The sequence below is a fragment of the Salvia splendens genome, chromosome 7 (genome assembly GCF_004379255.2).
Source record: "Salvia splendens isolate huo1 chromosome 7, SspV2, whole genome shotgun sequence".
NCBI lineage: Eukaryota > Viridiplantae > Streptophyta > Magnoliopsida > Lamiales > Lamiaceae > Salvia > Salvia splendens.
In genome coordinates this window covers 14,154,960-14,226,880 of record NC_056038.1, presented here as the reverse complement: position 1 = coordinate 14,226,880, position 71,921 = coordinate 14,154,960, and the positions used below count along the sequence as shown (strand labels likewise).

At 39.9% G+C, this 71,921-nt stretch overlaps 5 protein-coding genes across 8 annotated transcripts; 3 read left to right on the top strand and 2 right to left on the bottom strand.

The window, feature by feature from the left end:
* Positions 1-30,203: 30,203 nt before the first annotated feature.
* On the top strand, positions 30,204-32,993 carry LOC121741508 (pectinesterase 1-like). Its single transcript, XM_042134288.1, has 2 exons — positions 30,204-31,290; positions 32,093-32,993. The coding sequence occupies exons 1-2, from the start codon at positions 30,270-30,272 to the stop codon at positions 32,767-32,769; spliced, it is 1,698 nt and encodes a 565-aa protein (XP_041990222.1). The 5' UTR covers positions 30,204-30,269; the 3' UTR covers positions 32,770-32,993.
* A 2,028-nt stretch (positions 32,994-35,021) lies between these two features.
* LOC121741509 (alanine aminotransferase 2, mitochondrial-like) lies at positions 35,022-38,574 on the top strand. The gene is made up of 13 exons (XM_042134289.1): positions 35,022-35,206; positions 35,669-35,770; positions 35,851-35,916; positions 35,982-36,043; positions 36,509-36,587; positions 36,674-36,778; positions 36,867-36,977; positions 37,093-37,230; positions 37,298-37,372; positions 37,482-37,602; positions 37,674-37,828; positions 37,895-37,969; positions 38,059-38,574. Exons 1-13 carry the CDS (start codon positions 35,165-35,167, stop codon positions 38,377-38,379), a joined length of 1,452 nt encoding a protein of 483 aa, XP_041990223.1. The 5' UTR covers positions 35,022-35,164; the 3' UTR covers positions 38,380-38,574.
* Positions 38,575-53,398: 14,824 nt separating this feature from the next.
* Positions 53,399-55,005, bottom strand: LOC121810451 (protein FAR1-RELATED SEQUENCE 5-like). Its single transcript, XM_042211217.1, has 2 exons — positions 54,933-55,005; positions 53,399-54,129 (listed from the first exon to the last, which is right to left on the bottom strand). Exons 1-2 carry the CDS (start codon positions 55,003-55,005, stop codon positions 53,399-53,401), a joined length of 804 nt encoding a protein of 267 aa, XP_042067151.1.
* Positions 55,006-59,355: 4,350 nt separating this feature from the next.
* Positions 59,356-60,061, top strand: LOC121740959. Of its 2 annotated transcripts, none has more exons than XM_042133625.1 (3): positions 59,356-59,604; positions 59,678-59,802; positions 59,876-60,061. In XM_042133625.1, exons 1-3 carry the CDS (start codon positions 59,464-59,466, stop codon positions 59,958-59,960), a joined length of 351 nt encoding a protein of 116 aa, XP_041989559.1. In that variant the 5' UTR covers positions 59,356-59,463; the 3' UTR covers positions 59,961-60,061. The 2 variants fall into 2 exon arrangements, with proteins under 2 accessions (XP_041989559.1, XP_041989558.1); XM_042133624.1 differs by having other exon boundaries at positions 59,675-59,802.
* Positions 60,062-60,193: 132 nt separating this feature from the next.
* On the bottom strand, positions 60,194-69,491 carry LOC121740958 (1-phosphatidylinositol-3-phosphate 5-kinase FAB1B-like). Of its 3 annotated transcripts, none has more exons than XM_042133620.1 (11): positions 68,185-69,486; positions 66,948-67,697; positions 66,107-66,260; positions 65,639-65,983; positions 64,504-65,352; positions 64,043-64,374; positions 63,582-63,705; positions 63,323-63,493; positions 61,442-62,914; positions 60,894-61,160; positions 60,194-60,763 (listed from the first exon to the last, which is right to left on the bottom strand). In XM_042133620.1, the coding sequence occupies exons 1-11, from the start codon at positions 68,739-68,741 to the stop codon at positions 60,434-60,436; spliced, it is 5,352 nt and encodes a 1,783-aa protein (XP_041989554.1). In that variant the 5' UTR covers positions 68,742-69,486; the 3' UTR covers positions 60,194-60,433. The 3 variants fall into 3 exon arrangements, with proteins under 3 accessions (XP_041989554.1, XP_041989555.1, XP_041989557.1); XM_042133621.1 differs by having other exon boundaries at positions 66,948-67,694; XM_042133623.1 differs by lacking the exon at positions 60,194-60,763 and having other exon boundaries at positions 61,101-61,234; positions 68,185-69,491.
* Between the last annotated feature and the right edge of the window lie 2,430 nt (positions 69,492-71,921).

The window sequence follows — 71,921 nt, the reverse complement described above, 5'->3', positions numbered from 1 at the left end:
AAGATTTGTAAGCTATAGGGTTTACTGATTTCAAATATTAGGCGTTCGGCAACCACCCCAAGCTCGGGCGATTCACTTCTTGAGCACGCTTGGGGTGTCTTTTTTTATTATTAGACCAAAGGTATTTACCAGTAGACCCAGTAATTATTACTCACTCGTGTTTATTTGTAGACCTCAAAAGGTGGAACAACTAGCTCAAAGATTTAAGGCTGCTCATTATACAAAGACAGAGACCAATCTTCTAATCATTTGGTGTTCCTTTTTAATAGTGCTGGTTGTGGGTGGCCTTTGTTGGAATCGTGCTTGGTCAAATGATTTTGACTAATAATAAATATTACAAGACATTTAATTTTATGAAATTAAATGCAATAGCGTCGATCTACGTTCCGAGTAGATGACAGTAGTATATTCATTTTCTTAAATCCGATTCCCGGTGAGTGAGAAATAATATATTAAAGTTGGTAACAATAAAGCTAAAAATGAGTTATGAGAAAAACTAAGGGAGTAATTAAGTAAGTGTTAATTATCCCACATCGGGGATGATAAACTTCTTTGATGAAGTATTTAATAAGATGAATTATTATTTGTAATAATTATCGTGGAACAAGACGGGTGACAGAGCCCACACGCCCGCGCCGCCGCCCGCCCGCGAGCCGCGCACCGTGTGTCGTGTGCCTTGTGCCTTGGCAGTTGGTCATTGGGCTGTTCTTTGGAGCTGGTCGTTGAGCGTGGTTCAAGCCCCGCTTATTCTTTTTAGACCACCCCAAACTTCACGCTATCCCCGACGGGTCTGGTCCACGTTATGTTCCCGTTGGACCCCGACGCATAACGAGAGACAAAAGGTCCCCGCTGGACCCCGACGCATAACAGGAGACAAAAGGTCCCCGATGAACCCCGGCGGTCCATGATGTATCCCGTCGTGTAGCATGTTCAGGTGCGTCGTGTCTCTTCAGCTCCCAATGGATAGTGCACCAGTCAATAACCCACGACGGTTACAGTCAAGCCATCATGGCACACATAATGACTATTGACTCCATCAATGCCCCTGCGGGTGGACTTGGCCTATAAATAGGCATGCATCCATTGCATTCTAGACAGAACATACACAAGCATTATTGCTTACACGCTCTCTCTCTCTCTGCATAATCTTCCCGTCGAAGCTCTGCCCCCACCTTACTCCCGTTCGCCGGAGCTCTGCTGCTAGCGGTGCTGCTACTTCAGAGACGAAGCCGTTTTATCTTTGGGGACGACATGCCAAACCGAGAGCACTACCGAGGCGTATCTCGTCTTGCGGAAAGAGGACTACTCGACTCGGCTTACCACTTTCCACAGACTTTTCCGTGTAATTTTGTTTTAAGTTGTTTCCGTGTAATTTCCTTGTTTTTATTTCCGTGTATTTTTCGCCCGACAAGTTTGTATCTCAAATTTTCCAACAATCGCAAGACGAGATATTTTTGCCACTAAAGGAGTTTACACACACCAACTGAACTTAATCAACACATTTTCTTGGAGATGTCGACTGACCCGTCTACTGCCGCTGCCACCGTTCCATCCACTGTGTCCCCCGTTGTACCCGTCAATGCGTCGTCGGACATAACAATGATTCCGACTCCTGGCTTCTCAACTTCTTCCTCAACAACCCCTTGGGTGTTTGACAACCCCTTTGGGACGGTTACCGGATTCACCTCGAGTGTATCGGTCGGTTCCACTTTCAGTGGTTCCATTGAATCCTTCATTGGGTCGAGTGTCAGGGCCTTTGGGCACGACACGGGTGCTGGATCCTTCGGGATCAACATGAGTGCTAGCTCCTTCGGGGGCATCACGGGTGCTGGACCCTCTGGCGTCGGCACGGGTGCTGGATCCATCAGGGTCGGCACGGGTGCTGGATCCTTCGGGGTCGGCACAAATGCGAGGGCCTCCATGCTCCACGCAACTATGGGGGGTACTGTGTCCCACCCAATTGTTAGCTCCTACGGGGGCAACGGACTTGGTCCCTTTCATGGGACAAACTCGGCACCAAGGATGATGCCACTCGCCGGAAAGCCATCGAAGTTCACGGGAACGGATTTTAAGAGATGGCAACAGAAAATGTTGTTCTACCTAACAACGTTGGGCATCGTGAACTTCCTCAAGGAGAACGAGCCAACCCCGCCAAGTGAGGACGAGGCACATGTTGAGATGTACGTCGAGTATGATGCTTGGTGCAAATGAGACTATCTTTGTAAAAACTTTATTTTATGTGCTTTAGATGATAGTCTCTACAACGTGTATTGTACTGTTCCCACGTCAAAACAAGTGTGGGAAATGCTAGATAAGAAGTATCGTAGTGATGATGCAGGCACTAAAAAATTTGTAATAGCCAAGTACTTGGACTACAAAATGGTTGATTCCCGACCAATCATGGACCAAGTGCAAGAGTTCCAGCTGATCATCCACGACCTCGCCGCCGAGGGAATGGCCCTGCTTGAAGCTTTCACGGCGGGCATGGTCATTGAAAAACTTCCACCCGGTTGGAAGGACTTCAAGAGCTACCTTAAACACAAGCGAAAGGAGATGAATCTTAAAGACTTGATCGTGAAGCTGCGCATCGAGTCAGACGTGCGCAAACGCGAGGGTTTGGCTAAGGGCCATGGCCCACCTGTTGCAAAGGCCAATCTGTTGGAGCGGGGCGGTCCCTCCAACAAACGCTCTCGTCCAACTGCAAAGGACAAGGGCAAGAGAAAGCAGCCTGCGAGGAAGGTTGAAGGCAACTGCTACAACTGTGGCAAACTTGACCACTTTTTTAAGTACTGCCGCAAGCCGAAGAAGAAGCCGGCTGCCCACGTTGTTGAAAAAGAGTTCAAGGACTGAGATAAAAGTGACCTTGTTGCTGTGGTCACGAAAGAGGTCAACCTTGTTGATAACAAAGGTGGCTGGTACATCGACACTGGAACTACTGCCCACGTCTGTGCCGATAAGAGCAAGTTCGCCTCCTACACCGCTGTTGTAGGGAGGAAAATCAATATGGGGAATCAAGCATCGTCTCAACTCGTCGGCATTAGGGACGTGATTCTCATGATGACGTCCGGCGTCACCATCACTTTGAAGGATGTGTTGCACGTCCCGGACATCCACAAGAACCTAGTGTCATGATCAATACTAGTGAATAAGGGGTTTTAACTTGCATTTGAATCTGATAGGTTTTCTTTGTACAAGTTTGGAAAGTCACCCGAAAAAGGTTTTGTAACCGACGGACTTTTAAAGCTTAGTGTAGCTACACGCCATGTCCCTAAGCCGTTGTCTAATAATAAGAATGCATCTACTTCTTCTTACTAGGCTGAGTGTTCTAACTTGTGGCACAATAGATTGAGACATGTAAATCCAAATGCCATTAAAAGATTAGTAAGTTTAGACTTACTAAAAGCAAATGAAGTAAAAACTCAAAACAAATGTGAAACTTGTCTTGAGGCGAAAATGACTAAGTTACCGTTTCATTCGGTTAAACGGAACACAAAACCCCTTGAATTAATTAACACGGACGTATGTGACTTAAAATTGGTGCAAACAAGAGGTGGTAAAAAACACTTTATCACATTCATAGATGATTGCACAAGATATTGTTATGTCTATCTTTTAAGAAGTAAAGACGAAGCAATAGAAACGTTTAAAAATTATAAGAACGAAGTCGAGAATCAATTTGGATGTAAAATCTAAATGATTCGAAATGATAGAGGGGGTGAATACATAGCCCCGTTTGAGGAATTATGCAACACAAGTGGTATAATTCATTAAACGACTGCACCATATTCACCACAATCTAATGGAGTTGCAGAACTCAAGAATCGAACTCTCAAACAGATGATGAATGCGTTACTGATCAGTTCGGGGATGTCCCAGAACATGTGGGGGGAAAGCTGTTTTGACAGCCAACTACATCCTAAACAAAATCCCACGCAAAGGTAAGGGCGTTATTCCTTATGAGTTGTGGAAGGGAAGGAAGTCATCCTACAAATACCTCAAAGTGTGGGGGTGTTTGGCAAAGGTGATGGTTCCTCCGCCCAAAGAAGTTACAATCGGTCCTAAAACGGTTGACTACATCTTCACTGGGTATGCACTTAATAGCAGTGCATATCGATTTTTTGTCCACAAGTCTGAAATACCGACTGTGACCGTGGGAACAACAATCGAGTCAAGAAATGTTGTATTTCTTGAAAACATATTTCCTGGCAAAGACAAGGAAAATATTGTACCCAATTCTGAGACGAGAATTGAGGATGAAGCCACTAGTTCTAAATCAGTGGATGAAGAGCCAGAATCGTGCAAGCGAACAAGGCCTGATCCAAACGATACGGTACTAAGACGTGGTAGCAGGGTCAGAACACCAAAGACATTTGGTCCTGACTATATTGCATTTATGTTGGATGAAGAACCAACATCGATACAAGTAGCCTTTGCTGGCCTAGACGTGTTGCATTGGAAAGAAGCTGTTCAAAGCGAAATTGATTCAATTTTGCTAAACCACACGTGGGTGTTGGTTGATCTACCTGAAAGTGCTAAACCTTTAGGATGCAAATGGGTCCTTAAAAGAAAGTTTAAGGCCGATGGAACAGTGGACAAGTATAAAGCTCGACTGGTAGTCAAAGGCTTTAAACAAAAGGAAGGGTACGATTTCTTCAATACCTACTCACTTGTAACGAGGATTACATCAATTCGAGTGCTTTTCGCGATTGTTGAAGTACACAATCTTGAGATTCATCAAATGGATGTTAAGACTGCATTTCTAAATGGTGACCTTGAAGATGAAATCTATATGGAACAATCGGAAGGTGTTGTAGTACCTGGACAAGAGAAAAAAAGGTATGCAAACTGGTTAAATCCCTCTATGGATTGAAACAAGCGTCGTTGCAGTGACACTTGAAATTTGATAACGTGATGTTATCAAATGGATTTAAAATCAACGAATGTGACAAATGTGTCTACATTAAGAACACTGATAATGGATACGTTATAGTGTGTCTCTATGTTGATGATATGTTAATCATGGGTAGTAACACCCAAGTGATTAACGACACGAAAATCATGTTAAAGAGAAACTTCGACATGAAGGATATGGGTCTAGCCGATGTAATTCTTGGAATGAAAATTCTAAGAACATCCGAAGGAATCACCTTAACACAATCTCATTATGTTGAGAAAGTATTAAAGAGGTTCAACGCCTATGATGGCATCCAGGCTAAAAAGCCTATAGAACTCAATGTTCACTTGAGCAAGAACAGGGGTGAGCCCGTTGCACAAGAAGATTATACACGGGTCATTGGATGCATTATGTATCTTACTAATTGCACTCGACCTGATATTGCTTGCGCCGTGAACAAGTTGAACCGCTATACGAGCAATCCAAGCAAAGAGCATTGGAAAGCTCTTGTAAGAGTTTTGAAGTATCTCAAGTATACTCAAAATCATGGGCTACACTTTTCGAGATACCCCCTGGTACTTGAAGGGTACTGCGATGCAAACTGGATATCCGATAACAAAGACTCACTTTCGACAAGTGGATATGTCTTTACTATTGGGGATGGTGTTGTCTCGTGGAAATCCACGAAACAGACATGTATAGCCCGATCCACCATGGAATCTGAATTCATAGCTTTAGATAAAGCTGCGGAAGAAGCCGAATGGCTTAAAAACTTCCTTGAAGAGATTCCATGTTAGTCAAAGCCCGTGCCTCCAGTGTTAATTCACTGTGATAGCCAAGCCGCTATTGGGAGGGCAAACAGTGGCCTGTACAATGGTAAGTCTCGACACATCCGTCGACGACATAATACCGTGAGACATTTGATCACAACAGGGGTGATTACAATTGATTACGTGAAGTCATTGGATAATCTAGCGGATCTGCTAACCAAAGGGTTAAATCGTGATCAAATGAATAAATTGCTAGAAGGAATGAGTTTGAAATCCACAAACTAAAGAATTGTCATAGTGGTAACCCAACCATGATGACTGAAGATCCCAAGAACTTGGTTTAATGGGAAAACTAGGCTATGAGAGTTCGTGTGAAACACTCATCTATATATATTCCCTAGAGAGCAATAGAGTGTTGAAAAACTTGCCTAGTGGTGAGGTTAAGTCTATGACTTTTAATGATCCCTAAAGGATCTCGTTGAGATGAAGTTTTCAACGAGACCAAGTATGACATGATACTTAACGAGGAATCACCTATGTAAGTGTGAAGTGGGACCGCTTCAAACAATACACTTATGAATCCAAAGTGGTGTCCAATGCCTGAAATGGACACAAAACGTGAGAACGGTTGAGGTTGAGGTGTTTAAGTGTTAACATCATTGTCTCGGTGCACGCCGTGGAGGAATAGTTCAAAGCATCGCGGTACTAGTCCGCCTGTGTATCCGATGGTGTTGACTATGGATGGTTCAAAGCCAAAAACTACATATCCTTATGCTTACATACCTCTTGAGGGTTGAGCTTGTGTCTGCATACATATGCATTTGGCAATTTCCACTCATGTGGGGGATTGTTGGAATCGTGCTTGGTCAAATGACTTTGACTAATAATAAATATTACAAGAAATTTAATTTTGTGAAATTAAATGCAATAGGGTCGATCTACGTTCCGAGTAGATGACCGTAGTATGTTCATTTTCTCAAATCCGATTCCCGGTGAGTGAGAAATAATATATTAAAGTTGGTCACAATAAAGCTAAAAATGAGCTATGAGAAAAACTAAGGGAGTAATTAACTAAGTGTTAATTATCCCACATCGGGGATGATAAACTTCTTTGATGAAGTATTTAATAGGATGAATTATTATGTGTAATAATTATCGTGGAACAAGACGGGTGACAGAGCCCCACACGCGCGGAAACGAGCGTTCAGCCGCCCGCCCGCCCGCGAGCCGCGAGCCGCGCACCGTGCACCGTGACCCGTGACCCGTGTCCCGTGTCCCGTGCGTTGGGCGCCGGGTGTCGGGTGTCGTGTGCCGTGGATCTTGGATCTTGGATCTTGGCAATTGGTCTTTGGGTGGTATTTAGGCTGTTCTTTGGAGCTGGTCGTTGAGCATGGTTCAAGCCCCGCTTATTCTTTTTAGACCACCCCAAACTCCACGCTATCCCCGACGGGTCTGGTCCATGTCATGTTCCCGCTGGACCCCGACGCATAACGGGAGACAAAAGGTCCCCGATAGACCCCGACGGTCCATGGTGTATCCCGTCGTGTAGCATGTCCAGGTGCGTCGTGTCTCTTCATCTCCCAATGGCTAGTGCACCAGTCAATAACTCCCCGCGGTTAAGTCAAGCCATCATGACACACATAATACTGTTGACTCCATCAATACCCCTGCGGGTGGACTTGGCCTATAAATAGGCATGCATCAATTGCATTCTAGACAGAACATACACAAGCATTCTTGCATACACGCTCTCTCTCTCTGCATAATCTTCCCGTCGAAGCTCTACCACCGCCTTACTCCCGTTCGCCGGAACTCTGCTGCTAGCGGTGCTGCTAATTCAGAGACGAAGCCGTTTTATCTTTGGGGACGACACGCCAAACCGAGTGTACTACCGGGGCGTATCTCGTCTTGCGGAAAGAGGACTCCTTGACTCGGCTTACCGCTTTCCACAGACTTTTCCGTGTAATTTTGTTTTCAGTTGTTTCCGTGTAATTTCGTTATTTTTATTTCCGTGTATTTTTCGCCTATCAAGTTTGTTTTTCAAATTTTCCAACAGCCTTAAAAGTGGTTTAGGCTTTTAATTCAACTTATCCACTAAAAAATAAATATGAATTGGGCTTCCAGTCTAGTTCCCAATTTTTTAAGAAATGAAAAAGGTCCCAGTATCTTTTGCAAACCAGAAGACAAACCTATACTTTAATGGACAAAAATAAACTCGGTTACTGAACATAGACTCTACTACATTGTTATTGAATGACTCTTTAACATGAGTTTAAATTGTAAATAAATGACTCTTAGACATGAGAAAAAATTATTAAACATAATTCAAAGTGAGACCTAATGTTGAGGATAATTGTTTAAATTAGCTTTTAGACACGTATTAAAATTATCAATGGAAAATTGAAAATATGTTTGTCACTAGTCAAAATTTTCTATAAAAAACTGAAGTTTAAAGTGAATATCAAAATAAAATTTTCACAGTCAATATATTCGGTTTTGCCTAAAATAAATTCAGTTCATGATAATATATATACATATTCACTATCCAAATAGGACTTAAAGTCTAGAACAACAATAAGTATATAGTACAATAAATTAAAATCAACTCAATTCCAACTATAGTCTATAGGCTTGTGATCCATTGCTAACTACAACTAATTTAAGACCATATGATTTTAGAAATCTAGTGGTCTAAAATGTGCCACGTGTAATTTTAGTATTTATTAATTAAATAAAAAAAGATTAAAAAAACTATCAAATTAGGGTTTTTGATGAAAATGTCAATATAGAGTTTTGAAAATATCAGCACAATGCTTTGAGAATGTCAACACATTATTTTAATAATGACATTCTACATGTATTATATTGATATATTTTATATACTATATTAACATTTGTTACTGTACAGGTGAGATCTCGTTAGAATCCTTATGAAATTATCTTTAATTTGATATATGCTGTGCGAAAAAATAATTTAAATCGATAAAGTTATATGCGTTTTAAAGTTATGAGATATTTTTCAAAAGTTGGTTACAACTAATTTGATGTAAATTGACCTTAATATCCTTATTTATCCTTATTGACGTTTTTTGTTTATCGTATTGACATTTCGGGGCTGATTATTTAGGCCTTTGATTTGAATATCTAATGGCTATTATTTAATTATAGTTAACAATTAAGTATTGAGTTGACAATATAACACTCCCCTAGTCTATATATATTAATTATTATCTTTAGTAATTTCAATATAAATATATTTACAAATTACCCAGCATGAATATTAAATATAAATAACAAAATTTATATAAATATATACCTTAAACAATATTAATACACTAAAGAGTAATAAAATACAATAAATTAATACATACTTACGTTTATTGACTTAATTAATAAATAATTTAATTTTGAAAAGTCTAAACTAAAGCCCTAGTTGTATACTAAAACTAATAATCCTTCAAAGGCTCCATCACCCTGCCTCGCCGGCTTTCCTCGCTTTTTAAATATAATAATTAAACCTTTTTTAAAATTTATGATGTTTCTCCCAAAACTGAGTCCAGTGGCATTTATGAAAATACTTCTAAAACTCTTTTGTTACACTAGTATAGATATAGATTACTAGTTTTCACTCCGCCCCAACCTACTTGTTCCATATTTTATGTTGGGTTATCCCGATCCGCTTACTTCATTTTCTTTTTTCGGCAAAAAATGTATCTTCTTCATTCTTTATTCTCTCTTTTTTTTCTTTAACTTTTTTTTTTCACTTTCCTACTTTATTCTATTTCATATAACCTTTAAGATAAATTTTTTAAATCTCGTACTCAAAAAATACATCAACTAGTTTGTGGGATATCGAAGTACTCCCTCATTCCACGAAATAATGTCCACATATGTCATTTTAATCCGTCCACAAAATAATGTCCATATTTACTTTTTTTTATTTTTGATAAGTGAGTCTTACTTTCCACCAACTCATTACACTCACATTTTATTATAAAATTAATATATAAAATTAGACATGTATTTTACTAACTTTTTTCAACTCATATTCCTTCGTACTTGAAACTCATATCTAAGTTAAAGTGAGACTTTAATTTATTGAGTGAGGAAATGTATTGTAAATATACGCGTGTGATTACGAATTGACTAATTCAAAGGTCACCGTTGACGCGAGTCAATGAGGTCAACGTTAACACGGCTTGTGGGGAATGCTCATGGCTGCTGCAATGAGTCATTTACTCAGTTCTACTACAGAAGCCCGGCCGTGGGACCCACGAAGAAAGTGGGGATTTTTGGTATTCGAATGTGTGCTGTGCTCTAATTAAGCTCCTCGTAGTAATTCATAATATTCGAACTTCTTGTAACCATAGTATAAATAGTGTCTGTCACAAATCCTCATTCCACCATCAATATAGCTGTTTCAATTTTTTTTATGGTTATGTGGGATATTATACGTAATTATTTTTGGTTAATTTGTCAACATAATTCCATCAAATCCTCGAGGTTAATTTTGGAGAGATTGGACTTTTTAATCGTGTTATCAGCCCTTTATTTAACTGATCCTAATTTTAAGCTCAAATATACTGTTGAAGCAATTATTTTTTTTAGTCCAAAAATATTACCAAGTCAATAAATTTAGTTCACGAGATTCACTCTAGTACCATGAGAGATATTCATAGGTTTTCTTATATTCTAAAATTAATTAGTAATATGAATGATGCATTAAGCTTATATAGTGGTTTCAGTTATGCTCTTACATTGATTTGAGATATTGTAATACTACCTTTGGCTTTGAAAAATAAAAGCCTTTGAAACGGTATAAATTTTAATACATAATTGGTAAACTAAGATAGAAGGATTGGTAACGTAACTTTCTTTTTAGTCCGTCCCTAAAAAGTATTAACTTTCTAATATTGGAAACTTATTTATCTCTAATGAGGTGGGACCATTCTCCATTAAAAATATTTTAAAAACTCTTTCTTTCTATCTCGCTTTTACTATTTAGGGACATAGGGAGTATATAAAATCACAATATGTTAATCGCCACTAGCGAGACACAATTATATAAAGTAACAATATAAGCTCTTCTCATATGTTCATCGCCACTACCCAAGATGGCAGTATTAGGTTGCAAAAAAATTGCACATATTGCCTAACACAAAGTAGAGTATAACTAACATCATATGTTCAATGTTACTTATATTAAGAAATAAATAATCACTTAGATCTCGTACTTGGTTTAATCAAACAAGAAGTACTTATCTCATCGTAATCCATTCAATGATATACCACGCTCTAGTGTCATCAATCATCCAATAAAGAAAGGGTCTTCGGATCAACACTAGCAACCGTTCGTGACAGGTTATCCACGTTTATCTAGGCTGAGAATATCGATTACTTACTTCTACAAAACACCGATTTGAAAATATTCTGTAACCATGTCCATGGGTCTATTGATCCGTCTACCATGTAATAAAAAGATTGTTTGTTCTAATAATATAATTAAAAAAAATAGTAAATGACAAACCATGCTAGGTAAATGATGAATCCGCGAATTTCTGATGGTAGTAAATGCAGGTAGAGAATAAAGATCACGACACAATGAATTTACGTGGTTCGATTTACTGAGGTAAATCTACATCCACGGGAAGAAAAGAGGGCAGGGTTGTATTGCTTGATCTGTTTTCTACAGCTTACAATACAGACTTGCTATTTTATATTTGATCTCTAGAGAGCGAGAGAGTCTAACCCTATCTATCTGATCTAGGTTCTATTTATACAAAGGACCAAGATCGTGGCATGCAGCACCATTTACTAGGTAGTGGATGTCGTGGAGATCGTGGCGATCTTGCATGGGTCCACTATCCTGCATGAGTTAATGACTGCTTGACACCACTAAATAGATCGTGGGTGTAGTGGAGGTGGAAATCCTGCATGAGTCCACTATCTCCTAGTTCGGTCGAATACTGAGACCGAACTGCTGAATTATTGCCGAGCAGCTTTTGCCGATCTGAGAGTAGAGCTTGATGCCGACCTGAGAGCAGAGTTTGATTGGTTGGCTTTTACCGAGCTGTAGGCTGGGGCCGAACTCTTTGGTTGTGCCGAACTGAACTCTTTAGTCATGCCGGACTGATACTCTTTAGTCATGCCGAACTGATACTCTTTCTTGGGCTTTAGGCTGATGGGCTTTACTGCTGTTGGGCTTGTTTAGTACGTACTCCATCACTACCCCCCCCGGAAAGCGAAGTGAATCACTTCGGCATTCTGGATAAAGGTACGGGGTAAGTTGATGTTTGTCCTCGGTCTGATGAAGTGAACTCTTCTTTGACCGGACTTGGTTTGTGTCCTAATTTGGCGAGTTTTATCGCTCGGATCGGACTTTCCGTTGTCCTAATTTGGGGATCGGACTTTCCCTTGTCCTAATTCGGCGAGTTTTATCGCGTGGATCGGACTTTCCCTTGTCCTAATTCAGGCAAGTTTTATCGCGTGAATCGGACTTTTGTTGCAGTTCGTTTCAGACGAAGTGCTTGATTTTTAAGCCGAATTGTGGTCTTGTATCCTCTTTAGAAGCTTGGACTTCACAATCGTTGGCTTATTGCAGTTCGTTTCAGACGAAGTGCTTGTTTCTTAAGCGGAATTGTGGTCTTGTATCCTCTTTAGAAGCTTTGACTCACAATCGTTGGCTTATTGCAGCTCGTTTTAGACGAACTGCTTGTTTAAGCTGAATTGTGGTCTTGTATCCTCTTTAGAAGCTTTGACTCACAATCGTTGGCTTGTATATGTTCTAAGAAGGGGATCAGCCTTCGAAGAACAAGATACCTCAGTAACATTTGTAAGAGACGACACGCACAGAGACAGACAAAACACACATAGACAAAACGCACATAGACAAAACGCACATAGACAAACAAAGACCAAGCAAACCAAAGAAAGCACATTGACCGAACAGGACTCAAGACTGACTGACCGGACTGTCTCTTACAAATGGAACTTCTTGAGGTTGGAAATGTGCCATGTTCGGGGTACCTGTTCTCCTGACATGTGAGCCGATTTGTAAGACCCTTTGCCGAGGACTTCTGACACCCGATACGGACCTTCCCATGTGGGTTCGAGCTTGCCCAGCTTTTCTGCTCGGCTTACTTCGTTGTTTCTCAAGACGAGATCTCCCACTTGAACTTGCAGCTTCTTCACCCTTTGGTTGTAATACCGGGCTACTTGCTCCTTGTACTTGGCTGCTTTTATGCATGCCAATTCTCTTCTTTCTTCGGCAAGATCTAGCTCGGCTCTCAGTCCGTCGTCATTCATTTCTGCCGAGAAATTTAGAGTTCGGGGACTGGGTATGCCGATCTCCACCGGAATCACGGCTTCAGTGCCGTACACAAGACTGTACGGAGTTTCACCGTTGGAGGTTGTGGGTGTAGTTCGGTAGGACCATAGGACTTGAGGGAGATTTTCTACCCATTGTCCTTTGGCTTGTTCTAACCGAGCTTTTAACCCTTTCATCAGGATACGATTTGTTACCTCCGTTTGTCCGTTTGCTTGTGGATGAGAGACCGAAGTGAACCGCTGTTGAATATTCAGCTCTTGGCACCAACTCTTGAACGTCTTGTCGGTGAACTGAGTCCCGTTATCCGAGATGAGGATGTGGGGTATGCCAAATCGGCACACTATGTTCTTCCAGACGAAGTCCAATGCCTTTGAGCTCGTTATCGTAGCTAATGGTTCAGCCTCCACCCACTTCGTGAAGTAGTCCACGGCAACGATAAGGAATTTCATTTGCCGAGGAGCTTGAGGAAGTGGTCCCACTATGTCTATGCCCCATTGCATGAAAGGCCAAGGGCTTTGCATAGTGTATAGATCGGTCTGCGGCATCCTTGGGACATTTGCATGAATTTGGCACTTCGTACACTTCTTGACGAGCTGCACTGCCTCTTGTACCATGGTTGGCCAATAATATCCCCATCTCAGAACGTTTTTAGCTAAAGCTCTGGCTCCGATGTGGCTACCGCACGATCCTTCATGAACTTCTCTGAGGATGTAGTCCGTCTCTTCTGGTCCTACGCACCGCAATAACGGCTGGAGGTAAGACTTTCTAAAGAGGACTCCTTCATGAAGTTCGTACCGAAGTGCTCGGCACGTGATCTTCCGAGCTTCTCTCTTATCCTCGGGCAATTGTCCTTGATCCAGATACTGCAAGATCGGCGTCATCCAGTTCGGCGAGCTGGATACTGAATGTACCTCGGCTTCATCAATGCTTCGATGCATTAATTCTTCCGCCTTTGAGCTCGGATCTGAGGCCAACTTACTTAAGGTATCTGCTCGGCTATTTTCCGCTCTGGGAATGCGGATTATCCGAAAATAGGAGAAACTTCGGCTGATGCTTTGCGCTTTGTCCAAATACTTCTTCATTCTCTCGTCACGAGCTTCACTTGTACCCAACATGTGATTTACTATGACTTGTGAATCACAATGGACTTTGAGAGATTTGACGAGCAGACTTTGCGCTAACTGAAGTCCGGCCAGGAGGGCTTCGTACTCGGCGTCATTATTAGTAGTGGGGAATAGGAACCGAAGTGAGTAGGTTACCTCGTGTCCGTCGGGAGCGATAAGCAGAATACCAGCTCCACTTCCCGTTTTATTCGAAGCTCCATCTACGAATCCGCTCCAGCAGTCCGGCGGCTCTTCTTCGGATTCCAAGGGCTGTGCTAGTTCGGCATTGGCAGAATTTTTCTGTTCGGCAATAACAGGGATTGCTTGATCGAACTTGGCCTCTGCAAGAAAATCTGCCAAGGCTTGTCCCTTGATGGCTTTCCGAGGTAAGTACTCGATTGAGTGTTCTCCCAGCTCTATGGCCCATTTGGCGATTCTGCCTGATGCTTCTGGCTTGGTCAAAACTTGCCGAAGAGGCAGATCGGTTAAGACGCATACCTTGTGAGCATAGAAGTATGGCCGCAGTCTCCTTGCTGCATTTACTAACGCCAGAGCAATTTTTTCCAGAGGTTGATACCTTGTTTCTGGACCTCTTAATGCTCGGCTTGTAAAGTAGATGGGAAACTGCTTTAGGCCTTCTTCTCGTACAAGCACCGCGCTAATGGTTTGATCGGATGCCGCTAAGTATAAGAAAATCACTTCGGCATCTGTTGGAGCAGAGAGAATTGGAAGCTCGGCTAAATAACTTTTGAGCTCGTCAAAAGCCTTTTTCTGCTCTATGACTTCAGAGACGATTTAGTCTTCCCGGCAGGGAGAGCGTCAATAGTTAGGATTACTCCATCATATTGCGGCTCGTTGTCGTCTTCGGGATCCTGTTGCCTTTTCGGATCCTGAGGAGCGCAGTTCGCACCTCCCTGCTTTTTGTTCTTTTTCGGCTGCTTGCTTTGGTATTTTTTTAACGTCCCTGCTTTCACAAGGGCATCAATACCTGCAGCCAAATGTCGGCACTCCTCGGTATCGTGACCGTAGTCTTGATGGAAGGAGCAATATTGATCCTGAGGTCGGCGCGCGGCCGATTTCGTCGTCCGCCTTGGCTTTTCGAACATATCGGAATGCAGTTCGAAAATTTCCGCTCTTGACTTGTTCAATGGTACGAACTGAGCGGGCGGCTTCTCAGGATTGAGACGTGGCCCCAATCGGTCTTGCACCGGAGTCCTTTGAATCCTTTCGAAAGGAGTTCGGCGAGGATGTCCCTGATCGCCAAAAGGAGTTCGGCGAGGATGTCCCTGATCGCTATGATCGGGCTTCCTCCTGTCTCCTCGGGATGAGCTGTCTAAAGACCGTTTGCGACGGTCTGCCTCATCGGCACGGGAGAACTGGTCCGCAATGTCCCACATCTCTTGAGCTGTTTGCGGACTGCATTCCACGAGCTTTCTGTAGAGAGCTCCGGGCAGGATTCCATTTTGGAATGCCGAAATGACAAGTAGATCGTTGAGATCATCTACTTGTAGGCATTCCTTGTGGAATCTCGTCATGAAGTCGCTGATCTTTTCGTCGCGACCTTGACATATAGAAAGCAGCTGAGCCGAAGTGATCCGGGCTTCCGCTTTCTGAAAGAACCTCCTGTGGAAAGCATCCATTAGATCTCGGTAAGATCTAATGCTGCCTTGAGGAAGGCTGTCGAACCACCTTCTGGCGTTCCCGATGAGCAGCTCGGGGAACAGCTTGCACATATGGACCTCATTGAGACCCTGGTTCGCCATGTTATACTGATAGCGTCCCAGGAAATCATGAGGATCCACCAACCCGTCATAAGTCATTGACGGTGTCCGGTAGTTCCGCGGCAAAGGAGTTCGGGTGATATCGTCCGAGAACGGAGTCTTTAATGCTCCGTACATGGCGAACCCGACATCTCTTCGGTACGGAGGAGATGGAGTTCTCCTGTGGTTCCGGTACCGAGGAGGAACAGGAACATGTCGGGGTTGAGGATTCTTTCTCCTGGAAGACACATCACTACTGCGGTAGTGACTTTCATGTCTGGATGAGGAGGGAGAATCCGCCGTTGTCTTCTCCGGCTGTTGGCTCTTCTGCAGGAAGGTTAAGAACTCCTCCTGCTTCTCGGCCAAGAACAGCTTGACAGCTTCATTTAAATCGGGCTGCTGGGAAGACTCGGTGCGATCTCTCCTGGAGTGGCTTGTTCCTTCTTCGTGAGAACCGGAGGTAGATGTCTCCCGAGGCCGTTTTTCAGACCTGCGAGCTGGACTAGCTTCCTCACGGTTATCACGAACGGTATTACGGGTGTTATGTGATCTGGTATGCATTTTTTTTTTTTTGGGGTGGAAAAAGGGTCAAAAATTCGCTTTATCACAAATTTGGTTCTCTGCTTCCCACAGACGGCGCCAGTGATGAATCCGCGAATTTCTGATGGTAGTAAATGCAGGTAGAGAATAAAGATCACGACACAATGAATTTACGTGGTTCGATTTACTGAGGTAAATCTACATCCACGGGAAGAAAAGAGGGCAGGGTTGTATTGCTTGATCTGTTTTCTACAGCTTACAATACAGACTTGCTATTTTATATTTGATCTCTAGAGAGCGAGAGAGTCTAACCCTATCTATCTGATCTAGGTTCTATTTATACAAAGGACCAAGATCGTGGCATGCAGCACCATTTACTAGGTAGTGGATGTCGTGGAGATCGTGGCGATCTTGCATGGGTCCACTATCCTGCATGAGTTAATGACTGCTTGACACCACTAAATAGATCGTGGGTGTAGTGGAGGTGGAAATCCTGCATGAGTCCACTATCTCCTAGTTCGGTCGAATACTGAGACCGAACTGCTGAATTATTGCCGAGCAGCTTTTGCCGATCTGAGAGTAGAGCTTGATGCCGACCTGAGAGCAGAGTTTGATTGGTTGGCTTTTACCGAGCTGTAGGCTGGGGCCGAACTCTTTGGTTGTGCCGAACTGAACTCTTTAGTCATGCCGGACTGATACTCTTTAGTCATGCCGAACTGATACTCTTTCTTGGGCTTTAGGCTGATGGGCTTTACTGCTGTTGGGCTTGTTTAGTACGTACTCCATCAGTAAATAAATTTTTTCACATCGATAGGAGAATTAAGAAATTTACAATACAATCAACCAAAAGCATGTTTTCTTTATACACTTTCAATACATTCTACCGTGAAAAAGACCATTGTTTGGGCGAACCGAGATAACATATACTACATTACATATGCATGGAGTGATCAGACAAAATAAAATTTATACTAGCAATCAACCTTTAAACGGGTATTTATTATTTCGTCCATCCCTCATTGTGTGTCTCACTTTTCAAATTTGAAATGTTCTTATTAAATATTGTGTTCTCTCTATTTCATTCAAGATGTTCATCTTTCCCTTTTAGTTTATTCCGCACAAGTGTCCATTTTTATATTTTGAAATAAATCTTTTTTTCTCCTCTCTGCTTATTAAAATATTCAACTAACATTTCCTCTCTACTTACACCACCTAACAAATCCACCTAAAATCTCGTACCACTCAAGAGTGTGGGCATTTTTGAGTGGGACAGAAGGAGCATCTAATTTTGTTATTTTTTTATAATATACCCCATATTTCAATAACTCATTTTACTATAAGTAGGATTAGTATTACACTAATTTTTTCTACAAAACTTCATACTCCTTTTTTTAAAACTTATATTCAGTTAAAGTAAAACACATAAGTATCATAGATGAAGTGAGTAATAGTATATTTGTTCAAGATAGGTTAACTTATCTTGCCGTAAACTAAACAACATTGAGTGGTGATGGGGTACGTACTAAACAAGCCCAATAGCAGTGACGGCCCATCAGCCCAAAGCCCAAGGAAGAGTATCAGTTCGGCATTACCAAAGAGTTCGGCCCCAGCCTACAGCTCGGTAAAAGCCGAGCAATCAAGCTCTACTCTCAGATCGGCAAAAGCTGCTCGGCAATAGTTCAGCAGTTCGGTCTCAGTATTCGACCGAACTGGGAGATAGTGGACTCATGCAGAACCTCCACGACCTCCACTACACGATCTATTTAGTGGTGTCAACTCATGCAGGATCTCATGCAGGATAGCGGACCAAACAAAGAGATAGTGGACCCATGCAGGATCTCATGACCTCCACGACATCCACGACCTAGTTAGTGGTGATGCAAGCCACGATCTTAATTCAATGTATAAATAGAACTTAGATCAGATAGACTAAAGAAGGAGGAGAAGGCTCTCTAGACATCAAATATCATATAGCAAGTCTGTATTTGTAAGCTGTAAACCAGATCAAGCAATACAATCTTGCCCTCCTTTCTTCCCGTGGACGTAGATTTACCTCAGTAAATCGAACCACGTAATTCCTTGTGTCGTGATCTATATCTTTTTTACCTGCATTTATTACTATCAAAAATTCGTCCAACCATCACTGGCGCCGTCTGTGGGAAACAGAGAACCAAATTTGTGATAAAGCGAATTTTTGACCCTTTTTCCACCCAAAAAAAAAAAAAAAATGCATACCAGATCACGTAACACCCATAATACCGTTCGTGATAACCATGAGGAAGCTAGTCCAGCCCGCAGGTCTGGAAAACAGCCTCGGGAGAAATCTACTTCCAGTTCTCACGGAGAAGGAACAAGCCGCTCAAAGACTCATCGCACCGAGTCTTCCCAGCAGCCCGATTTGAACGAGGCTGTCAAGTTGTTTTTGGCCGAGAAGCAGGAAGAGTTCTTAATTTTCCTGCAAAAGGGCCAAAAGCCGGAGACGAAAACGGTGGATTCTCCCTCCTCATCCAGACATGAAAGTCACTACCGCAGTAGTGCCGTGTCTTCCAGGAAGAAGAATCCTCAACCCCGACATGTTCCTGTTCCTCCTCGGTACCGGAATCACAGGAGAACTCCATCTCCTCCATACCGAAGAGATGTCGGGTTTGCCATGTACGGAGCATTGAAGACTCCGTTCTCGGACGATATCACCCGAACTCCCTTGCCACAGAACTACCGAACTCCGTCGATGACTTATGACGGGTTAGTGAATCCTCATGACTTCCTGGGACGCTATCAGTATAACATGGCGAACCAGGGTCTCAATGAGGTCCATATGTGCAAGCTGTTTCCCGAGCTGCTTATCGGGAACGCAAGAAGGTGGTTCGATAGCCTCCCCCAAGGCAGCATTAGATCTTACCGAGATCTAATGGATGCTTTCCACAGGAGGTTCTTTCAGAAAGCGGAAGCCCGAATCACTTCGGCTCAGCTGCTTTCTATACGTCAAGGTCGCGACGAAAAGATCAGCGACTTTATGACGAGATTCCACAAGGAATGCCTACAAGTAGATGATCTCAATGATCTACTTGTCATTTCGGCATTCCAAAATGGAATCCTGCCCGGAGCTCTCTACAGAAAGCTCGTGGAATGCAGTCCGCAAACAGCTCAAGAGATGTGGGACATTGCGGACCAGTTCTCCCGTGCCGATGAGGCAGACCGTCGCAAACGGTCTTTAGACAGCTCATCCCGAGGAGACAGGAGGAAGCCCGATCATAGCGATCAGGGACATCCTCGCCGAACTCCTTTTGAAAGGATTCAAAGGACTCCGGTGCAAGACCGATTGGGGCCACGTCTCAATCCTGAGAAGCCGCCCGCTCAGTTCGTACCATTGAACAAGTCGAGAGCGGAAATTTTCGAACTGCATTCCGATATGTTCGAAAAACCAAAGCGGATGACGAAATCGGCCGCGCGTCGACCTCAGGATCAATATTGCTCCTTCCATCAAGACCACGGTCACGATACCGAGGAGTGCCGACATTTGGCTGCAGGTATTGATGCTCTTGTGAAAGCAGGGACGTTAAAAAAATACCAAAGCAAGCAGCCGAAAAAGAACAAAAAGCAGAGAGGTGCGAACTGCGCTCCTCAGGATCCGAAAAAGCAACAGGACCCCGAAGACGATGACGAGCTGCAATATGATGGAGTAATCCTGACTATTGATGCTCTCCCTGCCGGGAAGACTAAATCGTCCCTGAAGTCAGAGCGCAGAGGCTTCAATCGAGAGGAGCCAACGCATAAAAGGCTGAAGCAGGACGAAGTGATTACATTTTCAGATGCAGATCCCGTCCCGGCCATCTCTCCTCATCAAGACGCTATTGTCATCCAAGCCGGAGTGGCAAACAAACTGATCCACAGAGTGTTTGTGGATACCGGAGCGTCAGTCAGCATTCTTTTTAAAGAATGTTTCGATAAACTAGAAGTGGATCCAGCTCGGCTCAGTCCGGCTCCACTTCCTCTGAAAAGTTTCGCCCAGGAGGACACCCGCCCTGAAGGTATTATCAGCCTTCCGATCACGGTGGGAAAAGCGCCTACAAGCTCCAGTACGATGATCGAGTTCTTTGTGGTAAAAGCTCGGTCCCCATACAACATCATCTTGGGAAGAGACTGGCTCAACGCAGTTCGGGCCGTTTGCTCTACTTATCACCTCACCATCAAGATCCCCACTAAAGGTTGGATAGCGGTCATCCGAGGTGATCAAAAGAGAGCAAAAGAGTGTCTGCAGATTGCGCTTAAAAGTGCCGAGCAATCAGATCGGCATCATCAAGCATAGCAATCACAGCAGCCGGAGTCAGAGGCAAGCGAAATGACCGAAGTCACACCAGAGTCGAACTCAATGACCGTTCAGTTATACGAAGATGATCCATCCAGAACGGTCAAGATCGGTTTCGCGGGAACGCCTCTACTCCGGGAAAAGACCATCCAGCTCCTCAAGGAGTACAAAGATGTCTTTGCATGGTCTCCGTTGGACATGACCGGAGTGCCCCCTGAGGTAATCACTCATCGGTTAAATATTGATCCTTCAGTCCGGCCTATAAAACAGAAGCAAAGACTCTTTGCGGCAGAAAGAAATCAAGTCACCCATGACGAAGTCCGCCAATTACTGAAAGCGGATGTATTATTCGAGGTGAAATATCCTTCTTGGGTGGCCAATCCTGTGATGATCAAGAAAAAGAAGGAGGATGGCGGATGTGCATAGATTTTACCGATCTAAACAAGCACTGTCCTAAAGATTGCTATCCCCTTCCGAACATAGATAAAAAAGTAGAAGCTTTGATCGGCTTCGAAATTTTCTGTTTTCTTGATTTATACAAAGGCTACCACCAAGTTTTAATGGATGAGAATGATGCTTCAAAAACGGCTTTCATTACTGACTTCGGCATCTTTGCTTATAAAAAGATGCCATTCGGTTTAAAGAATGCCGGAGCCACATATCAAAGGATGGTAGATAAGCTTTTTCGGCATTTGATCGGAAAAGAGGTTGAAGTGTATGTTGACGACATAGTCGTCAAAAGCAGAAGCACTTCGGAGTACGAAGACAACCTCAAATCCACCCTCGACGTGCTCAAAAAAGCCAACCTCAAACTCAATCCCCAAAAATGTACCTTTTTGGTAGATTCGGGAAAGTTTCTGGGTTGTTGGGTTTCAAAGGACGGACTCAAGGCAAATCCCTCAAAAGTTCAAGTTGTTCAGAACATGGCGATGCTGAAGTCCATACATGATGTGCAAAGGCTAACTGGATGTCTAGCCGCACTGAATAGATTCCTTTCCCAAGCAGCCGAAAAGCAACTGCCGTTCTTCAAAGTGTTGAAAAAGGCACCAAAGTTTGAGTGGGGAGCCGAGCAGAAAAAGGCTTTTGACGAGCTCAAAAGTTATTTAGCCAAGCTTCCAATTCTCTCTGCTCCAACAGATGCCGAAGTGATATTCTTATACTTAGCGGCATCAGATCAAACCATTAGCGCGGTGCTTGTACGAGAAGAAGGCCTAAAGCAGCTTCCCATCTACTTTACAAGCCGAGCATTAAGAGGTCCAGAAACAAGGTATCAACCTCTGGAAAAAATTGCTCTGGCGTTAGTAAATGCAGCAAGGAGACTGCGGCCATACTTCTATGCTCACAAGGTATGCGTCTTAACCGATCTGTCACTTCGGCAAGTTTTGACCAAGCCAGAAGCATCAGGCAGAATCGCCAAATGGGCCATAGAGTTGGGAGAACACTCAATCGAATACCTACCTCGGAAAGCCATCAAGGGACAAGCCTTGGCAGATTTTCTTACAGAGGCAAAGTTCGATCAAGTAATCCCTGTCATTGCCGAACAGAAAAATTCTGCCAATACCGAACTAGCACAGCCCCTGGAATCCGAAGTAGAGCCGCCGGATTGCTGGAGCGGATTCGTAGATGGAGCTTCGAATAAAACGGGAAGTGGAGCTGGTATTCTACTTATCGCTCCCGACGGACACGAGGTAACTTATTTACTTCGGTTCTTGTTCCCAACCACTAATAACGAAGCCGAATACGAAGCTCTCCTTGCCGGACTCCAGCTAGCGCAAAGTCTATTTATCAAGTCTCTCAAAATCCATTGTGATTCACAAGTCATAGTGAATCACCTGTTGGGTACAAGTGAAGCCCGTGATGAGAGGATGAGGAAATACTTGGACAAAGCGCAAAGCATTAGCCGAAGTTTCTCTTATTTTCGGATAATCTGCATTCCCAGAGCGGAAAACAGCCGAGCAGAAACTTTAAGTAAGTTAGCCTCATATCCAAGCTCAAAGGTGGAGGAATTGATGCACCGAAGCATTGATGAAGCTGAGGTACATTCAGTAGCCAGCTCGCCGAACTGGATGACGCCGATCTTACAGTATCTAGATCAAGGACAACTGCCCGAGGATAAGAGAGAAGCTCGGAAAATCACATGCCGAGCACTTCGGTACGAACTTCATGAAGGAGTCCTATACAGAAAGTCCTACCTTCAGCCGTTATTGCGATGTGTAGGGCCAGAAGAGACGGACTACATCCTTAGAGAAGTTCATGAAGGATCTTGCGGTAGCCACATCGGAGCTAGAGCTTTAGCTAAAAAAGTTCTGAGATGGGGGTATTATTGGCCAACTTTGGTACAAGAAGCAGTGCAGCTCGTCAAGACATGCACGAAGTGCCAAATCCATGCAAATATCCCAAGGATGCCGCAGACCGATCTATATGCTATGCAAAGCCCTTGGCCTTTTATGCAATGGGGCATAGACATAGTAGGACCACTACCACAAGCTCCTCGACAAATGAATTTCCTTATCGTTGCCGTGGATTACTTTACAAAGTGGGTAGAGGCTGAACCATTAGCTACGATAACGAGCTCGAAGGCATTGGATTTCGTCTGGAAGAACATAGTGTGCCGATTTGGCATACCCCACATCCTCATTTCGGATAATGGGACTCAGTTCACCGACAAGACATTCAAGAATTGGTGCCAAGAGCTGAATATTCAACAGCGGTTCACTTCGGTCTCCCACCCACAAGCAAACGGACAAACGGAGGTAACAAACCGTATCTTGGTGAAAGGGTTAAAAGCTCGGTTAGAACAAGCCAAAGGACAATGGGTAGAAAATCTCCCTCAAGTCCTATGGTCCTACCGAACTACACCCAAAACCTCCAACGGTGAAACTCCGTACAGTCTGGTGTACGGCACTGAAGCCGTGATTCCGGTTGAGATCGGCGTACCCAGTCCCCGAACTCTAAATTTCTCCTCAGAAATGAATGATGACGGACTGAGAGCCGAACTAGATCTGGCCGAAGAAAGAAGAGAATTGGCATGCATAAAAGCAGCCAAGTACAAGGAGCAAGTAGCCCGGTATTATAACCAAAGGGTGAAAAAGCTGCAATTTCAAGTGGGAGATCTCGTCTTGAGAAACAACGAAGTAAGCCGAGCAGAAAAGCTGGGCAAACTCGAACCCACATGGGAAGGTCCATATCGGGTGTCAGAAGTCCTCGGCAAAGGGTCTTACAAATTGACTCACGTGTCAGGAGAACAAGTACCCCGAACATGGCACATTTCCAACCTCAAGAAGTTCCATTTGTAAGAGACAGTCCGGTCAGTCAGTCTTGTGTCTAGTTCGGTCCTAGAGGTATGTGCTTTCTTTGTTTTTTACTTGTTCTTTGTGCTTGTTTTATAAAAGTTTAAAATCTTGTTCGTCCTCTTTATTTGTCTATGTGCGTTTTGTCTGTCTATGTGCGTGTCGTCTCTTACAAATGTTACTGAGGTATCTTGTTCTTCGAAGGCTGATCCCCTTTTTAGAACATATATAAGCCAACGATTGTGAGTCCAAGCTTCTAAGGAGGATACAAGACCACAATTCAGCTTAAGAAACAAGCAGTTCGTCTGAAACGAACTGCAACAGAGGGAAAGTCCGATCCACGCGATAAAACTCGCCGAATTAGGACAAGGGAAAGTCCGATCCCCAAGTTAGGACAAGGGAAAGTCCGATCCGAGCGATAAAACTCGCCAAATTAGGACACAAGCTTAGTCCGGTCAAAGAAATTTACTTCATAAGACCAAAGACGAGTCCGGTCAAAGAAGTTTACTTCATAAGACCAAAGACGAGTCCGGTCAAAGAAGTTTATTTCATAAGACCGAGGACCAAGTCCGGTCAAAGAAGTTTACTTCATAAGACCAAAGACGAGTCCGGTCAAAGAAGCTTACTTCATAAGACCGAGGACGAGTCCGGTCAAAGAAGTTTACTTCATAAGACCGAGGACGAGCACGATGAAATTTTTTCGCTGAGCTGTAAATACGCAGTGATAGAAGCGAAATGAAGATTTCATTTATTAAAACTTGTTCGGCATATAATTCTGCTGCCCTACGAGAAGGCGTTACGCCATTACAAAGGACTATTCTACTGTCCATGGTTGCTAAAGTTGAGCCATCTATTCACAAAATCCTCGTGAAACCGAGTTCGGCCATTCCGGGCAGCTGAAGAATAAGCAGGTCGACGAGATGCTCTAATCGACCTACCGCCTCTTCCCTGAGCCCGGGAAGCTCTAGCACCTCGGCGGCGAAGAGCCTCTTCACGAATCATTTGCCGATCTTGCTCACTCATAGTCACCGCTCCTCTGCGAACTTCAGTCCGTCCTCGTCTTGACGTCTCCGGTTGTTCCTGAGTTCGTTGCTGACTTGGAGTAGGGTTTTGAGCAAGTGAATCAGAGGTTTGAGCTGGAGTGCGAGCATCTGTTGGCGGGAAATGCCTAAGGAATCTCTCGATTGAGGGACGCCGGGAAAGAATGATGTCGTATCGAGAAGCCCAGCGCCGCAATGATTTCACGACTTGTTGGCAAGCCGAGCTCTCCAGCGCATTGTTCCTCCGGAGTACATGATATTCCTCCCACAGTTCGTCAACTCGTTCCTGAACTTCAGAGATGGTCATTCCCCCGCGCCTGCAGATGAAATCCTCATACGCAGTCCTCTCAGCGACGGCAGTATTCAGCTCGGCCTCCAGATCTTTCTTTTCGGACTCTAAGTCCTTATTGTCGGCCTCCAGCTTCACTAAACAAGCCAAGAGTTCGTCATTCTTCATCTGGTCAGCTATGGCTTTTTTCTCAGCTTCGTCTAAAGCGGAAGAGTACAGCCGCTTCCAGTGAAGTACCTCCAGCTCCTTAAGAGTTAAGAATACAAAGCAGCTATGTCAGTTCGGCATTTCAGTTTACTGAGCAGGTAGTAAACCACAACAGGAGTAAAAGAGAGTACGAAAAGCTATACGAAGACACAAGTGTAGAAAGAAGAATTTTTTCATTCATAAGAAAAAAATTTTTTTACACAAGGAGGGCTTCAAGGCCATTTTACAACAAGGAAGAAACTAAACTAAGAGAAGGGAGACGAAATCATACTCCGCCAGCTTCGTCTCCGGCTCCTCGGTGAGGTTCAGCTTCCTTCTCCTTGTCTGCCTCAGCTTCAGCCTCGGCCTCCCTGCTCCCCCCAGCCTGCTCGGTGCCCCCATCACCGATCTGCAGCACCTCTTGCTCGGCCTGCCCGTCTCCGGTCTGCTGATCAAGCTGCTCGGTCTCACCCTCTCCGTGGAAAATTGGAGCGGGTGAAACTGGCCCTAAGGAGGCAAAGATAGCCTCCATATTCTCGTCCCGGTCAGCTCGGCAACTACGAACTCGGTCAGCAGAAAGCAGGACCGAGGACGAAGCAAGCTCCTCAAGGAGCGGCAGACTCTGGAGACGAGCTGCTATCTCTCGGCCGTACAGCGGCAGGACGACTTCGGGCCCCTGCTCGGCATTATCGGTCATCAGTTTCAGCAGATCACCAACAAAGGCCGAAAATTGATTGCTCAGAAAGAGTTTCTCCGCGAAAGCACGGAGAACCTCCCCTTGGGCAACCACGGCGGCAGCATCCCTCCGTTTCGTCTGCTCTCGCTGGATGATGAGCTGGTTTTTGGCAAACTGGGCTTCATTCTGGGCCGAGATCCTAGCAGCTCTGGCCTTCTCAAAGTCTGCCTTAGCCTGTTCGGCCTGGTGACGAGCAGCCGCCAACTTCCTCTGCATCTCAGCATAGTCGCTGGACGCTTTAGAGAGTTCGACTGCGACGAGCTTGCTGAGCATGCTATTCCTCTGAAAATGGAAAAAGGAAAGAGTCAACAGAGGGGCCACAAAAAAAACATAGGAAAGAAGCAAAGCCAAAGAATCAAGAAGAGAAGTTACCTCGGCAAAGTCCGTTGGCCATGCAAAAGGCTCACAGACATGCTCCGAAGGGGGCGCCAAGACGATGTCTCTCTCCGGCGCTCTTGGGGGCTTCTGGGTCTTCCCCTTCCCCTTTGCCGAAGTGGACTCCGGCTTTTTTGGATCCGAAGAAGAGGTCTTCTGCCTCTTCGGATTCTTCTCGGCATCAGGCGCCGAGCTGGTAGCCTTCTGTTTCTCCGGCTCCTTAAGCTCGGAGGATTTGCGGCTAATCTTATTTAGCAAGTTCACTGCCAAAAAGCAAGAAAGCAAGGTTAGTTTTCGCCACAAAAGCAGTAAGGCACAAAAAAGAAGTCCTCACCCTCAGTCTCTTCGTCCGAAGACGAGGAGTCGAACACGAAGTCGCCCTTGACGAGCTCAGACTCCAGGTACTGCTTCCTAATCATAGGAATCTTATTGAGCTCGCCCTCGAGCTCGTCCAACGGTTCTAACCGAGGATGAGGAATCACGGACTTCGGCCCTCTCCAGGGAAAGCCCGGAGCCGCTGTCCTATTATAAAAAAAGAAGCGATGTTGCCACTTTGGCCACTTGGTTTTGCAGAAGGCCCTAAAAGGCTGTAAAGGGATCAAGTAAAACCAAGATCCTTTTCTCTTAAACTGGAAAAAATTAAGGATTGCCCTCAGAGACAGATCCTTATCTAGCCTACGCAGTTCGGTAGCAAAGGCCGATAAGTGCCTCCAAGAGTTCGGAGTCACCTGACCTAAAGGGAGTTGAAAAAAATCAAGCAGCTCTACAAAGGCAGGGGGAAGAGGGAAACGAAGCCCGCATTCCAAGCCGGCTTCATAAACGGTGGCGTAACCCTCCGGCGGCGAGTCAGCCCTATGAAGGTCGTCGGGAATCGCAACCTTCCCCCCAGGAAAAAAATATTTTTCGTGTAGGGATATCACAGTATCCTTACTCAAGATGCTGTGAAAATACTCTACGGTCTTCTCCCCGGATTCTTTCCGGCTAGAAGACCCCTTACCCCCTTTCCTACCGCTACCTGACTCAGAAGAAGAAGAAGAAGACATGGTTCTTACTCTTTGAAAGTCTGAAGAAATTCTGAAGAAATTCTTGAAAGCGGAAGGAAATTTTTACGCAAAAGAGAGAGAATGCAGAAGAAGCAATAGCAAAAGTGTTCAAATGATGAAGAAAGGACGTATTTATCAGATTCGGAGAAGATTTCAAAATCATCGCACCGTTTCGAATCCCACCTTTTCAGGATTCAACGGCCGGATTTTACTGTCGCATTTAATGCAGTCACGCGCAAGGCACGTCCCCTGACGTCAGCCTCCCCCGTACCTTTATCCAGAATGCCGAAGTGACTCGCTTCACCGAAGTGATTCACTTCGCTTTTCGGGGGGGTAGTGATGGGGTACGTACTAAACAAGCCCAATAGCAGTGACGGCCCATCAGCCCAAAGCCCAAGGAAGAGTATCAGTTCGGCATTACCAAAGAGTTCGGCCCCAGCCTACAGCTCGGTAAAAGCCGAGCAATCAAGCTCTACTCTCAGATCGGCAAAAGCTGCTCGGCAATTGTTCAGCAGTTCGGTCTCAGTATTCGACCGAACTGGGAGATAGTGGACTCATGCAGAACCTCCACGACCTCCACTACACGATCTATTTAGTGGTGTCAACTCATGCAGGATCTCATGCAGGATAGCGGACCAAACAAAGAGATAGTGGACCCATGCAGGATCTCATGACCTCCACGACATCCACGACCTAGTTAGTGGTGATGCAAGCCACGATCTTAATTCAATGTATAAATAGAACTTAGATCAGATAGACTAAAGAAGGAGGAGAAGGCTCTCTAGACATCAAATATCATATAGCAAGTCTGTATTTGTAAGCTGTAAACCAGATCAAACAATACAATCTTGCCCTCCTTTCTTCCCGTGGACGTAGATTTACCTCAGTAAATCGAACCACGTAATTCCTTGTGTCGTGATCTATATCTTTTTTACTGCATTTATTACTATCAAAAATTCGTCCAACCATCAAGTGGATATAACATGGCAAAGAAAAAAGAAATAAAAAGGAAATGTAAAAAGGAGAGAAAGATAGCACTGGACATTTTGAAATGGACATGTCGAAGAGTATCTCTTGACGCGTTCAATTATACATTCATGAGGGAATCATAATCATATCTTTATCTATCGATACAGCTGGGGGTTGGGATCATTCTCTCTTTTTTATTTGTTTTCTTTCTTTTCTATCTCATTTGAATTCAATGTGCTACCCACTAATCACTGTGTAGCTAGTGAAGTCCAACCCCAATGCTACTTGGCCAAACCCTTGCTATTTCCCACTCTTTGCAACTTGCAGCTGCCTCTATGAATATGCATATACTTCAAAAATTAATACAATATAATTGCGAATAATTTAATTACGTCTAATTTGCTATTCTCTGTAACGTGCTTCCAATACATCCTTCTATTGCGAAATCATGCCCTAATCATCTTTAGAAGAGTGGGTGACTTGAAATTTGAAAATCATACAAGATTTTTCCTTGAATGCTTTTCTATTTATATTATTAATATACATCAAGAACATTAAATAATACTAGTATTATTCACTAGGACAGGACGTATCTGATTAGGTCCAAATATCCCATAATATAGTAGACTTACGTTGAGAAAAGATAAAAGAGGATAAAGTCCAAACCTCTAAAGTTAATCTAATATACGAGACTTAATAAAAGTAAAACAGACATCTTCATGAGAGATTTTAATGCATTATACTATTGGTAGTTGATCGGTTTGTTAGACAAAATAATTAAGATGTAGTCTAGGATTGAGTTGTGATGTTATTTTAGTTGAAGTAGGTGATCATGACTAATTATCACATAATCATTCATCTATGATTGAGTTGTGGGATTCAATCTCATGAACCAAATATAATCTATATTTAATCTTGAAATATAAAATCCAATTTTAATTAATCGCAAGCTTTAATACATGTAAAGAAAAAAGAATGCAAAAATGAGAGAAAAAATTACTAGTAGATTATGAGTCACTTTTTTATGCACATATGATGAAATGTGAATATAATAATTAAGTATAATGTGAGGTCCACATATTAAATTAAATGTGTAAATCATAAACATTTTGAAATAACAAAATTGGATATTATTTCGTAGATAATTGAAGTAATATTTCAAATGATGATCATTTGAATAATTTGAAATTATAAGTACAAACAAATGCAGACACACACCTTACGGATGCAAAGGGGCTTAATTAAGCTTAACTTAAGACCCCTACTAAATATATATTTATTTTTTAATTATACAATCTCATTAAATTATTGATATTTTATGGAGTACTATTGAATATTGAGCCAAATCTCCTATAAACTCAAAAAATATACAAATAATCCTTTCAAAATTTCAAACCCTAAACTATATAGAAACTACATGATTAATTTTTGTCTCTAGTTACAGTTATAAAATATTCTTACACGGAAATTTGGGCCCCAAAAATCCTGACGTCTTTACATGAAATTCCATATTATTAATAAATGGAACTCAACTAACAAAATAGAAAAAATATTCTATAAATAGATAGTAAAGCTTGGGAGGACAGACACACAAAAAAAACCACCCGACAAGTAAAAACTCTCATTCTTCAAATATATGCGATGGATTCCGTCAACTCCTTCAAGGGCTACGGCAAAGTAGACGAGCTCGAAGAAGCCGCATTCAGAAGAAAATCTCGAAAACGCGCTATAGTCCTCTCCATTTCCCTCCTTCTACTCCTCCTCCTCATCATCGGCGTCGTCGCCGCCACTTTATCCCACAAAAAAAGCACCAACAAAGATTCCGGCGACGTCGCCGCGGCTCAGGTCGCCGCCGTCAAGTCCATCTGCAGCGTCACTCAGTACAGGGAGTCATGCATCTCCAGCCTCGACTCCTCAAACTCAACAAATCCCGCCAAAATCTTCGAGCTCTCGCTGATGGTGGCAATGGACTCTCTCAGAAAAATCGCTAACTTCTCCAACACTTATGCTGACAGAGCGGAAAATAACACGCTGGCCAAACAGGCCCTAAAAATATGCGAATCGGAGCTAAACGATGCCGTCCAGTCGCTGGAGGACACGATCTCTGCCGTGAGCGGCAGCGGCGGAGGGAAGAAGCTGAGCTCCCGCATCGACGACCTCCGGACGTGGCTGAGCGCCGCCTCGACTAATCAGGAGACGTGCCTCGAAGCGCTGGACGAGGCGGACGCGGAATTCGCCGCCGAAATCAGGGATTTGATGAAGAATTCGACGGAATTCGCGAGCAACAGCCTGGCCATCGCCACCAAAATCGTGGCGGTGATTGGGGATTTTAAGATTCCGAGCCACCGGCGGCTGCTGGGGGAGGTGCCGGAGTGGGTGGACAGGCGGATGCTGCAGGAGATCCGGCCGGCGCCGAATGTGACGGTGGCGACGGACGGGAGCGGGAATGTGAGGAGCGTGGCGGAGGCGGTGGCGCTGGTGCCGAAGAAGAGTGACGCGAGGTTTGTGATATACGTCAAGGCCGGAGAGTACGTGGAGAATATCGATATGGATAAGTCTTGCTGGAATGTGATGATTTACGGAGATGGGAAAGGCGTCACCGTTATTTCAGGCAGCCGGAATTTCGTCGACGGAACTTCGACTTTCTCCACGGCCACGTTTGGTAAGTTGATCAATAATTAATGCGATATTTACTCTTCTGCTGTGTTTTACTATTAATGCAATTCAATCAACATACAGAGCACAGCAGCTGCAGCATGCATTAATAATCGATTGCTTATTAGAGTATTTCTATACTAGACTAGATAAAATTTGTTAGGAAATATGTCTTCACCACAAGGAGACAACATAGTGATGATCAAAGTTCCATGTGATTTATGTTCCCCGCCACCTAAATGTTTTTCCAAAACCACTGCTTTTAGATCCCCAACCATGTGCATCATTTTATTAAAAGTTAGTTTTGTGGAGATAATTTGAGTTTAAAAGATGCTTCCATTTTTTAGTTTATACAATTACAACATTTCTAGTTTTTCATTAAATTCTAGTCATATATAGTACTCCATCAGCCATTTAAAACATCTTTGAATTGCTTGACTTTGTGAAGAAAAGTAAAGAGAGAAAGTGAATGGAATGTGAGACTCATATTTAATATTAACTTTATAATGAATTGTGAGTGTAAAAAGTTAGTAGAATGTGGAGTCCGCATACAAAAAATGGAATAAAATAAATGATGCTATAAATCGTGGATAATTCAAAATTGGCAAAACGACTCTTTAAATGGTGGACAAATGAAGTAAGTTTTGAGGTTGCATTGAAGTCTGTGGCAGCTGCGTTATAAATGTTGTTACCAAGTAGTCCAATTTGTAGGGCAAGCCTATGATAAATACTTGTTGGTTAGGCATTTAATTATTGTAGTAGTTAATAAAATAGACTGGCGAGCTACTAATTTATGCATGATTCCGCAGCAATTGCCGGAAGAGGATTCATCGCTCGAGACATCACGTTCAAGAACACGGCCGGGGCAGAGAAGCACCAGGCCGTGGCCTTCCGATCGGGGTCGGACGAATCAGTCTACTACCGGTGCTCTTTCAACGCCTTCCAAGATACCCTCTACCCACACTCCAACCGCCAATTTTACCGCGACTGCGACGTCGCGGGCACCATCGACTTCATCTTCGGCAACGCGGCCGTCGTATTCCAAGGGTGTAACATTCAGCCCAGGCAGCCCATGCCCAATCAATTTGTCACAATAACAGCCCAAGGCAAGATTGACCCAAACCAGAACACTGGGATTTCCATTCAACGATGCACAATAAGCCCATTGGGCACCCTTACGGCCCAAACGTATTTGGGCCGTCCGTGGAAAAATTTCTCAACTACAGTTATAATGGAAACTAACATTGGTGGATTCTTGAATCCCAAGGGCTGGATTTCATGGGTGGCAAATGTGGATCCACCCGCCTCCATTTTCTACGGGGAGTATCGGAACTCGGGTTTGGGTTCGGCTACTGCCAATCGGGTCATGTGGGCTGGATACAAGCCCGCCATGACCCCGGCTGAGGCCTCCAAATATAATGTGGAATCCTTGATTCAAGGTCCATCTTGGCTGCCTTCAACAAATGTGGCCTTTCAATCAACCTAGTCAATTAACATCAAAATAGAGGTTCATTCTGGATATACATTAATACATACATGTCCTTTGAAATATATGGAGAGCTAAAATTAAGTCGACCATTCTTACTTTTTTTTTCCTTTTCTTATTTGTTCTTTCCTTTTGTTGTCTACACCGGACCTATGTAATATTTTGTAGATGCACACTTGTGAATCTTGTTTTCTACATATTCAAAGATTGCGGTTTTACTTTAACCTCTAGCAGTTTTTATATTTTAGAGACAATATTGTATTATCATTAAATTTGAACTTAATTCCATTTAACTCTTTATATAAACTTATATTCTACAATAACAAGGAAAGTAAATAATCTATATTTAACAAGGAGTATTGATTTAGATTTTAGATTGAGTTCTTCCTTTGTAGCATTAATATTTTCTCCATTCCAAAAAAGGTAACACCTTTTTTTTATTAAAATATTTGTAAATATATTTCGACTATTTTTATGAATATATTTTTGTAAGATGGTACTGAATTATAATCAATTTAAATACAATTTACTTTTGTTCTTACAATATTGTCTACTTATAACGTTGACATATTGCAAAACTTAAAACTAAAATAGTGTTTGTGTGTATTAATAACAGATATAAAGGAGCCATACGATAGCTCATAGCCCTTCATAGATCCAGCGGACATGGTTAGAATCAATGTTTTAAAAATCGGACCGGCAAGCGAACCGGCGACGTTACTGGTTCACGGTTCAACCGGTCCAACCGGTCGAACCACCGGTCTAACCGTTTTATTGTTGCAAAAATATATAAAAATATATTAAATTTAGTAAATGATTTACAATTAATAATATATCACAAAACATTAAACCTTATAGATAACTAGTGATGTATAAATATAAATAATATTAAAATTTAGTAAATATAATCAGATATATATATTTAATATTAGTTAGTCTAGATAAAAAATTTAATATTTCATGTATTAAAATAGATAATGTTTATATTAATTTAAGAAAATTTATTTCATAAAATAATATATAATTAAATACGAATTAAGTACTTATTAATTAGTTTAGATAAGATTATTCATTAATGTCAATAGCTAGGGTATATAAATTAAGTATGTAATATAAAAAATTTATTTATAGTAAATAATGAATCTTATATGGTACTAATAATATTATAGGTGGTAAATAGAGCATCATTAAAATATAAAGGATGATAATTATATATATTATAATTAACAATTATATTAAAGAATAATAAAATTAAAATGAATTATTGGTTTTTGTAGATAAAATTAATGGTTAATGTATAAAAATATTTAATGGTTAAATTGTTCAATGAGCCCATGTGGTGGAGTGGTAGATGTCTTCTTAACTAGAAGAGAGGACATGAGTTCAACCTCTACCAACAACAAATTTTAAAAAATTTTGAAAAAAAAATAGAAAACCGGTTTCCGGTTCACGGTCCAACCGGTCCGACCGGCCGGTTCCACCGGTTCACGGCGGTTCTATGCAGTGGTGGTTTAAAGGGGTGAACCGGACCGGACTACCTACCGGTTCGCGGTCCGACCGGTCGAACCGGCCGGTCCGGTCCGATTTTTAAAACATTGGTTAGAATATTAGGCAGCCTGATTCCTGATGCTGAAACTTCAAAGTTGACATCAAATATATATAATTGTACAATATTTTTTGGTATTCGTAATATATCATGCCCATTCTAAGGCTAGATTTCATTCATGAGTTGAGTATGATATATTATGAAGCAAGTAAATAACATTTAAAAAAAACTAATTAATATGGACACTAAACGTGTAATTAATAAACCATGTATCAATTAAAGATAAAATAGAGAGATAAAAAAATACTAATATAGGCGACAATTAATTAAACCACCACTTTTTCTTTCAAATTAAATACTTATTTTTAGACTAAAATTTTTGATGAATTTTCATACTTCCCTAGTATGTCAAATATTATGGTATAACAATTTTTGTGCCACAAATGTTGTCTATAATACGAGTGATACATATTTATTGGTATTCTTGTGTGAGTGACCATAGCATGTTAGTCACGTGCGAAATGAGATATGTAACATGACGTGGAATCGATTCTGACACGAATAACTCTAGATTGGTTTCCCTATTGTTGGATTGGAATTTATTATACGTGGATTGTTTGGACAACAAGTCATTGGACAAACAGATGTCGAACGCTGCGCCGCTGTTTCTTCTTTTTTACTTTTCTTGCACCAATTTGACCCAACCTCTCCTCTACAAATAAGGCTGCTTTATTATTTCCTCTTTTCCTCTGATTTCCATCTTTACACCGCATCTCAAACGTGTCCTAGCGTCTCACTACTCCAAAAATCTCATCTTTTGTCTTCCTTCTCTGCTTCTCTTTTCCTCCAATGGCTTCTACTCCTGTTACTCGCGACACAATCAATCCCAAGGTAACATTTTTGGGATTTTTTTCCCATTTTTGTCAATTCCTGATCTGGGATTTGTCCTGTTTTTATTTCTCTAATTGTTTGAGTTCATTTTGAGTTGTATGCCCATGGCGTTTTGATGTTTTGTCCCATACAAATTATCCAAAATAGGAGTATTAAATATACACATCCACACACAAACACACACATCTTATTATTGAATTCAGTGGTATTGAGTTGCTGATGATGTGAGTGGCCAGAGACTACTGATTTCATTACTCTGTTTATGTATATTCCATCAAGATTGATATTTTATTTTATGTTACCACTTTTCTTGCTGACAAGTTATCATTTTTATAAGATATTATTGTATCTTGATCACTTTTATTTGGTTCAAGATCTTAGCTTTCTGCACATAATGTTTTTTTATTTGTTTCAAGATACTGCTTTGTGAATCTACTTATAACAATACAAATTCTTTTGAAGGTGTTGGAGTGCGAGTATGCTGTTCGTGGAGAAATCGTGATTCTTGCGCAGAAATTACAAGAAGATCTCAAAAACAACCCCGAGTCTCATCCTTTCGATGAGGTACTATACTGATTTCATTATGTAGTAGACTTTCCCTTTGCTATAATACGTTGTTTATTAGTGTTTGGTCATCTTTGTAGATACTCTACTGCAATATTGGAAATCCACAATCTCTTGGCCAGAAGCCAATCACTTTTTTCCGTGAGGTGAGGATGATGCATCGCCAGACGTTCCATCTTTACGATTATCGCTAAACATTCTGATTTTTCAGGTCCTTGCTTTATGTGACCATCCTGCTCTCTTGGATAAATCTGAAACACACAGTTTATTTAGGTAATGATATTGGTTTACCGTTCATATCGTTTTTGTCCCAAAGAACTATGGAGTTCGGAAGTGTGTGTGGATTTTCTCCTTGCTACCTAGTTGGACTTCATGTTCTTGCAATGTAATGGTGATCATGGTTTTATCTTTGGTAGTTTTGATTAATTGTAGTGATGTGAGAAAAATGTGTTCTAGTCTCTAGATGTGCAATGATATGCTAGAAAATGAATGAGGTGAAAGAAATGGTTGTGTACAGAAGAAACTGGATCAAGTGGTGTCAATTTTACAGTTGAATGTTGCTCTAAATAAGTTAAAGTTTGTTTAAAGCATGCATCACAATTGCAAAATAACTAGTTCTGGTTTGAAAATGACAGTAATACTTTGTGATTTATGTGATGCCACCATTAACCATATTGTTTTTCCATCTTTCTTTTTAACGAATCTGTCTTCTGTTTTCTCATCGTGGTCTTTTTGTAGCGATGATTCCATAAAACGAGCATCTCAGATCTTAAGTCAAATTCCTGGACAGGCAACTGGTGCATATAGTCACAGTCAGGTAACACTTCCTTCTTGCTGGAATCGTTATTCTTGATCAGTATTTTGAGACTGTATATCGAACATTTCCTGTAACTACACGATTAGGGTGTCAAAGGATTACGTGATACAATTGCTGCTGGTATTGGAGCTCGTGATGGATTCCCATCTGATCCTAATGACATTTTCCTGACTGATGGTGCAAGCCCCGCGGTACAGATAAATTATACTACCTTTCCCAAATTTTTACGCTTGAGCTTCAGTAAAACCGTGAAATAAAATTCTTCCATTTTCTTGTTAGGTTCACATGATGATGCAGTTACTGATACGGTCTGAAAAAGATGGCATTCTCTGTCCCATTCCTCAGTACCCTCTTTATTCTGCTTCGATCGCCCTCCATGGAGGCACTCTCGTATGTATCACCATATATTATCGCCTCTCCCTTCTTCAATAAGATTCTGTTTAACCATCTTTCTCAAGCTAACAAATGAAGTTCTCAGACATATTTATCCAACAATGTTTCGTAGGTCCCCTATTATCTCGATGAAGCAACAGGATGGGGGCTGGAGATCTCGGAGCTTAAGAAACAGCTTGAAACAGCCAAATCTAAGGGCATTTGTGTCCGGGCATTGGTGGTTATAAATCCTGGCAATCCTACCGGGCAGGTACACTTATATAGGACGACAACTTTTCATCTCTTACAACCTTGTCTAACATTTGATATGTCTAAAGGTTCTGGCTGAAAACAACCAAAAGCAAATTGTGGAGTTTTGTAAGAAGGAAGGACTTGTTCTTCTCGCAGATGAGGTGATAAAAGTCTAATATCCCGAAAAGCAATATAGTGCGATTTTCAGGTCGAGTTAGTAGTTTAAAGGCTTCTAGACGAGGCTAATACTCGGAGGATGATTGCGTGCAGGTTTACCAGGAAAATGTTTATGTCCCGGACAAGAAGTTCTACTCTTTTAAGAAGGTTGCGCGGTCAATGGGCTATGGGGAGAAAGATATTACCTTGGTCTCGTTCCAGTCCGTCTCCAAAGGTATAGTTTTGAAGATTCTTATGCATGTTGTAAGATCTATATGTAAATTTTTTTGTTCTTCTCCTCCCCAGGCTATTACGGAGAATGTGGGAAACGAGGAGGTTACATGGAGATCACCGGGTTTAGCCCCGAGGTTAGGGAGCAGATATACAAACTGGCATCAGTCAACCTTTGTTCCAACATATCTGGACAGATTCTTGCAAGTCTTGTCATGAGCCCACCAAAGGTAAGAAGATTAGTACTGTCTCTTGCTAGAAACTGCGGTCACGTCTCATTTTTGTAATATGTTTAGGCCGGAGACCAATGCTACGAGTCTTATTCAGCAGAGAAAAACGCAATCCTGTCCTCGTTGGCTAAGCGTGCGCAGGTTAGTTAGCCTTCAACTCATATTTAAAAAAAGGGCGATTTAGGCAATTTCCTTTCCTGTCTTGAATCACGATTGTTGGCGATGTGTAGCAACTGGAACACGCGTTGAATGGCTTAGAAGGAGTGAGCTGCAACCGAGCAGAAGGAGCCATGTATCTATTTCCGCGGATTGAGTTGCCAAAGAAGGCGGTAGAGGCGGCTAAAGCTGCCAAGACGGCCCCGGATACGTTCTATGCTCGTCGTCTCCTCAATGCCACGGGGATAGTAGTTGTTCCTGGCTCTGGCTTCGGACAGGCGGCTGGGACGTTGCATTTTAGGTGTACGATACTACCGCAGGAGGACCGGATTCCGGCCATCATAAGCCGTCTCACGAAATTCCATGAAGCATTCATGAAAGAATTTCGTGATTGATCTAAGAGACCATCCAAAGCTATGCCTGCAGACACCCCCTTTTTTGGTAATAATCGTAAGTTCAAATAAATTTGTTGGTTTCAGTTTATTGCACCTAAAATATGAAGGATACATTTCCGTTGTTTTAGAACTATTTTTACCCGTATTTGTTGAATTTTAACATCTATTGATCATTTAGCCTGAAATTCAATTAAACATATCTCTCACCAAAACCGTAAATTTTACTAGTATGGATGAGAATGGTTTTCTACCATTTTCACCAGCAATTGAAGCCAGCGATTTTTACCATTTGTAACCAAGATTGTCACTCAGTTAATAAGAAACGGAAGCATAGTTCAAGTTGGTGTCGTATAGTATTTTCTACCTTTTTTTCGGTTTTCATAGATAATGGAGTACTCAAATTCTTTGATAAATTGATGTAATACGTAGAATATTTGTGGATATGAACGATTTTTCTGTCATTTAAAACAATATTTTTTTTTTACTTTTGGTGAGTTTTACCATCGATTTTCGCCATTTTTAAGCCTCTGATTCTCACCAAAATTTCTCGCCAGTTTCTCCGACAGTGAAGACAACGAAACACCGTTCAAGTTAACAATAGATCATATGTAATACTCTCTCCGTCCTTAAAGAATATGCACTTCGCATTCAGCATGAGTTTTAATGCAAAATTGGTAAAGTAAGAGAGATGTAGAGTGAAAAAGTAATTACAGTATTTTTAGTGGAGAATGAGTTTCACTTCATTAGAGAGAAAATAGTTTCTAAAATTAAAAAGTGTATATTCTTGTGGGACATACTAAAAAGAAAAAAAATGCATATTCTTGTGGGACGGATGAAGTACTTATATAGTGTTGTAGTGCAATTTGTTGCAATCTTCAGTATAAATGCATGAAATGAAACCACCTACAAAGTACTCTATTCGTTCCATAGTAATAGAGTCATTTTGTCATTTTTTTACGTTTCATAGTAATAGAGTCATTTCCCTTTTTAGTAAAAGTCAACACATTTTTCCACAGCTACTTTATTCTCTCTTCATCTCTCTACCTTTTTTCATTTTCCACTTTACTCTCCCTTTACTTAACTCACCCGAACACAATTTTTCTTAATCTCGGTGGCGAAAAGAAATGCCTCTATTACTATGGAACGGACTTAGTAATAATACTGTATAACAATAAATATAAGTGGAAAAGCTATAAAGTAACAGAACAATAAAAATAAAGTAAAATAGCAGCTAAAAACAAGTAAGGTTCAACTATACCAAAAATGGCCATACATTCGTCCTCTAAAATTAAAATTAAGACTAAAGCAAACCAAAAAGGGAGAAAAAAATACATATTCAACTAGGAATTTATTACCGTAACAGTAATGAGCTGAAAAAGAAACCTTAATAGCATATTCAACTTCTCAATCATATTCATTCCTTCAACAATTTCAAACAATAAAAATACATCAAGGATTCTATCGAGTAAGATGAATTTGTTTTTGGTGATTCACGAAAGTTTTCAAGAAAATGAAACGGGCTCACGGGTCGGGTTACCCTGACTCAACGGTTTGGGCTTTGACCTTACAAATAATTCTACTCTTGCTTTTGATTACTAATACGATATTTAATGGTATAATTGCTACTATTATAAGACGAGTTTAGTAGATTGATGCGATGGCTGGCTGGTGGATCGACCATCACTTACTTACTTTATCATCTTAAATAATTTAATTTCCATCTTTCTTTCTATTGGAACTACCTACTTTATGCTTTTCCCCACTTTATTAATCAAGTTCTAGAATGGATTGTTGACTCAATTTCACTAACATCATTCATTAACTTGGTCTCACTCAATTTAGTATTATACCCCACTTTTAGCTTCTACACCGTTGATTATATATATATATAGGGAAGCGTTATTTTCCTATTTATTCCTTAGATCATTTATTCTTCTTAATATGAGCCGTTAGATCTCATTCATCAACGGTCCAGATGATCTGCATTATTACACTATAATGGTGCATTATTAGTCGGTGTGCATTATTCAACTGAAAATCTGCATTATTAAATGACACGTGGCACCAATCTAACTGTCGGATGACAAAATCGTGGGGTTGAGATTAAAAAGAACAAAGAACAAAAGATAAAAAGGAAATGAATACATCTATATATATATATATATATATATATATATATATATATATATATATATATATATATGGTCTTAATCTATCAAAAGAAGCCCCTAAGTATAGAAATACAGACCAATTATGGACCGTAAGATATGGAAATGAATGGCCACGATCTGGATTTGTCAACAATTTCTGTGGGTCATAATAGGATTGATCTATGTCATGAAAGGGTAATTTAGGTATAGAAAATATAAACAACTGCCCTTCCGTTAATTAAGACCGGATTAATTGGGATCATTACTCCACACGTTTTCTAAGTTGATTCTTCGGTTCCCGTGCCATTCAATGCATCTCTCTCACCAAAATCTCAACCCCATCCCCACAAACCCTAGAATCTAAACGACAAAACGCCCAAATCTCAATCCCATCACCAAAATCTCTACCCAATCGCCCAAACCATACAAATCTGTAAACATTAGTCATCTCCTCCACTATTTCAACCTCGTCTGCACCAAAAATCGAGTTTTCCATAAAAATCGATTCCTCTACCAAAAAACCTTGGCAGAATTCAAAACTCGACGAAGAAGGATAACAAAAAAGCTACTACAACCATGGTCAACACTAGAGCCTCTGGATCCGCACCTCATGACGGAAAAGGTTAGTACGATGTTGTAACCCATGACTTAAAGTTGACAAAATTAGGCCGATTTGTAATTTAAATCTGTTGTTCACGTAGTGTATGAGAGAACATCTGCGAAGACAAAGCTACAAAAGATCCCAAAGGCTCCGAGAGGTAATACGATTGAATCATGCAAAAACAATTATTAAAATAATAGATATGTTTTTGGGTCATACTAAACAATTATATATGTCATATCAGAATATGAGTATATTGGGTCCTATTAAGGCAACATTAGAGTCATCATATAAAACAAGTGTTTTATATACAAAAAACGTAATCTACTATCTTGGGTCATGGTAGATGAATATAAGGGTCATGCAACGCTAATGGTAAATTGGGTCATAATGATCCTAATTTCAAGACATGACAAAAAACTATTGACAAACAGAATGTAATATACAATTAATAATTAACTCAGTAATTTTTAACAACGTAACATTGTAAACTAATTGGTCTCCAAAAAAAACTTAAACTGACGTTAATTAAAAAAACGGAATACATTGTATCAAACATCAGAATTTCTTCTCGACCGTATTTACGAGCTAAATACAACCGTGTGTTGATGTTGGCAGGAAAAAATCACAGTGCGTTACTGAATAAAGAGGCGGCATCTAAACATTATGCAAATGAGAACAAGAAAAAAAGATCAACGTAGAAAACATGATAGCAAACTATGGATCTCGCCAAATGGTTACGTCGTAACTTAAATTAGTGGATCAAATTGTTCATTTCTTTCAAAATAGAATTTCTCTTGTTTTCGAATCATGTTTTATTCAGCGGCTGGATGTCATTGGTACTACATACTGTTTCTTCTCTAAGCTGAGAAAAATTTCCATTAAAATGACCATTAGATGATTTCCTATTGTTCATTGTAATATATATTAAACACATATGTGTGTCATAGAATTGTTAGGTAGATCTGTGTCATCATAGACGAACAAAAGAGGCATGGCATAAAACTACTAAATACCAGATTGCAAAAACACGATTATACTCAAGTTTTTAACATATTAATAAAGCTAGTACGATTGAATCATGCAAAAATAATTATTAAAATAATAGATATGCTTTTGGGTCATACTAAACAATTATATATGTCATATCAGAATATGAGTATATTGGGGCCTATTAAGGCAACATTAGAGTCATCATATAAAACAAGTGTTTTATATACAGAAAACATAATCTACTATCTTGGGTCATAGTAGATGAATATAAGGGTCATGCAACGCTAATGGTAAATTGGGTCATAATTATCCTAATTTCAAGATATGACAAAAAACTATTGACAAACAGAATGTAAAATACAATTACGAATTAACTCAGTAACACGTAAAATACAATTTTGAATGCAACACCAGCATTACATCCACATTTTTTCGATTTACGCCGTCGTTTGGGTTGTTGATTGCTAAATTTCTGTTCACCTTCTCTGTTACACACCATGTAAAACAATATGGTGATATCATCAACCTTCTTTGAACCGTTCTTCCTTGTATCAAAACCAACACGTCGCCCATAGTTCTCGTAAAATTCAATTGCGTTGTCCAATGTGGGGAAGCTACGACCAACGAATGGTTTAAGTTCTATAGGGCATTCTGGTGTATTTAAATCTGTAATAATTCAAAATCAGAAAACACCAAAAAAATAACTATTAATTAAATACAAGATTCCATCTACTGGAATTAGAATGATAATAGGTCATAATAGGATGCAATAGCGTCATACAACTCATACAACCATCCTAGACGAAAATGGGTCATACTATACACAAATAGAAGCATAGCGGAAAAAATGTTCATACTTAGTGCATATAAACGGTCGTACAATAACATGTCATAGCAACACCACAACTAAGTCAAACTTACATCATTACTAATATTGATATAGGATCAAGAATAAAAATAATTGATTATAAAGATATGTCATCGAAGGATGATTTAAATCATAACCTGTATTCTCAACAATGTCATCGAAGGATGATTAATTATCTACATGCGAAGTAGATGGCGTTTCAGAATCCATTTCCGGAAATCTATATCATAACATAAACCAACAAATCTTGATATCAAAACATTAAAAACTATCAATGAAAGTTCAGATACTTAAATTCATATGTCTAAATAAAAAATGCCCGCTGACAAGAAAAATGAGATGAATAACTGAAGTATATTGTATTAACTTACAATATATATTGGATCGAGAAACAAGAAACACAAAATCAAAAAAATGATGCATGACGGAATGTTAAACTGAAATAGGTAGTTTCGAGATTGTGGAATGCAAACTCAAAGGTTGGCTGGGAATAATACTATACCGCCCCGACTAATCGATAAAGGCTTTTACCAAATCTTTAAATGTGAAAACTTAGTAGAAGGGAAAATGAATGGAATATCGTATGAATTTTCATGGAAGATATGAAGGAGATGAAATCCCATGGATTGATAACATACATAACTTACGCTGATGATTAGTTAGTGGAGAGATGAAGGAGCAAAATTATAGGAACTTCTATAACCAACGACATTATGCGATTGACATAATTAACCTTTTATGAATATTAGTGAATAAATTAATAATATCTAACAAATTAATCTAGCCGTTAGATAATCTAATCTTAAGATGAGATTAGCTAATCCTATGGACAAAAAACCGTCTGTATTTCTTGATTTAAGGCAATACTTGTTTTGATCAAAAACTATATATATATGGTCTTCATCTACCAAAAGAAGCCCTTAAGTATAAAAATACAGGCCAAATCTGATGAACGACCACGATTTGATTTTGTCAACGATTTTTATAGGTCATAATAATGTCGAATTGAGGCATAAAAGGGTAATTTGGGTACTAAAAATTTAATTAAACCGCCGTTTCGTTTTTTAATGCGGAATTCGTGGGATCATTACTCCACACGCCATCAACCTAATTCTTCGGTTCCCGCTCCATTGAATTCATCTCTCCCCCCAATATATCTACTCCACCACAAAAAACCCTAGTCAATAAATCAACAACTACTTCTGGGCATACGAAGCGGCAAAAATATACAAAGCTCCAACCATTAATCGTTTCGAACTAAGATTCGTCGGCTACTACACATAAAGCGGCCACCCACAAGAATCGTTTCAGCCCAGAAAAACCTATCCCGTCTCCAGAAGGCGACGAACAAGGAGAGCCAACAGTCAAATACAACAATGGTGAATACTCGAGCATCTGGATCTTCAACTTATGACGGAAAAGGTTAGATGTTTGTAGTATCCCATGACCTACATCCCACAAAATCATTCAAAGCTATAACGTCGTTTTTTTGTTTACCTAGTGTATCAGAGGACAAACACTAAAAAAAGCCACCGCGGATCCCTAAATCTCAGATGGGTAAATAGATTTCACCTTCTAGTTTTTTTATGCATGTACTTTTGTTTCGATTTTGGAAGCTAGTATGTAATTGTGAATTTTTGTTTCATAAGCACAAGGCAAAACTGCATCCAAACCAACAACTGAAGCAAGCAATGCTATACATGCCATAAACCCAGGTTAAAATTATCTATTTGTTACATTCATGTAGCGCTGCTCTTTAAAAAATAAAAAATAAGTATGCCATAAACTGGAAAAAAGTTCTGGAATAACATGCATATTTATGTGCTTTTTTAGATGTAATGTTAGAAGCTAATGTGTTTATGTTTCAGGGCTTGCACCACATAACAGAACAACCCTGCAATCTAAAAAAGGGAAGGAGACTGATGCAGAAATAACAATTCCTGGTAAAGGTCCGTGATCCTCCCAACTAGTACTTACTTGTTATGTTTGAGATGATATATCTAACACTAGGGATTAAGATGGAACAAGTCGTTTTAACCTCTCTCTGCTATGTAGAAAGTAACAATTGTTTGTGGTAAAAAAGGGTGTGATTTGTGGTGGCATCTATGTGTTTGTATAAATGTCATTGAATTTAATGATTGTAAAGTATTTCTTCAAAAGTAGCACCAAACTGGAATATGCTATCAGATACGAGGCCTCATACCAAAAACGTTGAGGGACGGGATAAAGAGAAAGACACGGCTGTACCTGTTTCAAATTCTGGAAAAGGTATGCACATGAATATACTGTACATAACTTGATGTGTTTGTTGTGATTTGGGTATTAGACAATTGTTTTGTTATGAAGATTATGTCTCAATATAAACTTGTTTATTATGGTTAATTGGACATTGGACATGATGAAAACTAAACCAAATCTTACTCAAACAATGAATATACACTTGAAATGATTAATTCGTAGTTTTTGTTAATGGAATCCAATTATCATTACTTTTAAGGAAAAACACATAACTGTGGATGCAGTTTAAACATCAATGTCTATTGCACGTATTATGACCTATCACTAGTATACATCCAATGGGACATGTCATATAAACCTCTCTCTGATATTTAGAAAGAACCAATAGTTTGTGGGAAAAAATGGTGTGATCTGTGGTGGCATCTATGAGTTTATATAAATGTCATTGTATTTAATGTTTGTAAAATATTTCTGTAAAAGTATCACTAAGCTGGAATATACTTTCAGATACGAGGCCTCGTACAAAAAATGTTGAGGTAGGGGATAAACCTAATGAAGACACAACTGTACCTGTTTCAAATTCTAGAAAAGGTGTGTACATGAATAAACTTTAGATGTCTTGCTATCTTTGTTATGATTTGAGTATTAGACAATTACTTTAATATGTTCTGCGTTAAAAGTCGTCTTGACATGAGTGACAATGATTACGTATACTATGTGCCAGAATTCTGAAACTGGAAAACTAATTATTTTGCCAAACAATGCGTCGCTGTAGGAAGGACTGGACTGTCCTTAAACTAGGCAAATGAACTCATTATTAGAAAAAGAGCCAGGGCTAAGGAAAGCCTAAAAAGATTGAATCTGGAAACATCTGAAAGTGATAATGCTGATACATCCCATTTCCAAGAGAGTGATGCTGTTAACGATACACCTGATAAGACAAAAGGTATGCCACTAGTATACACCAACTAATACTATTAGCAATGAAGATTATTATTCGATTTGTTATTATGGTTACTGGTTCAAAGCGCATGAAAGAATCAGTTTTGAGTATAAACGATCCATCGTTAGACAAAAATGTTGAAGAACAAACAGAGAAAGAACCCAAAGAAGGCCCTGCGACAAAGAAGGTGACTAAAGAAAAGGTGAATAAAGAGAAAGAGAAGGTACAGGAGGGAGTTGAAAAAGGAGAGACAGATGACGAAAAAATAAGGCACGAAACCTTGAAGCTCAAAACCAGTCCACAGAAAATAATCGAGATGTTTCAATCACTAAACGAAGAGCAGATGAATGAAGTGATAGACATGGGATTTGGTGAGTTGAGGAATTTTGGAATAGCAGAGGTCACTGGAAAAATGGCCTATGACCTGGTCAAAGGTTTCAGCGATGTAGACTGCACTATTCAGCTGGAAAACCAACGTCTGGCAATTTACCCGGAAGATGTTTACTTGACTTTAGGGATGCCTATCGGGGGAACTTTGATCAACCGCGTAAATAGACAAAAAAAAGGCATTCTTTGAGGAGGTTGCTCGACGAATTGGAAAAAATGTCGAGCGTATTCTTCCGGAAGACCTGATTAAAGAAGTCTTAAAGTATAAGTCGGGTGGTGAATGGTTTCGCAAGGTTTTCATTCTAATAGTAGACACTGTTCTTATTAATCCTTGTGGGGTTGGAAAGTGTAGGACGCATATAGACTATTTGTTCAAAGACATATCGGTTGTGAAAGAGTACAATTGGTGTGCTTATGTACTGGAGACACTAGCTGTTGCAGTTAAACACTGGAGGTCTACCAAGAATACAACATTCACAGGACCCATAGCATTCTTGGTGGTAAGCTCTGTAACACACTTTATTCAAATATTTTTTAATATAAACATTCAAATATATAAACATGCATTACGCATGAGATTTCAAATATTGCAGCATGACTTAGTACTATTAATCTCTTAAACATCTATTTCAGGCATTTTATGTGGATCGGGTTTTCCACAAAAAACTTTTGGTGTCACGCGTCTTCCCAACAGTTTTTGGCTGGACAAGCGAAAAGCTAAGGCAAAGAGAGAAAATGGAGCTTGAATCGGCAGATACTATCGGGAGGGGAAGTTTAGTAGACAGAGGTGACCCTGACAAGCTGCCTCGTCCATCGAGCATACTTGTTTTTGAAGAGGCAGAGACAGAGGAAAAGGACCAGTGGGAAGTTGCAATCGAGGGGTTTGCGACAGCAAGTGAAGATGCTGTGAGGGGCCTTCAAAATTTGTTGCTAAGTATGACTGATGTGAAAAACATGATCCAGAACTTTGAAGCAATGAAGATTGCTGGAGCGACTGCATGCAATATGATTGGGGTAATTCTTGAGGTGGAGGTGGATGAGGAAGAAACGGTGGCATCACTGAAGGCAGCTTTGGCGGAGGACAAGTTCAATTCACCACAGCTTGTAGAAGCTGTGCAGAGCATGTTCAAAGTCACGGCACAACTTACACAGCTTGCTCAGGAAGGGCCACCGTTTGACATCCATCCATCATTTGAACAAAAAAATGTAAGTTGAAGACTAACTCAAACCCAATGTAATTTTTAATGGTGAACCAATTTGTCTGTATTAAATATTTGAACACTTTTGTGCACAAGACTTATATAATTTGTAATGGTGCAGTGACAATGTAGAACCCAGGACCAACTTATTTGTTACGATGTGTAACCTTTTGAATCCATGAACCAAATATTTGATAAATATGACCCAGACTCGTATCTGTTGTATTTCAATAACTGTTATTATGAACTCTAACTCGTTAGACCTAGGACCTGCTTATTATTATCTAAAATAAACACGAGATTCGATTTGCGAAAATTCTGCTAGCATAACCCAATAATTGTTATTTATTTAATGATTAAAATATGTATGTTATAATCGTGTGACGTATTAAATGCTTATTATGACCAAAATTATCTATATGTTTTTATGACTTCGATAATCGCATATTATGACCCAAAAATGTTCATTGAATTGTTTAAATATTATCAATGTATGATTTAAACGTATGACCCAAATACAGGTTGTGCTTACCAAACTTGAGCATATGTTTTCATGACCTACATATTCACTTAGTATGGCCCAAAATGTTTTTAATACATTTGGTGTAATTGTTGGAGAAATCTTCGGCCTTGCTAATACTTGGCAGCCATGTCTAGCTTTGAATATAACTATAATATAATTTATCTATTATTTAGCAGTTTTTTACCATTATATAAATAATTCGATTCGATAACCATCGTGAATTGCAGGGTGATCTCGCAAGAAGACTCGGTATGAAACAAGGAAAAAGTACTAACATAAATGAAATTCAAAATTGTGTTGTTACACCACAGGATGGAGTAAACAAGGTAATTCTTGTGTAATAATAGTTTAACCTTATTGATTACTGCTACAAATATGTTACTAAAATCACCATATCGTACAATATGTAACAAATATTTTTGTACATCATTGACATACGTACACATTCATTAATATTAATATTTATTTTAGTCTGTAGCGGAGATTAGTAGCTTCACGGCTATAGGAAGGATTCAAAGCTGGAACACTGAAAAATCAGTTATAAGTGTTGGTTCTGGAGCAGCACGTTTGTGTGCATCAAAGGTAAATGTCAAAATTTAAAAAGTCATTAAAAACTATAGGTACTGCAATGTTTGTTGAGTTTCTATATATATGTTGATATATATGTTTGTTACAGAGTGAGAACCAGGAACGCAACACAATAATTGGTACATCATTTAACGGTGGTAGCATTGCATCACATCAGACGGGTATAGAAAAGGTACAAACAATGTAGATATATATTCTTGTATGTACCCATTTTTAACAAAATATCAGGCATAACAACATCATCCACATATTATTACACTGATTAATATGTACTGAATTATAAATAGGAATGAACTATAAATGTGGAAGAGATTGTAAAATCAGCCGTGGCTGACTACATGGAAGGCAGTGGTGATGATGCTGCTGATGAATTTTATTCAGAGGCTTCAGGAACGAAAACGAAAACAAATTTGGATAGTAAGCTTAGAAGCAAGGATGAAACTAATGTATGTGGCTATCCATACTTACAATATCAAAAAATACTTCATATTTATTATGACGTCTTATGTACGATTATGTTAAAATTAATATGTAGGATGAGGAACTCGATGTGGCAGCCATAGTAAAATCTGCAGTGGAAGCGTACATTGAATGTGATGTGGTTGATGAGGATTTTGTCACACCTTTCACTAATAAATCAGAACCAAAACTGGGCAAAGATTTGGTCATCCATGCAAACGAACAAGTAAGATTTGTTGTAATTAATTATGTAGTTGTATGTAGTAGGGCGTGTACTTCCTAAACCGTCCAAATAGAATATATCTACATCATATACCACTGATCAATACCTTATACTTCTAGCCACATGACACCCAACAAAAATTTAAGATGAACGTTTGCACCAAGACAGACATGAGATGTTCTAATGCACTGCGGTCACCATTTCTTGAGAGAGCAGTCACTGTGTCACGCAAGCTTACTCCAGATGAATGAGTAATGTATTACTGGTTGATGACCACTCACCACGGAAATGAGTAAGTGTTTTGATATCAACATAGATATTGAATTTATGCCATAAAAACAAAAAAAATAATTGTTTGAATGACAGAGAACAAATTATATACAATGACCGAGTAGTTGAAGTCATGCTTTTGGAATTCTGTTCGCTACTACCGCATCATGAGGTTTCAAGTGGAGTAATTAGCGCCTTCTGCTCCGTACTTAACCATATGGAAGCTCAGAAATCAGTCACTTCTCCCAAAAGGTTGTTTTTCACAACCTACCATGCTGTGAGTTAACCTAGTCGATTATTTGTTAACCTAAACATGTGAACTAACTCTACTGATATAAATATGTGCAGCTTTACACAGTTGTTATGAGTAATGGAAGGGATGATGATGCAGACAAACTAGATGAATTTGCCTCAAACATTGACATAGAGGTCAGCGAAATACCACACTTCACATGGGGAGACATAGATATGGTATGTTGCTGTAGAAACCATGACATAATTGTAATTTACTTTGAGAAAGACCCCACTCATTTTAACAAAAAGCACTAACATATTACACAAAATAGGTATTCTTTGCATTCTGCGTTTCAAAAAGGTACTACACTGTGTGCTTTTGTTTCCAACGAAGATCAGTGGTGATTATAGATGCTTGTAAAGATGGAGAAGACCATGACTTGCGATACACCTACGACTGTATTCCAGAGGCATTGGTATGAATTACACATTAGAACTCACAGTACTACTAGATAATTGTTGATACTAACACTTTGCATGCTTTACAGAGGACGTTCTTTTGTAAGTATTTATCAAGGATTGGTTGTCACAATCAATGCAAATCAGTGATAAACGTGCCTATTCAGAGGATGAAGATGAGTTGGAGAACAACAGACAATGCAGATGACAACGGCGTTTATTTGCTTAGACACCTAGAAGTCTACATGGGTGAAAGAAAGGGACAATGGAATTGTGGACTGTCGACAAAAAACAAAGGTGTGCTACAGTATTTAAGATCTAAATACAACCGTGTGTTGATGTTGGCAGGAAATAATCACAGCGCGTTACTGAATAAAGAGGCGGCATATAAACATTATGCAAAGGAGAACAAGAAAACAAAGATCAACGTAGAAAACATGATAGCAAACTATTGATCTCTCCACATGTTTATTGCGTAGTTTAAATTAGTGGATCATTTTGTTCGTTTCTTTAGGTATAGTGTTACCCTTTATTTTGAATTGCGTTTTACTCGTCTAGAGGACAGCAAACAAAACTGTATATTGTTTCATCTATAAGTTGCGAAAAAATTTCATTGCAATGCCCTTTGATTGCTTCCCTATTGGATGTGTTGGATGATAACTGATGCTATTAACAGTACTCCATACACCGGGTCATAATAAAGTGCATATGTGAGTCATAGAATTGTTAGTATAATCTGTGTCAAAATATACAACAACAGAAAGCATGACCTAAAATTACTATAAAACAGAAGGACACCTACAGTCTGATATAAATGCTTACATCAAAAAAACTGATTAGAAGTACGTTCGAAGAAAATTTTTAGTTGTTTAACAAATTCAAAAAACAAAACCGTGTTTCTACTCATGTTTTAACCATACTAATAACGCTTGTATAATTCAAACATTTAAAAACATGTACTAAAAAATATAGTCATACCTTTGGGTCATACTAACAAATGTTATGTGTCATAACAAAATATGGGTACATAGGGTCACAATAATATTAAATTCGAGTCATGACGTAATGATTAGGTTTTATATTACGAAAAATTAATCTAGTCTATTATGTCATAATAGATGAATATAGAGGTCATGAAAATGTAAGGGTAAAATTAGTCAGAATAAACCAAAATTTCATTCATGACATCAACCTATTGACAAACAGAAAGCCACACGCATTGATGACTGACATCAGTAATTTCTACATATGTAACTTTGCAATCTAAGTGTTCTCCAGAAATGAATTAAATGAACATTACTTAAAAAAAATAAAAAACTTGAATCAAACATCAGAATTTCTTCTGGACCACATCTTTTCTTTCTCTTTAAATTTGTCGCAATTCCTTGAATCGTGGTGACCCCACTCCTGACATTTCTTGCATTGACTCATAGGCTTGCTCTTAAGCTTCAAAGCCTTCTCGACTCTTGAAGGGAGTCTACTACCACATCCCTTCGTGCTAACGACTTCAGGTGGATGTACATCTACTTCCTGGGGTGCCTCGGGCCCATAAAATTCCTCCATTATTTTCTTCTTCTGGGCTGTAGACGTTACAACCCCATCAGCAAAAATCTGTTGTCGAGCTTCACGCACTATAGATGTTAGCTCATGAATTTGATCAATATCAATAGACACAGCCTGGTAATGACCCAACATCTCTCCCAACAAAATTGCTTGGGCCTTCTTCTTCTCATCAACATAAACATGCGTTGCTACATCTGGGTTTTGGACGGCATGAATAACCTTAAGCAGAGGAGATTTCAACCATCGACCTCCAATCAGATACTCAAGAATCAATCGCAATTTTTTGTTCTTCAACACAAGGAAGATGTGCAGCATACAAGACCAGTCCTAGAAAACATCTTACAACCACATAGACAAACAGAATCCTCCACAGATAATGTGACAGACCATGTGTTTGAAAAATGATCTACAACCTTGTAAACCTCTGGACTTGAATCATTAGATATTAATACCAGACTGCAGTGGTTATAAGCCTCCAGAATTTGTTCTTAAATTTCCTTGAATGCACCATCAGTAAATATTGTGGATGCATGCTTCTCAATAGACCATTATGTTTTCATCTTTGCAGTGGTATTATAATCCATATAATCCAGCTTTGCGGAGTAGTTTCGTTGGGCATCAACAGCATTATTGAATTTTATTAAAAAACAACAAGGTTCGCCCTGGACTGAGTATACCTCTTGAAAAAACTATTCTGCGATTCCGAAACAGATGTCGTCTTTATCAAAGAACTATTAGGAAAGTCCCTAAAGTAGGCTGGAACCCAATACTTTCTTGATTCGAACAAAGAAACGAACCATTCAGAGCCAACAAGTTCATAAGTCTCCATCACATTCTTCCACTTGTCTTCAAAGTTAGTGGGTTCAATTAACTCAGACCAAACGCATGAATTCAAATCCTTTTTAAAATCAGGATTACCAAGAAGTGACTTAGGAACCTTTTCAGCAACTTTTGCCAGGATGTGCCACATACACCATTTGTGACGTGTATTCACAAGAACTTTTTCAACGGCTACTTTCATGCCCAAGTCTTGATCAGTAATTATCAACTTGGGATGTATGCCCATGCACTTCACAAACTGCTTAAACAGCCAAGAGAACGAATCCGCGCTCTCACTACAAAGCAAACCAGCTCCAAAGGACACTGCGCGCCCATGGTTGTCCTTACCAGTGAACGGAGCGAAAATCATTGAATACATTCAAGGAAACATAAAATAGTATTAAAATATTTACTCGTGTATAATGATATATCAAATAATATGTCATAATAAACACAAATCGTAGCATAAAAGATAAATGCATCAATTTTAATAAAAAAACTTCTACCTATTAGTTGAGTAAGTAGTATCAAACGAAACGATGTCACCAAATTGCAAGAAATTCATCTTGGCCATAGGATCACACCAGAATAAATGAATCAGACGACTACAGGAATCAACTTCATACTCGTACGTGAAGGCATCACAATTTTCCTTCTTCTTCATCAACTCATCTATAATCATTGTGGCGTCATATCCTTCAGCGTATCTTCTGATATCCCATGTGTAGTTACAGATGTCCAACACAGTACACCCAACAGACTCATAACCGCCCATCAATTCAATCAATGGCTTGAAAGTGAGAGATGGCCCGATATTAGCACCAACACAATCTGAAATAAATTTTTGATGAACTGGTTCAAGGTGACGATTTAATCTCATGAACTTCTGGTGTTGTACCTCAACCATGGGGTGGTTGTGTTCTTCATTAAAGTGTTGAATTACGTAACCACGGTCAGAATCGAATTTGAATGCAACACAATCATTACATCCACATTTTTTGGATTTACGTCGTCGTTTGGGTTGCTGATTGTTAAACTTATGTTCACCCTCTCTGTTACACACCATGTAAAACCATATGGTGATATCATCAACCTTCTTTGAACCGTTCTTCCTTGTATCAAATCCGACACGTCGACCATAGTTCTCATAAAATTCAATCGCGTTGTCCAACGTGGGGAAGCTACGACCAACAAATGGTTTAAGCTCTATAGGGCATTCTGGTATATTTAAATCTGTAAAAATTCATAAACAGAACACACGAAACAAAAACGATTAAAAACCAACAAGCAACCATATACTGGGTGTAGAATGATAATGGGTCATAATAGGCTTAAGTCGTGGCATACATCCAACACAAATATCATATATGAAAATGAGTCATACTATACTAAAATCAAAGCATAGTGAGCAAAACGCTCAAAAAAGCCATTTGAAAAAATTCACACAAACAATGACGACGACATAAACATATTAGAAAATATGAATAGTAGCATAGCAACCTAATGAAAATAAAAAATATGACGATAACCAGTATTCCCAAAAACGTCAACAGAGTATGATGGCTATTAACAAAAAAACCGTCGTACACTGGGGGTAGGATGATATTAGGTCATAATAGGCTTATATAGTGGCACAGAACTAAAAATAAATAAAATATGAAAATGTGTCATACTATACACAAATACATATTAGAAAATATGAATAGTAGCATAGCAACCTAATGAAAATAAAAAATATGACGATAACCAATATTCCCAAAAACGTCAACAGAGTATGATGGCTATTAACAAAAAAACCATCATACACTGGGGGTAGGATGATATTAGGTCATAATAGGCTTATATAGTGGCACAGAACTAAAAATAAATAAAATATGAAAATGTGTCATACTATACACATATAGAAGCATATCGGACAAAACGATCAGATAATATATTTTCAAAGTTTCACGGAAACGCCTACGGAGAAATAAACAGATTAAAAGATGTGAAACGGAGCATAGCGAACAAATGAAAAAAAAGACAATGACCATAACCTGCATTCCCAACAACGTCATCGGAGTATGATTGATTATCTACATGCGAAGTAGGAAGAGTTTCAGATTCCATTTTTAAAGTATGGAAACTGCAAACTATGACTAAATATAATCACAAATTAAACAGATTAAACTGGAACGCAAATGGAGATGTGTTCTTCAAACGATGATGATATATTTTTAACGCTTGAAAATAATACTCTGGAAGTATACACTGCAAATTTGGTGTAAGAATGACTACAAATGATGAATCACGGAGAAGATGCGGTTGAAATAGATATAAACCCGAATTGACGCGTATTCTTTGATAGAGGTAATATAGATTGCTAGATTATAGGATATCAATTAACCAACAAAACATATATAATTACTTAATTAACCTTACCGTATTATACTTGATTAAAATAAAAAAAACCTGGAATTAACTAAGCCGCCAGATCTTATTAAAAACAGATGATCTAATCAAATCCAAAGGCTGAAAAACGGTTTGTATTTCTTTGTTTAAGGAGATACTTGTTTTGATCAAAAGCCTATGTATATATATATATAGGGGAGCATTATTCTCCTATTCATCCCTAAGATCATTTGTTCTTCTTAATATGGATCGTTAGATCTTATGCATTAACGGCCTAGATTGATGCTACCAATTTTGTATCCGCGTTGCATTATAGAGCTTGTCTTTATGCATTATAAGGGTATTATTGACATTCTGCGAAAAAATGAACCGCCTGAATTTGGTAGGTCCGAAAAATTTGGTGATTTCAAACTTCATTCGTTTCATTCTCTCTCATTCAACACTCCCTAATTCCTCTCCACTCTCTAAACCCTAGAAATCGTGCGCCGTCGTGCTTCGTCGGTAGACTGCGAGAAAATTGTCATCACTCATCCAAGATCCCGGTACCCACACTCCACCGGTGCTAACATCGAACCCTAACCGGCGAGACGTCCAAGATCCCGACACTAGTCCTGTTATATTCAACCATTCGCCTAGGTATGTGTGGACAGGGATTTCTGGAATTTGTATTCATGATTTTTTAGCTACGAAAAGTAAAAATTTGGAACTTCCAATATGTCGCGACTTTTTGAAATTCAGAAATAACTAGTTGTTTGTTCAGGGTTTTCTCAGTATCTGAAGGGTATCATTGTTTTGGGTTTAAAAGCATGGATTCAGGTATCTTATATGTTTTTGGTTTGACAGATCCAAAATGCCTAAACGAGGTCGTCCGCGCTCACAGCCATCACAAGCTGCAGGTATATTTGCGTCACTACTTGTGTAATTCAAAATCGTATCTGTTGATTGTGTGGAAGGGTAATTGCATGTCCGTTTAGTGCTCATTAGGCAATCTAAAAATCACGGTGTTGATGAACTTGGATGCATTATTGGTTTAAAAATCGGATTAATGTACCTGGTTCTTTATTTGTTGTGCGGAAAAGTGGTTCTTGAAAGATTTGTGTGTGCATTATTTTGTTTATGTAGTGCATTATGCAGATGTTTATTGTCATAATCTGCAGTTTATCATGCAGTTTTAGGGGTATTGTGTGTATTGTTTACGCAACTCATTCAAGAGTAAATATATGTATTATTTTCGTTGAGTAGTGCATTATGTATATATATAATTTCTCATTGTGTGCAGTAAATTATGCATTACGTAGGGTATTGTGTGTTTTAGATGATAAAGTCAGGGAAGAATACATATGTGCATTATTAGAGGTATTGTGTACATGAGTTAATCAACTCAGTCAAGATTACATATGTGCATAATTTGGTTTAGGCAGCGCATTATGTAGTATGCAATTGTCATTATCTGCAGTATATTATGCATTATTAGAGGTATTGTGTATATGGGTTAATCAACTCAGTCAAGATTACATATGTGCATTATTTGGTTTAGTCAGTGCATTATGTAGTATGTAATTGTCATTATCTGCAGTATATTATGCATTATGAGACGTATTGTGTATATGGGTTAATCAACTCAGTGAAAATAACATATGCGCAATATTTGGTTTAGGCAGTGCATTATGTAGCAGGTAATTTTCATTATTTGGACTATATTAGGCATTATGAGATGTATTTTGAATATGGGTTAATCAACTCAGTGAAGATTACATATGTGCATTATTTAGTGTAGGCAGTGCATTATGTAGCAGGTAATTGTCATTATGGGGAGTATATTAGGCATTATGAGAGGTATTGTTTATATTGGTTAATCAACTCAGTGAAGATTCAAAGTGCACATATCATGTTGTATTCTGTTTTAATGATAATTTTCTGATGTTTTATGTTGTTTGTTCCATATCAGAGAAGCAGCTAAGACTCGACATCAACGAAGCGGTCGACGATGTAATTCCGGTAGCACTTGAGAAAAGATTCAGGGATAGATTGGCCAAGGTGGCCCAAGTACGGTTGGAGATCAGGGTGAGCCGAAGAACCCTAGAGGAAGAAAGGGCGCTCGTCTCTTACATAATATGTACATTATGTAAATTAGTCAAAATTAGTCCATAGCCGCGATTATAACAAAACACTAGTTTTATAACTCAAACTAATGGTCTTTGTTAACGTTGTTATTAATGAGTACATACTAGACCCTAGCCCCTAGGCTTGTTAAACCCTTAGGGAAAACAAGAAACGTGAGCCAAACATCGAAACACGACACAACTTAAATTAAACAGGGCAGGATAAATGTTCATTACATATCACAAAAAATGCATTACAGAAACTAAACTAAGCATTATACTATACAAAAATGTACATTATGTATATCTGTTATAAAAAATGTCTCGTGTATTTGGACAACATTTTTTAGACTTAGAACATACTACAGCCTATCCCATGGGCTTGTTAAACCCTTAGGGAAAACAGAAAACGTGCGTCAAACATCGAAACATGGCACAACTTAAATTAAAAGGGGCAGGATAAATGTTCATTACATATCACAAATAATGCATTACAGAAACTAAAACTACGCATTATACTACACAATATGTACATTATGTATATCTGTTTTAAAAAATGCCTACGCGCTATGCATGTGCAACCCCAGAAGAATTACTGCAGCTCGTGTATTTGGACAACGTTTGTTAGACTTAGAACATACTACACCCTAGCCCCTAGGCTTTTAAACCCTTAGGGAAAATAAGAAACGTGAACCAAACATCGAAACACGGCACAACTTAAATTAAACGGGTCAGGATAAATGTTCATCACATATCACAAATAATGCATTACAGAAACTAAACTGTGCATTATACTATATAATATGTACATTATGTATATCAGTAAAAAAAACCTACGCGCTATGAATGTGCAACCCCAGATGAATTACTGCAGCTCGTGTATTTGGACAACGTTAATTAGACTTAGAACATACTACACCCTAGCCCCTAGGCTTGTTAAACCCTTAGAGAAAACAAGAAACGTGCGCCAAACATCGAAACACGGCATAAGTTAAATTAAACGGGTCAAGATAAATGTTCATTGCATATCACATATAATGCATTACAGAAACTAAGCTATCCATTATACTATACAATATGTAGATTATGTATATCACATATAATGTTTTACAGAAACTAAACTACGCATTATACTATACAATATGTAGATTATGTATATCAGTTAAAAAAACTCCAACGCATTAAGCTCCAACGCGATTAAACTCCAACGCGATTGACGATCTCCACAAACTCGTTCATAATTACTCATCGTCGATTGGCCACTACAATCCGGCTAACGCGCCGAATCTGTCGCGGATTTCAGGCGTTTGCAGCCGCAAGCGGCGGCGCATAGCGTGGTCCCGTGCTCGCTCCCGGCGGCGGCGTATTCAGATCAATTGTGGGAGTGGGGTGCGATATCGGAATCCGAGGCGGGGAAGGAATTGAGCAATCTGTTCAATCTGTGAAAAGAAACAATAACCGTGAAGATCTTCAACGGAGTAAATTAAGGAAGTTTCCATAACTAACAAAATATTGTTTTTCAATTTTGCCCTTTTCGGTTTTTAGTAGAATTAAATTTAATGATTTAAGCCAATAATTTAGGCCATAGGATGTAGAAAATCAACAGCCGAGATCAAGAAGGAAATAGGAGAAAAGATGGGAAAAGGAAATGAATACCTGCCTATATATATAATCCAACTAATTACTGATTTCTAAAAGATTATTCCATCATCACCACTATTTCAAAAATCATTCTGTCTTTAATTATCCCTCCCATCTCGAATATCTACATCTAATCATACTCAATTACTTGTAGATTATTTATTTTAGGGGAGAAGAAAAAAATCAAAGAAAAAGTAGTCATTATTGAAGATGGGAAATTATTTCCATCATCAACAGGTAGATGATAAGCCAAGATGGAGCCCACCAAACCATGGTTTCTTCCCCGCATATTTACATTCTATTCAACTTAAAAAGACAAAAAAACCCCAACTACAACCATGATAAACTTCATTCATCAAGTCCCACAACAAATAAATAAAGCAAGCAAACCCACTCTTGTTGATCTGTGTAATTTTGTTTCAAATTGAGATCAATGGCTGCAAGATTGCCTCTTGGTTCATCTCCAATGGCTGCTCCATTCATGGGATCAAGGGTGGGCTGTCTAACAACTAGTAAACTGGTGATGATGTGTTCCAAGAATCATACTCACACTAGATCATCTACCAAGAACAAGGTAAGTAAATGTGTGTATATTGAATTAGCTTTAATTTTAGTAATGTTCATCTTCATCTTCTTCTTTTCAGCAGATTTTTGAAGATCGATCAGCTGGTATTGTTTGCTACAGAGATGAGAATGGAGAGATAACATGTGAAGGCTACGATGAGGGCCCTCGTTTTCATCAAAATATTTCAAGCTTCAATCATAATCGAAGGCAAGTTTACCAACATTATTAGCTACTTAGACTATAATGACTGCCTAATTATGCTCATCTTTATTGATTACAGAGATGTTGAGATAATTGAACTCCTTCAAAGATGTTGGCTACAAGTGGCTAAAGAGAGTCATCAAGACAATGGAGGGGAGACTTAACTGTTTCAACAGATTATGTTTACAATTATTGGATGCATATAATAAGAATTATTCCCACTTACATACTTCATTAAAATGGTGTGCTTTTGTTTGACTTTTAATTCTGGTGGTGTACTACTATATATTTCTTGTTCCGTTCAATTTCTCTAATGTTGAAAAAACAAAAAAAAAGGATTAGGTGAAATAATAGTGAATAATAATCTATTATTGAGTTTGATCCCAACTCAGCAGAAGAATCAAAGTATAATGGAACCTCACTTTATACAAAGAGAGAATGACACTTGCATGGTGGTTAAAATATACACAACTTGAATTCATAAAATTACAAAAAAAAATTACAAAAAGTAAAGACCTCATCAAATATGTAGTCCTTGATTTCAAGACTCCCCAGTTTTGCTATAGTTGTTTCTTTCCTAGCATAAACAAACAATCATGGCTTCTAACACAAAACTGGATTTTGTTGTAGTGAGGCCTTACCCAGCAGGGGTCATGGTTTGTGAATGGTTGTCTTCGGATAAGTCAGTGTGTGGCTTAGAAGGAACGGATGAAGGAGATGTCCATTGGTCAGGGACCATCAAGAAGTAGGTAGTCATGGCTTTCCTGAATCTCCTCTTGTATTGCTTCGGAGATATCACGGTTGGTGAGGCGTTTTTGGGGCCTCCGAGAATGCCTGATGCCTTCACCCAAGTCTCGAGGTGTTTGTCCCATGTGTACTGTCTCATGAAATCAATGATACCAAGAACAAGCTCATTCTTCTCTTCATCCACACCAACCAGTAGTGAGTAATCCATCACATCTACAGACTGCATTTCCATGAACCTAAAAAATTAAGAGAGAGATACTATATGTGCCGTGCATACGGTCTGCACTCATGATGAAAGAATGGAGATGATGGTGTACATGATGAAGTGAAAAAAGAAGGCACAAACTTACAGCAAGAAAAGCAGTATCATTCCAAACTGCTCGTTCCAATATTCTCTTGGCTTTGTTTCCGACAAATATTGGAGAAGTGGGCATTGCTTCGATCAAATTCTGATCCAACAAAACCTTGTTGCTCCCAGAAGTATCTGGATTATATCGTGACCTAGAGGATCCTTTTAGATCATAAAGCCGAGATAGATTTCTCCCATAAAGAAGGTTCTCCATAACAAGAAAATTCATTTTCGATTCCTTCCCTCCTTTCTGCTGTCTGGATCCAACCTTTTCAAAAGGAAGCCAGATGTTTTATGCCAACGCGACTAATAGAAAATCCATGATGTTTTACGCAAGCACAACTAATAGAAAATCAAGATTCAGAAAATCATTTCAAAACAGAACCTTTATACAAAGCATAAATGTGTAAACTTTCATGTGTGATATGACAACTTTTAGGATAGAATACATCTGCGGGAGAATGTATATTGTGAGCAAGGGAATGGGGAAACGAGAGAGAGAAAGAGTGTGTCTACCTTATGATAGCAAACTCAGTTGCTCAGACATACCTGATAGATTCCAAGTATCTTTGCGAGGCAAGTTGGACTTCCAGAGGCAATTGATTCAGAGAGATATTTAAAGTATCCAGGTGCAAATTTAGTGAATGATTCCAGCTCTGTCTTAGTCACTTGCTTAATGATGAATCGATCATCCAAAGTCTTTGCGAAGAAGACCTTGCTCTTACCACCTTGAGCACCCCACTTTTTACAACGGCTAAGAGATCTAACGAAATCAACTTCAGATGGACAGCACATCCTCCTCAAGGCATCAAAACGCTTTGCAAAATAACAAGTGACGGTGTATATTACCTGTCCAAGGGGTCCATCAACCTCAAAAGACACCCTGGCATGCGATGCTTTCGTGTCTAAGAGAGGATCCATGGGTAAGGGCAAGGAACTTCGAGATGTTGTGAATGATAAAAAGGTCTCATCTCCAGGTCCAAAACTTTTTGAAGACTCCAACATCATTTCATGGAAAGAGTGACACTGGGGGAGACTCAGAGAGTCGAGGGACGGCATAGGAAGCAGAGAATCGACAACATCCCTCGGTCTCTCTGTCTCATCAGATAGTTGATTGACATAATCACCCGAAAGCAGAACATAAGATATAATACTGGTAGGTTCGTCATCATACACTGGAACAACAATGTCATTAACTCCAACAGGCAAGAGCAACCTGGCCCCAGTTTGGAGTGAGGATTCCTGAAATGATGATATGTACACAGGATCATAATCACTTAGTGTATCCAGTTTCTGAGAAGTCCCTGAGATCAATGATCTATAGAAACCCTTAAATGGCACCCCTAACCAGCTTACAGTTTCCTCTATATTACTAGAATTTTTCGGAAACGCAGTGGATGGCAGATCCTCTCCATGGTCTTCTTGCTCCAGCTTTTCCAAAAGTCCCACATTGGGAAACTTATCGTCATAAGATAAATTATTGTTCTTTGTGATCTCAAAATTTAGATCATTTCCGCCCGTCCATGCTGTATCCAGAGTCTCTGTCAAACTAAAGGGAACTTGCCCATCAGACAGGGACCTACGAAGACTACGATCAGATTCCACAACATTAGATCCATCTGTGGTTTTTGTTCCAGCAAGATCACTGGAAAAAAATGAAGTAGTTCTTTGATGGAGTGCTAAAGCATGATGGTTGCCTTGCTGATCACTTAGACCATGCTTGTGGCCTTTCCCAGTTTTTGAATTAGCTGATACAGAACCAGACATACCTATTGATTTGTCTGTTTTAACTGGGACCCCCAAAATATTTTCAGTAAGAGCAGGTTTCTGAACAGTTTCTGTATTTTGAACCTCCACATCACCTTGTAGCGTCTTGTTATCTAAACTATCTGCATATATCAGGCGGTGGTCCCACACATAAGAACGAAATAAAAGTTGCCTGCGGAATCGATTGATCTCTAGAATATCAATGGCTGGTTGTCCTTTCTTTGGTTCCTTATTCACCATATTCCGGAGATACTCCTGCATGGTTACATACATCTCTCAGCACCCACGTACCTGAAGTAGTCCGACAAAGAATGATAAAAAGAGCTTTGTTCCTTTGATTCAGTCTATTAACATCGCAATAAAGGATGCTTAAGGCATAGTAGATGACAGAAAAAACTTATATCCCCGACCTCTCTCTAGTCGAAAAGGCAAGAGTTGTATTAATACACGCATATCACTTATTGGAAACTTATGATGCACAAGCAAAGGATTAAATGATTCTATCTTACCAAAACAGTAAGCAAATAGGGTGACTATGTAGGCACAGTTATCAAGTCGATATAATCCTTTCACAGTTAATTCATTTCAGTTATACATAGAAGCATACGCAAGATTTATACTTAACACTCGGTATGGATAATATAACTGCACACTTCACCAGACCTCAACTTCCATCTTCTCTTCATGCAAGGTCACTTCTAGATCTGCCAAGTGATGAGCTGATTGAGGGACACTGATGCCAGTACCGAGCGTACTTGAGCAAGATTTGTTTTCTACCAGAAGATGCAGAGCACTTAGCACTTCGGAGAACAAAAGCTCGGCATAATAAACCACCTGCTAGATAAGATAGAGGGATGAAAAAGTTTTCAATGTTGGTATCACTGATGAATGAAACGGAAGGGAACAAGCAAGCTGGTTTCACCTCATTCACTTCTCTCTGCATCCACTCCTGAATTTCATAACTGAATTCAAGCTTTGAAGGTGGCAGGTATACCGAGTGAACATCAATTGATGCATATCGAAAGCAAGCAACCATGTTACCAAATCTGCATGTAAAATAAATCATAAAACATGCAAAATACACTGCAAGCATTAAAAAGTTAAAAGGCACTTTGCTATTGTTCTTCAGTCATCATGAATAGCTGAAAAAGGAACCCATCTATGAGAACATCTTGAGATTTACAAGAAAAGTAGAAAAGCCACAGAAACAATGGCATTGCTCACTCGAGTAAATCTTGTTAGTGTTATTGACTCAGAAATCCCAGTTTTTACTATGATGTTACAACAATGACAAAAGCTGAATAGGGTTAAAGTAGAAAGAAGATTAAATGTATTTATGATCATTAAGATGACAGTAATAAAACACAGTAACAGATATCATACCCATAGAACCGAAGACAGTCTCTATGTAAGGAATGCCCGCAACCTGCAACTCTGCTAGCAGCAGCATGATTTGAAAAGCTAAGCTCCAAAAACTTTCCAAAGGACAGTCCCCAGGCAGCATCAGACATTACAACTCTTCGAGTTGCAGGAGGGAAGCCATTAGCTCTAGGACACTTCAGGCAGCGGTGCCACATCCAAATCTTTCCATCCTTCTCACCAGGTAAGAGAATTTCTGCCAGTTTCTTTACTGAGATTGTAAGGGTACCTTGTCGATGAGTATAGCATTGAACATGAGCTTCTGCAGGCATCTCACATGAGCGACAGCTATAATTCTGACACAAATTAGGTATTTAGTCATAGACATGTCTAAGTACATCTCTAGGAATGCATATGATAGAAGAGTTTCACTATTATTGTATTTTATAAAAAAATAAAAAATAAAAAAAAGAAGAGCAAGGTACCTGATCAAACAAATTATCTCGTAGGAAACGACCCAAAGGCTTGTCAAAGTTCCCGTAGTATTTGATTCGGAAAAGATGGGATCTTTCACAGACAGTTCCCTTCCACACACATCGTGATGATAACGAAACCAGGATACTCTGATGGTCAGAAGGAGTAGGTTGAAAGTCTTCATTTAGTGTAGATTGTTCCTCAATAATTTGTCCTTCATTAACTTCAAAAGATGGTGGAAGTGAAACACTCCTGGTATGTTTATTGATAAAGGGATCCCCTTGCTGGATTTTGACATCTGAATCAAAATCACAACTGACATTGCAATCTCCCGTAGCAGTTAATCTCTCTGCATCTAAAAGATTTGCATTGGGAGACCAAAAGAACTCTTCATAGCCTGTTTCTTCTGATCCATGCCAATGTGAGTGGTCATTCAGTGAGTGCTGAAAGGCTTCTGTAGAAAATGATGGCGGCTCAGTGTATTCAGAGCTCATAGGAGCAGAAAGGTCAGAAGTCTTTGCATACTCATTTACAGGAGTGACTGGAGCTGTCAGTTTAATGAGTTCTGAACTAGGCACACTGACTGACCTATGTGGTTCATCAACGGTTAGCGGCCCAGGAGTTTTCTCATTCTCTGGGACCGTAAAACCAGGTATAGTAGAGATGGACCTGTAAATCTTTGATGGCTTATCTGGAAGTGTCACAGTGATTGGAGCATTGCCAGGAATCTCTGGTAAAGAGGCACCTTCGTCAGCTAGAAAAGAAGTCTCCAAGGCAAGGTGATAAGCCGCAAAGATTCCATACTGGACAACATGCTTCACTTTCTTCAAGTCATCACCATTGGCACCGCGTAGGAGTATCTAGAGGAATAAATGAGATGGATATATTTTCATTGGACTTAGAAATAGGTTTTAAGGTTCCAAATGTAATAGAGGAGCCATGTAATATTTTCCATCAATGAATATTGTCTTTCACAAAGTGCAGAAAAGGCACCATTAGTTCGTATAAGAACTTTCCAAGATCAAGGAATCGTAATTTCAGCAAGAAAAGTTAGAACATTTGCTACTAAAACTTGTACAACAATTAACCATGTAATATGAGTGTAAAGAATAATGCTATCCACTTTATTGGCAGTGACAGACTTACCGTGCAGCCTAGTGGTTTCGGACAACCTTCAAAGTACATCAATGTCTTTACCAGTTTTTTCCCAGCCTGACAAGCAGAACCATGCTCTTCCACAAACTTCTCAACATGGAAGCTGTCACAATATCCTAATTTTGGGGATGACAAATGATCAATTGAAGGAACTATCTTGCTCCCAGTGCACCGGGCTATGCTCTCCAATAGAGAATTTTTTATATTCAAAATGAGTGATATATTTTTTGCAAGAAGATATTCCTGTGCATGTCGGGAAACAGATTTTTCCACCAGAAGAATGTGGGGATAATGTGCCTCTATTTTTGCAACAGCCATCTTAAGATGATCCATTTCCTGGGATATAATGGTTTATGTGTAACAATATAAAATAAGTACATATTAATATTATATTAACGGTTACCAATAAACCAAAATTCCCAGAACCAATAAACAATAGAAAATATCTGTATACTCAACCTGTTGCAATAGAGTATCGAAGCTTGAAAGAGCATTAGAAACCCGATGGTATTCCAGAGCCCCTCCAAGGATCATTATACGAGGTTTCTCAATTTTTGATATCATCCTGCGATGAGCCACATTTTTCTTGCAGACAACTCCTTTGACCACCATACTTTTCCAGGAGAAAAGGCAGATCATAAGAAAAAAATAGAAGGATCCATAAGAAACAGAAGTAGATAGATGGTAGTGTAGCTTAAGTTTACATTTGTAGAACGCTGGACTCAAAAAATTAAAACTTGTGGCCTTTCAACTCATAAAGTAGTTGCCTTTATGCTTGGATATTAATCAGTAAAGAGGGGTGTTTGCGAAGACCTAATAAGACAAAAGATATTTGATCTCATATGATGCAAATCTTAATTTCAAAGTTGAACAGGGAGACTTTAAGGTATGATATGATCATAGAATTTTATATTTCTAGTTATATAGATCTTGAATAAAATTCAGCAAATGTAAAGGATTCGATGAAGTATGACTTTTCTCTTCGAGACTAAGTTGGCTTTCCTTCTTAAGAAAACGTACACCTTCAGATTTCCTACATGCTCTAAGCAATCTGTAACTTGCTTCAGAGATCCAATAACCATACCCAAGAATCGTCTAGTTGGTTCTGAGGACTGAGTAGGTATTTGTTAGAAATTAATTACATCCCTCGTAGTATATCTTTCCACAATCCAATGCATCATTTTAATGTGACTATCACTAGTTTGGTCTATTTATTTAGGAGCCAACCATTCTCAATGAAGAATTTTTACTAAAACTACTACTTTAGTGTAAAAAGGAGGGCACATATGCAAATTATTACCTCTCACTTCGACACCCAGAAGCCAAACATTTTACTTTAACGTAGCCTCCTGGGTCCATTTGTCCACTTTTGCTCATATCTGGCTTTATTAATGTTGCAGCCTCCCATGATAATGATGTGATTATTTCTAACCAGCTCTCTTCGTCATTTTCATCCCCTGAAGGAATATTCTCAACCTGCAAGAGCTGAGCCACTAAAGCCCGAAAATGACCATCAACTACACTGTTAGCCACTTTCTTCTGCTGCTCATTTGTTTTGTCATTGTTTCTGTTCTCCCCACTTTCGAAACTGTTTGAGTTGCTTGCGCATCCCCACTCTTCATCAGCAGCAGCTTCGACGTCGTCATCATCCTCAAATAAAACTGCTTCCCTTTCATCTTCTTCGTCTTCTGGTTCAGGAGGAAGCCAAAGCACTCCGTTGTTTTCAAAATCCACAGGTTCAAGATCCACATCTTCAGTCACATACAAAGAAGAAGGTGCCTCACATTCATCACTAACATCATGTTCGGCAGCTTTGTCCATAACTTGTTGGGCTTCTTCAGAAGCCAGGAAATTAGAACTACTCTGTGTTGGATAGTTTTCTATGGTTCTTGAATCGACATTATCTCCAACAGGGTGAGCCTTACATGAATTAAGGTCACTTGCAATGTCATCAAACTGAACACTACTAAAGTATTCATTAACCTGTGAATAGTTACTTGTTCTAGAACTAAAGTGAGATGCTCCAAATTCTGCATCTTCATCATCACTTCTGTATGAGAAAGATGTGGATCATGTGATTTTAGAGAATAGGTTAAGCATACATAGATAGACCAAAAAAGAAGTTTTAGAGCTTTGGGGATCATTAATTACTCACTCAGGTTAAAGCTATCAAGATTTACTGGCACATAAAACTTGTACACAGTATCAACAGTAACAAGTATCATCCACCACTACGAAATAACTTCCAATGTCCGCACCTATAGCATATAAACTCATAAATGCATCTCATGATCTGGGCAGCAAAAGTACAACACCATGTAATTCCTACGATGCATAGTTATTCGACTCTGTTACTCACACATGGCTAACTAGATAATGTTTGAAACAGATTGAAGGAATACGCAAAGAATTGAGAATGTCATGTTAAGAACAGAGAAAAGTGTTTTAAAAGCTGTACTAAAATAAGTAAACAAGATAATCTATTTGGATACAAAGTGACAAGCATGCTACATAGTTCAAGAGGGAGAAGCAGAAACCTGCATGCGAAAAAATTTAACTGGTCTTGGGATAGATTCTGGAGTCCAACACCCACATCAAGATCCTTATTCATTGCTGGTGCAATAGTTAGTCTTTCAAGAGACGCTCCTGCTAGGGATGGGCTGTGACCAACAGTGTTTGTTAATGATACAAATGGCATGCTACTGCTGTCACAGGTGGTGATGAAACTGGTAGCTGATGGAGAAGGATTGCTCTGATCAAGGTCAGGAACCAGGTCCCCATTTTGAACAGGCATTGACAATCCATGTTCCCATAACTTGAAACAGTAGTTGCACACCCTAATCCTATCCCGATCCTCTTGTGGAAGCTTTGGTTCAGTAGGAATGGAGTTCAAAGTACACCTGGAACAGAAAATTCTACCACAGAGTCGACAATGATGCCTCCGGTTGAATAAGGTGAACTGCGTATCACACTCGTAGCACACCCTGCAGCTCTCATCGGGCATCCAAAAATCCCTCGAAACATGTGGAGGCTCAGCCTGCCAAGGGATCCAAGGCTTTACTATATCAGAGAGTGTCCTATTTGGGGGATCCATCTACTAAATGACTCACTTTCCCCTGTTCTCATTCTTGATTCCGCCTCCTATTTCTATTAAAAACCAACATACATAACAAAATCATCCACTCACCAATGCCAACACTTACTAAACAAACTGCAACAACTTTTTATCCATTCTCCATTTCCCAACACAATAAACCAAAATCCCTTCCTTGATCAACAATACCATCACTTACTAAACAAACTGCAACAACTTTTTATTCATTCTCCATTTCCCAACTCAAGAACCAAAAATTCCTTCCTTGATCAACAATACACATATATGTACACACAGGTACGCAAACCCTTGAGACTCTCAAATCCAAAATTACCACTGAAGAATTCCAAATGACAACACAAAATTGAAAATTAGACTTTAAATAAAAAGAATTCCTCCTCAGGGTAATGATCGGACCGAAATCACCTTCATGCATGCAATTGAATATCCAAATTCTTCGAGATAAAAAATCCGATCAAATCCGAACAATTCACTCCCAACACTGCATATTCAATACATTCCTCAAATTCAGAAAAACAACAGCAACAATTTCCCGAATATGTGGATCACTTCTCCCTCATAAAATCGATCAAACAATAAGCCGCTAGATAAGCATGGAATCGAGAGAAATCATGCATTGCACATGTGTGCCCAGAATTCCATATCTTTTAATGTGTATAACCTTTCGAATGGAATGAATTGGACTGTCTTCAATTTAAGACTATAGTTGGAATTCAATCAAAATCAAAACTAATGGAATTTAAGAGAGAAATTGAGAGAGACGGATTACGGAATCAACTAATAAGGCAGCCACACGTGTCAGTTCAGTGGTTTGTTACGTGCTTTTTTTAACTCGTTTATACAAAATTGTCCTCAATTTTTATTTAGGCCATTAGACCATCCACTACGCGTCCCGCGCCGGGCTCGCGTTTCGTCCCAAAGGGACGGGTCCTCCGCGGGACCCGTTGCAACGATCATCCCTTCCCGAGCCGCGCCCGTCTCGTCCCGTAGCCCATAGACGCGAGACAAGGGACGCGTCGTCCCGCCACGCGCCAGTGAGACGTGTCGCGCGCCCGATGCTTGCCCGACGCCCACTCGCTGGCCAGCGAGTGGGCGTCGTCACGGATGACGCAATAATTCGTTTTTTTTTTTTAATTCGAATTTTAATAAAAAAAATTTTAATTTTCAAACCGTAATATTACCGTTAATTTTTTATTTTCCTTTTTTAAAATTTTTTTTACTCTATAAATAATCATATTTCATACTCATTTCAAACACAAACACACATCTATTCCTCTCAAATCCTCTCTATCACTCCAATTTTCATCTTAAATCAACTCAAACAAATGGATCCTTTTGAGCAAATGTGTCAATTAATGAAACAATCACTTGAAGAAGATCGACAACGAGAGGAGGAGGAAGCCGCGCCACCCCCACGACGCTCCCGGAAGTACATCAATCGGAACCGAGAGGAAGCCGCCGCACGGTTAGTACGCGACTACTTCTGCGATAACCCGATTTGGGGAGATACCTACTTCCATCGCCGTTTCCGCATGAGTAAACCGCTATTTCTCCACATACCGAATACTTTGGCGGCCCGGGAAGAGTTCTTCCGAGAAGGGTTCGACGCGGTCGGCCGTCCCAGCCACACGACGCTGCAGAAATGTAATGCAGTCATCCGTCAGCTTGCGACTGGACAAACGACCGACATATTCGACGAATACCTCCACATCGGAGACACCACTGGGCGCATGTGCTTGCTTAACTTCTGCAGAGGCGTCCGGGCAGCCTTCAGTGATGAATTTCTCCGGAGGCCAAGCACGGACGATTGTCAGTTCCTCCTCAACCTGCACGAACAAGTGCACGGATTCCCCGGGATGCTTGGCAGTGTCGATTGCATGCACTGGCAATGGAAGAATTGCCCGGTGGCTTGGAGGGGGTCCTACACGAGCGGCCACAAAGGCACCCACCCAACCGTTGTACTCGAGGCCGTTGCCGACTACCGGCTTTGGATCTGGCACGCGTACTTCGGGGTCCCTGGCTCGAACAACGACGTAAACGTGCTCCACCAGTCCGACCTCTTTACCGAAGTTTTGGATGGTAAAGCGCCAGCCATCAACTTCGTCGCCAACAACCGGCTGTATAAAATGGGGTACTATCTCGCCGACGACATCTACCCGAAGTGGCCGACCTTCGTGAAGACGTGCAGCAGGCCTGCGGACCCAAAGCAGGCTCTTTTTGCGCAGAAGCAGGAGGCTGCGCGCAAGGATGTGGAGAGGGCGTTCGGGGTTCTCCAAGCGCGCTTCAACATCATCAAAGCCCCGGCTCGTTCGTGGTTCATGGAGAGCATGGTCGACATCATGTATACGTGCATAATCTTGCACAACATGATTGTCCGAGACGAAGGACCCGATGCGGGAAATTGGTTCGACCCCAAATCCCCCGGAAGCTCAACCGCAAGTAGTCCGCCGCGAAGTGGAGCGCATCCGTCTATACAAGTACGGTTGGCTATTCGGGCAAGGACACGCGACTCTAGCGTCCACACCCAACTCCAAGAGGATCTAATTGAGCACATTTGGGAAAACTTTGGCGGAGAAGATTAAATTATGTCATTTTTATTTTTTTAGAATTTTAATTATGTCTTTTTTCTTTTTTCTTTTTTTAAGTTTAAGTTGTTTTAATTTTAATGAATTGTGTTTGTTTAAATTGAATTGGGTTGGAAAAAAAATAAAAAATGAAATTGAATGAATAGTAATTAAGGGACGGAGCTTTGCAGGTTCCGTCCCTTAGTTAAGGGATGGAGGAAAAAAGGACAGTGGGGCCCTCAAATAGTGGTGAAATAGTAGTTAAGGGACGGTATAGAGACAACGTAGTGGATGGCCTTAACAATAGGGCGCCCTAAGGCGCGCCCTATGCACCGCCTTGTCATCATTTTTATCCTTCTACCCTCCCACCTGCAGTGGGGCGCCCTATAGCGCGCCCTATGCATTTTCTTTTATTTGAATATTTAAATAACTACAAAAATTGGGAAAAACTTCATTTCATTTATAAAAATTAATACATTACAATACGAATTAAAAAAATACGCAAACTCAGCGACGGCGGTTACGGGCCCACACTTCTTCAATCATGTCGTTCATGAGTTGAGCATGGTCTTGTTGGTTGCGCATTGAGGCCTAT

Bases quoted from the DNA above. Each gene is read 5' to 3' on its own strand.
- LOC121741508 (XM_042134288.1), top strand. From the start codon at position 30,270: ATGGATTCCGTCAACTCCTTCAAGGGCTACGGCAAAGTAGACGAGCTC. The intron at 31,291-32,092 runs GTAAGTTGATCA...ATGATTCCGCAG, and splicing joins TTTCTCCACGGCCACGTTTG to CAATTGCCGGAAGAGGATTC.
- LOC121741509 (XM_042134289.1), top strand. From the start codon at position 35,165: ATGGCTTCTACTCCTGTTACTCGCGACACAATCAATCCCAAG. The intron at 35,207-35,668 runs GTAACATTTTTG...ATTCTTTTGAAG, and splicing joins GCGACACAATCAATCCCAAG to GTGTTGGAGTGCGAGTATGC. The intron at 37,970-38,058 runs GTTAGTTAGCCT...GGCGATGTGTAG, and splicing joins CGTTGGCTAAGCGTGCGCAG to CAACTGGAACACGCGTTGAA.
- LOC121810451 (XM_042211217.1), bottom strand. From the start codon at position 55,005: ATGGAATCTGAAACTCTTCCTACTTCGCATGTAGATAATCAATCATAC. The intron at 54,130-54,932 runs GTTATGGTCATT...GAATTTTTACAG, and splicing joins TGACGTTGTTGGGAATGCAG to ATTTAAATATACCAGAATGC.
- LOC121740959 (XM_042133624.1), top strand. From the start codon at position 59,464: ATGGCTGCAAGATTGCCTCTTGGTTCATCTCCAATGGCTGCTCCATTC. The intron at 59,605-59,674 runs GTAAGTAAATGT...TCTTCTTTTCAG, and splicing joins GATCATCTACCAAGAACAAG to CAGATTTTTGAAGATCGATC. The intron at 59,803-59,875 runs GCAAGTTTACCA...TATTGATTACAG, and splicing joins AGCTTCAATCATAATCGAAG to AGATGTTGAGATAATTGAAC.
- LOC121740958 (XM_042133620.1), bottom strand. From the start codon at position 68,741: ATGGATCCCCCAAATAGGACACTCTCTGATATAGTAAAGCCTTGGATC. The intron at 65,984-66,106 runs GTTGAGTATACA...ATTATATCCCAG, and splicing joins TCGATACTCTATTGCAACAG to GAAATGGATCATCTTAAGAT. The intron at 64,375-64,503 runs GTACCTTGCTCT...AATTTGTGTCAG, and splicing joins GAGATAATTTGTTTGATCAG to AATTATAGCTGTCGCTCATG.